At 41.9% G+C, this 72,089-nt stretch overlaps 1 protein-coding gene across 1 annotated transcript; it reads left to right on the forward strand.

Moving 5' to 3' along the window:
- The first annotated feature begins 11,008 nt into the window (after positions 1-11,008).
- Positions 11,009-59,597, forward strand: LOC129709574 (CUB and sushi domain-containing protein 2-like). The gene is made up of 3 exons (XM_055656023.1): positions 11,009-11,030; positions 43,915-44,109; positions 59,025-59,597. The coding sequence occupies exons 1-3, from the start codon at positions 11,009-11,011 to the stop codon at positions 59,294-59,296; spliced, it is 489 nt and encodes a 162-aa protein (XP_055511998.1). The 3' UTR covers positions 59,297-59,597.
- The last annotated feature ends 12,492 nt before the right edge of the window (positions 59,598-72,089 follow it).

Consider the following 72,089-nt stretch of genomic DNA (forward strand, 5'->3'; position numbering starts at 1 on the left):
AATGCAGCAATTTTGTCAATCCAATGTCACTAACAGAAGTCCTTCATTGAATGTAAATTCAATGTATAACGCACTTTTATTTCCATTATTATTTTCTTACTTTGAGGCAACTTGCTTTTACAGTAGATGGATAGCTCATTATCATCCATTTTATGTTCATTTCAAACTAAAAAAACTATTTGACATTTTTCAAATAGGAAGTCAGATCGATTTTATTTCTTGGGAGGACTGTTATATTATCATCCTGTGCTGAATTGAAGCAAATATCCCCCGGAGAGCCTGACTATAGTCTATTGCATCAATGTCACTCAATCTATTCTCAATCATGTCACAACAATATTGTGCTTAATATGATAGCTGTCTTTCCGTCCCCAAATACGTTTGACCGAGACCACTGTTTTAATCTGGTTCTTGGTACATGAATGGACACAAACCACGATCATTTTTTAAATTAATTGATTCATATTTGAACATTTTCAGACCTTAAGAGCTGCTTTATTGTAGGAAATGTGAATGTTTTTAATTATGTATTTAGAAACATAGAAACATAGAAATTAGGTGCAGGAGTAGGCCATTCGGCCCTTCGAGCCTGCACCGCCATTCAATATGATCATGGCTGATCATCCAACTCAGTATCCCGTACCTGCCTTCTCTCCATACCCCCTGATCCCCTTAGCCACAAGGGCCACATCTAACTCCCTCTTAAATATAGCCAATGAAGTGGCCTCAACTACCCTCTGTGGCAGAGAGTTCCAGAGATTCACCACTCTCTGCGTGAAAAAAGTTCTTCTCATCTCGGTTTTAAAGGATTTCCCCTTTATCCTTAAGCTGTGACCCCTTGTCCTGGACTTCCCCAACATCGGGAACAATCTTCCTGCATCTAGCCTGTCCCAACCCCTTAAGAATTTTGTAAGTTTCTATAAGATCCCCTCTCAATCTTCTAAATTCTAGAGAGTAAGTCTTTCTTCATAAGACAGTCCTGACATCCCAGGAATCAGTCTGGTGAACCGTCTCTGCACTCCCTCTATGGCAATAATGTCCTTCCTCAGATTTGGAGACTTTCAGATTTTATTTTAATTTAATAATTTTTTTAAATATACAAGTCATGTGGGTCTTGCTTAAAATAATTGGCCTTACATCCAGGAAGATTTTTATCTGAAGAAGGGTCCCGACCCAAAATATCGATTGTCCATTTCCTTTCACAGATACTGCCTGACCTGCTGAGTTCCCCTTGCAGTTTGTTTTTTTGCTTAAGATTTTTAAACTTTACACTGACCAAACACCAAGTTTGTTTAACATGTCACCTGTTCAGCTAATACACTGGAGTGTCGACCCAAATTAGGAAAGTGGACTTGAATTATGAGCACTAAAAATAGTCTTTAACTCTGCCCTTTTCAAAACAACCACTTTTTCTCCCTTCAATTTAATTGAAGTCAAAATTCAAAATTAACTCAAACCGTTTTCTTCCAAGACAATTGTTTTCTTAATACAGAATTGACAGAGCATTATTAGGCCATTGACATGATATATCCCAATGTTTATGCCACACATTTCCATATGGGCATACTATTATTTTTTTTCCAATACATCCCCTGATTATCCCAAGTGCTTCTAAACTATTCATGTCAATTGGTCCAGCAAGATCCACCACTTCACACCGTAAGGGTGAAGAGGTATTTTTCATTGACTTTATTGATGAACATCTTGTACTTTGGAAATCTTCTTTTGGACTCCTCAAATGATGACATCATCTTCTCTGTGTCCACCTATCTATATAATATCGCTCAGATGTCTCTTCTATTCATTTTGGTTTATTCTTCTTTTAGTTTAATTATTCAACGCCTTTTGTTCCCCGATTTGACGTTTCCCAACAGAACGGATCTGCTATCATTGGAATTGTACATTTTAATTGACAGTCAAATTGGCCCATATTCTCTTGGTTTGGAAATTCCTTGCTTCACTTCGAGACGCTTGATGTGATTAAGAATAGTTTGTCAATGAATGTACACATATCTCTCCACGTCACATTATTATATTGACATATCTAACTTCACCAAGTTGCTCTTTTTTAAACCATTTCATTTAATTCACTTTAATCTTCACTCCTATTCCTTAATCTTAATTTTTCACAACAGAATTTGGTTATATTGAAAGTCAAAGTGACTGCAAATGCTGGAAATCAATGATAGAAACAGTAAGTGTTGGAACCACTCAACAGGTCAGGCAGTGTTTCTGAAAGGAGATGCAGAGCTAATGTTTAAGGTCAAAGACCCTTCTTCCTGCCCGCAGGTGATGCTATTACTCACTGACTGCTTGATGCAGTAATTTAATGAGCTTAATTTTAATTATAAAATCACAACTTGAATACTTTTGCCCTCATTAAATGCTAATCCTCATTTTGAGAACCTGCTGAGTGAGGTCAGCATTTTAATTTAAGTTTTGGGAAGCCAATCCAACTGAAGATTTTACTCTTCATTATGTGAAGACTGTTTAGAATCGATTTCTGGATGAGGTATTGATGTAAACTCAGGAAGCTGTAAATAATGGGATGGATGGATAACAGTGTGTATTCTCAACAAGGTGAAGGGATAGATCAAATGTCCTTTCCTCATCATCTGAACTTAACATTGTGAAGGTTTTAGTGAAATCTACAGATTACAATGTTTGGTTGCATTTGACTTTTGAGCTCAAAACAACAAGGCATGCTGAGGTAAAGAAGCATTCACAATTTGAATTCAACTGGAAGGTCATGTGGTACCACAATATTATTCCAAAGGGTTTCCTTGGCCAGCGTTGGACCACCTAGGCTTTACTAGGGTACATGGTGCAGAGTGCCATCAAAATATTAAATGCAGGGAATGGATTCATATGTGCAAGCAGAAGAGATTAGTATGCCCAGGTAGTCAAAAATGCTGGAAGAACTCAGCGGGTGAGGCAGCATCAATGGAGCGAAGGAATAGGCAATGTTACGGGTCGAGGGGGGGGAAAGAAAGGAAGAGGCGGAAACAGTGGGAGAGCTGGGAAGGGGAGGGGAAGGAGGGAGAAAGCAAGGACTATCTGAAATTGGAGAAGTCAATGTTCATACCGCTGGGGTGTAAATTACCTAAGCAAAATATGAGGTGCTGTTCCTCCAATTTGCTCTGTGCCTCACTCTGGCAATGGAGGAGGCCCAGGACAGAGGTCAGATTCGGAATGGGAAGGGGAGTTGAAGTGGTGAGCCACCAGGAGATCAGGCTGGTTAGTGCGAACAGAGCAGAGGTGTTGGGCGAAGCGATCACCGAGCCTGCGCTTGGTCTCGCCAATGTAGAGACGTTGACACCTGGTACAGCGGATGCAGTAGATGAGGTTGGAGGAGGTGCAAGTGAACCTCAGCCTCACCTGAAAAGGCTGCTTGGGTCCTTAGATGGAATGGAGGGTGGGAGGTGAAGTGACAAGTGTAGCATTTCCTGCAGTTCCAAGGGAAAGTAGCCGGCGAAGGGGTGGTTTGGGTGGGAAGGGACAAATTGACCAGGGAGTTAAGGAGGGAACTGTCTCTGCATCATGGTCAGTCTAAAACATAATTTCTAACAGTGCCAGATCTATATAACACTCAGAAAATTAAAACCACCCCCATTATCTATGCATCAATTCAAATATAATTTATGAAAAATTGCACCTTTTTGTCCCAATAGACCATTATTTTTTCTTTACTTTTGAATATTTTATAACCATTGCTCTTAAGGTCATAATTTTGATGGATCCAGTTAAAAAGTGACAGTTATAGTGAGCACTGTTTAATATAAATAGGGATTAAAGTATTATTAAATGTGCCCATATTTCATTTGATTTGTTAATTGTTGTTTGGCTCTGTATCATTATTTTATTTTTGCCGCAACTCACAGGTCAAAAAACAGTAGCAGTGGAAAATATGTTTTTCAAGCTTGTTATTGTTGTTTACTATCATGAATTGAGTGTTCTACATTCACGGATCCACAGTGTATTTGTATTAGATATACGTTATATTCTTCTCTTTACTGTATATATGATGGAAAAGATGCATGATGAACAATGTCTGACCTTTATCAGGATGTGAAAGTCATTTTCTATTACTCATAACAACTGAGACTAAAGATATACAGAATACCATTTGATGGTGGGAATACATCTTAACTAGGATACAAAATAGGGAAACCAAATCAGTCGACAATAGACAATATTTAAAGACAAAATTGCTAACCTGTTTATGAGGAAGATTGGTTCCGATTGTTTTGTGGCATGCATTTCATTGTTATTTTTAAAGAATGTCCTACATAACTATGGATAGTCAAATGAATTCCATAATAGACACCTTTGGGGTAGAAATTTGTCCTTGGCCATTTGTGCTAACTAAGAAATATGTTAACGGATGAATTGTGTACACTTGTTCTGTGTGTTCTATTAATATAAAAGCAACTGAGTTTGGAAAGCAAACTGCAATGCATTAGTACAACCATGGAATGCATTTAGTGCTATCTTTTTACGACCGCAATATATCTTCATTTCCCCCAATTCATGAAGTAGCATGACGGAAGCATGCAATAAGACCTTGCAAAAGAAAAGTTCCTTTTGCAGCCTAATAACACAAATGTGAATTCCCTGAAATCTCCCTTAGATTACTCAAAGCGAGGATTCTTCACCTAAAAGCCGAGACGATTATGGGGAGATTTGGACAGGTACATGGATTAACAGACACTCAGATAGCTACATGATGGATAGGATAAGTTTAGAGGAATATGGGTCAAGCTCAAACAGGTGGGACTAGTATAGATGGGGCATGTTGGTGGGCATGGGCAAGTTGGGCTGAAGGGCCTGTATCCACACGATATGGCTCGATGACTGTAAACGTGTGAAGGAATATGACAGAATAAATAAGGAGAAAGTGTTGCCAGCGACAGAAGCAGTGGACAAGAGTTTAAAATGATTGAAAAAAGAACCAGAGCTGACAGAAGGCATCCTTTCTTTCCTCAGCAAGCTGTGATGATGTGGATACACAGTTTGAAAGGTTAGTAGAAACTATAGCAATGAAAATATAACTCCATACATGTCTCTGGAGAAAGCACAAGCACGAAAACAAACTGGTGGCTACAGAGAGCTGGCACACAATGGATAGGCAGACCCTTCCTGTGCTAAATCATTCTTTTAATCTTCATCTTAATTTAAGATGCAGTATTTTACAGAATTACCACTTTCCTTTCATTTATTCATTCATGGGAACTGAAAATCACTGGAATTGACGGCATTCATTGACCATCCCCAAGTGTCTTGAAGATAGATACAAAATGCTGGATTAACTCAGCAGGACAAACAGCATCACTGGCGAAAATAAATAGACGTTTTGTGTCGAGACCGTTCTTCAGACTGAAGACAGGGGAGGGAGAAACCTGAGGTATGAAATGCTACAGAATAAATCAGAGTCGGCACCGATGTTCCGAAAGCCCACAACGGTCCATTGTTGGTTGTTTCTTGTAGAGGCAGTTAAGAATCATCAAAGGACACAAAGTCCTGGAGTAACACAGCAGGTCAGGAAGCATCCATGGAGACATGGATAGGTGATGTTTTGAGACAAGACCTTTCGTTAGACTCATCTAAGAATCATCGCCATTGTGGCTAGGTTCAAGTAACACATCGACCAAGGATGAGCAAGGAAAGCAGATTTCCTTCAAAGGATATCAAGAATGTGTTTTGCTAAATAATTCTGCACTTCCATGGTTCTCTGTATGGAGACTAGCCTTTATTTAATTACTTTTATTTAATTTATACAGAATGTGTTCCATACCTCAGTATATTAAACCAGGAAACTTAACTGCTATATTTGCAAGTAAGCAAATAATGTAAATGAATAAATGGTTTACAGAAATGTTTCCTCTTGCAGGGATGAGTTATGTGATTTTTCACACTTAAAGGTGGAATGTCATATAGGTTTCCATTTATTACCATGTTTCCTTATGGCATTGAAAAAGGTCAGTAACCCCATCAAATCATTGAGCAATCTGATTCCCTCACCAGTTTTTCCCCGTAATCCTTTTCTCCCCAGAATTACCTGCATGGTTATTGGGAACACTTGCAAACTTCATGTAGACAGCGCCAGAGGTTAGGATTGAACCCAGGTCCCCAATGCTGTGACTCAGCATTTCTGCAGTGTGTGCCACCATGTGGTCATGGGTGTATGATGTAAAAATAACACGAGCAAAGATTCTGGAGAGAAGGATTGGGTGAAGTTTTGGATCAATGCTCTTCTTTAGATAGAAGAAGGATCTCGTCCTGAAACATCACACATTCCTTCTTTCCAGAGATGCTGCCAGTCCCGTTGAGTTACTCCAGCAATTTGTGTCGATCTTCGGTTTAAACCAGAATCTGCTGTTCCTTCCTTCCCTTGTCTGGTAAAGATCTTGGAAAATTGTTTTGATTCCCAGTTATCTTGCACCAGTTTGCTTACTGGCTCATCGGGTAGTGCTGTTTTCTCACAGTGACGTGGGTTCAATCGTCATCTCATAAAATCATAAGTGATAGGAGTAGAATTGGGCCATTCGACCCATCAAGTGTCATCTGCCATTCAATCATGGCTGATCTATCTCTCCCTCCTAACCCCATTCCCTGCCTCCTCCCCTTAACCTCAGACACCCAATACTAAACAATAATCTATCTATCTCTGCCTTTAATATATCCGCTAAACTTGCCTCCACAGCCTTCTGTGGGAAAGAATTCCACAGGTTCACCACGCTACAGATTCATCTCCAAAGCTGCCTGTGTCGAGTGTGTACATTCTCCCTCTTACTGCATGCATTTCCACCGGGAACTACAGTTTTTGCCAAGATGCATGGGCCAGTAAATTAATTGGGTGCAATACATTGCGCACAATGATTGGGTGGTAGAATTATTAGGGGAAATCGGTGAATACGCAAAAGTGTTGTTCAGGGAACAAGGAATATTTTTGTTGATGGTAGTACTGCGAGATCCAGCACAGGCTCGATGGGCTGACTGATGGGCTTCTATATCATAAAGAAATATGAAACACTTTTACCAAAGAATTCCTCCAAATAGGTTTGAGATTTGGACCAATATAGCTTTTCAGTTCAAGTTTTAAAGGATTACAAAATAAAATGTTATCATCACACAGCAGTGAGGCAAGGTTATTTGGAGTTAAGAAGATGTATTTTTCAGATTATTATTGTCTGTTCAACATCACAGCAAAATACAGTTATCAAAAATATGCCATACTTCAGTATTTCTCAGAGTAAGTGGAAAACTACAGGAAATTAAACAGCAGACAGAGGCAATAAATCACATTTTAAAAATATTTTAGAAAGACCCAAGTCATGAATTATTCCTCACTTTAGCATGCGAGTTTATCTTTTATTTGTGACAACCAAATAACTTGTTATTTCACATAACTTAATACTGTCGATATACCTTACCTTGAGATAATTTAGTTACTTGGGCAACATGAAGCTGTCTATTCTCGTCAATTGTCTTTGAGCATTATGGTAATACTTCTCACTGTGACTTGCTGCTACCACACACGTATAAAATAAACTCCAAACTCTTTAAAATTCTCTATTTACTAAACCTGTTTGTGAGTGACTATTAACTTTCAGTCTACCTGGATATTCAAGAATATAAGAAATAGAGGCTAGATTAGGCCTTGAGGCCCATTCTATCTATTAAGAAGGGACACTAGATTAGTACATAATATTCCAGGTGCAGTCTCTTCAGGAGACCCGATTTCAATATAACAATTTTACTCTTCACTTCACATCCTAACATGTTGTTTTCCTTCCTAGTTGTTTGTTTTACCTTCAATGTTAACCTTCATTGATAAATGTACAGCTTTAAATATCTCACCATTTAAAATAATACTCTGGCATTTCCATTCTTTCTATCAATTGGATAACCTCACATTTTTCCATATTATACTCCAACTATGTCCTTTCCCATTCATGTCGCCCTTCTGAATAGCTTGAAACATTTCTGCATTCTCCTCACAATCCAAACAACAAACCAGCTGAAAAACATTAGCAGATTAAGAGCTCTTAAACTTGGTCCTTCCATTCAAATCATTAATACAGATTGTGAGCAGTTGAGGCTTCCTGCGTTGCACTATCCTGCTAATCACAACCACTCACATGAAAATGGCATACTCGTTCCTGTTTTGTTTCTGTCTATTACCAATTATCATTCCTGTGTGTAACTCTATATAAACCAACATGCATTCTAATTTTGTTTGATTATGACTCGTGTGGCTTTTCATGGGCACTGCCTTCATGGACTTTGGAAAACAATTTCCTAATTTAAGTCCAACAAATAATCCTCCGCCATTTCCGCCACCTCCAACGTGACCCCACCACTCGCCACATCATCCCATCTCCCCCCATGTCTACCTTCCGCAAAGACCGCTCCCTCCGCAACTCCCTTGTCAATTCTTCCCTTCCCTCCCGTACCACCCCCTCCCCGGGCACTTTCCGTTGCAACCGCAAGAAATGCAACACCTGTCCCTTCACCTCCCCCCTCGACTCCATTCAAGGACCCAAGCAGTCGTTCCAGGTGCGACAAAGGTTCACCTGTATCTCCTCCAACCTCATCTACTGCATCCGCTGCTCTAGATGTCAGCTGATTTACATCGGTGAGACTAAGCGGAAGTTGGGCGATCGTTTCGCCGAACACCTCCGCTCAGTCAGCAATAACCTACCTGAACTCCCGGTGGCTCAGCACTTCAACTCCCCCTCCCATTCCCAATCCGACCTCTCGGTCCTGTGAATCCTCCATTGCCACAGTGAACAACACTGGAAATTGGAGGAACAGCACCTCATATTCCGCCTGGGTTGCTTGCGTCCGGTTGGCATGAACATTGAATTCTCCCAATTTTGCTAGCCCTTGCTGTCTCCTCCCCTTCCTTAACCCTCGAGCTGTCTCCCTCGAGCTGTCCTCCCCATCTTCCCCCCCCCCATCAGTCTGAAGAAGGGTTTCGGCCTCGTCACCTCCTTTGCTCCTTTTTCCTGCACCCGCTGAGTTTCTCCAGCACTTTTGTGTACCCCCCACCCCCAGTTCTTCTTAGAAACATAGAAATTAGGTGCAGGAGTAGGCCATTCGGCCCTTCGAGCCTGCGCCGCCGTTATGATCATGGCTGATCAACCAACTCAGTATCCCGTACCTTTCTCTCCATACCCCCTGATCCCCTTAGCCACAAGGGCCACATCTAACTCCCTCTTAAATATAGCCAATGAACTGCCTCAACTACCCGCAGAGAGTTTTCACCACTCCTGTGTGAAAAAAAGTTCATCTCGGTTTTAAAGGATTTCCCCCTTATCCTTAAGCTGTGACCCCTTGTCCTGGACTTCCCTAACATCGGGAACAATCTTCCTGCATCAGCCTGTCCAACCCCTTCTTCTTCTTCTTTGGAGTTTTACGGCAGCCGGCATCCACAATGTTGCATTGCTGCCACCTTCTGGCTTCACTCCACAGTCCTCATGTCTTTACTTTATATCCTTTTTATAAGGCCAGAGGCCCTCAAGAAATTAAACAACAAATTTACTCCTTTTCCTTCCCCTCCATACTCTAGAATGTTCTTTTCTGATATATCTGTCATTCCAATTTTCTTCATTTCATTGATCAAAACTCTTCTTTCTGTTGCATATCTTCTACATGCAACTAGAGCATGCTGAACTGTTTCCAGCTGATGGCATTCCTCACACATCCCAGTAGGGTGTTTTCCCAACATTTTTAATGTGCTGTTCAGGTGGGTGTGTCCTATCCTCAATCTTGCTAATACTACCTGTTCTCTCCTGTTCCCCAGCATCTGCAGTTCCTTCTTGAACCCTACTTTAAGTCAATTGGTCAGCTTGTTCTGTAAAGGAGCTGCAGCTGACCTTTATGTTTGTTAATGGACTTGGCAGTGAGTCTTACAGAGGTTCCCTCAGTAATGAAGTAGTGTGGGTTGCTGCACTTCATCAAAATTGTTGGAGAAACTCAGGCAACAAGTGTGTAGGGAATGCCTGGGCAACCTTGGGGCTATCAGCTCTGCCATATTTCACATGACCCCATTTCATTTGAAAAAGGAACCGATCTTTACTCAAAAAGTAAGTAAAGTTGTGCGGTTTTTTTTTCAGATTTTTTTTGGACCAGCATCTGCAGTTGTCTTATTTTTTTTTATTGCTATGAATGTCTTTACCAAATCTATCTACATTTTCAACTTTTTAAAGCATTTTTAATCATTGGGCAGGCCAAATGTGGGAAGAGAGGTAGGTTCTACTATATGTCAAAGCTGCTGCTCTCTTGTCTCAAAGGCAAGGGAGTTGAGCAGCCATAAATGATTCATGTCAATGCAGGAAACCTCCCCAGAGGTGAATGCCAATGTAGAGTATAATTCAGCCCCTCTTGTGTGGATTTTCTGAACTGGGTAAATTCTGCCCCAGATTAAGAGGAAGTGTCTGGTTTCTTCAAAGTTGCATGAAATATTCTTTTGAATAAATCTCAGATAGAAACTAGGTGTAGGAGTAGACCATTCTGCCCTTTGATCCAGAACCACCATTCAATATGATCGTTGAGGATCATCAAAAATCAGTACCCCGTTCCTGCCTTTTTTCCATATCCCTTGATTCCCTTATCCCTACATGCTAAATCTAACTCTCTCTTGAAAACATCCAGTGAATTAGCCTCCACTGCCTTCTGTTCTAATCTAGCGTATTTATTTTGTTTTTTATTGGTTAAAATTTGAAGAGAAAAAAAAGACCAATGTTTATCATCATTACTCTGATAGTGGTTGCCTCTGGCAGTTTAGATGGATGAATCAAAATATTGACTGCAAAGTTCTTGTGCACACAACTGCAGAAGTGGTGAGAAGAATTTGGGGCTTTTCCGTACCATCAGTGGGAGTTGTGACCAAGGTCGGGCCAATGGTTATGGCTGGAAGGGGCAAAGATTTGGCTCTGGGGTGACCCCAGGATTGGAATGATGGTTCGTCATGCAGAGGGTCTGATGTGGATGTGAACCGAGCATGACGGCTAAGGATCAGCAGGGTAAGAATCTGGATACTTGGAGATGGAAGCCTCGTTTGGAAGGGTCTGACTAATTTGGGAAATTGGAAGGTTGGTATGTGGCCTGTGAGTGAGTTGGTGGAGTTGGCAGCTGATTTGCAAGAGAGGATTGTTGATCCAGAATAATGATGAACCTCTTAAGAATTTTGTACGTTTCAATCATCACATCATGGGGAGAAGGCAGGAGTATGGGGTTAGGAGGGAGAGATAGATCAGCTATGATTGAATGGCGGAGTGGACTTGTTGGGTCGAATGGCCTAGGTCTACTACTATCACTTATGATCTTATGATCCAAAGGACAATACTGTATCAGGGACATGTGCGTGACAAATAACTGGAATTACCTACATGAATGTCGGGAAGCCCACATACACGTAGGGAACAGAATCAGTCAATTTTACTTTTAACAATCTAATCTTTGGCAGTGCAAAATTTTCCGTGAAAAATTAGCAGTAGGCAAAAACGGCAGTTTACTGAAATGTCATCTCATTCATTTCTTGCTCGGTATCCTCTGCAGATGAATCATCTCCCAGCGCAGGAACTCATCTGAAGCTTTCACTGGGAGCTAGGATCTTAATGTATCAAGAACTGAAACCATGTGATTCATAAACTGGAAACATTTACTTGGCAAAATATTAATCTATCACCTTGTACAGTAAATATAAGATTTTATCAATCTTTCAAAATTAATGTTCCCAATTCTTATCTGGATAAAATAAATTTTCAGCAGTCAAATTGTTGATTACATTCAAAGTGAATTTTACCCTTGACTGTATTCTCATTCATGGAAATCATGGGTTTGAGTCTTAAATTGCAATAGATCAATAATTTCAATTTGCTTTTGAAATTTCTTTGTCAGCTACAAGTTATAATTCACATTTCCTCTGAATTTACTGCTAAATTTGAAAACAATATATAGGGATTTATTAAAACATGAATAAGTTCAATGAAACGCTACCTAAATTGATTGTGACTAATGGGGAAATGGTTAATGGGGACATGGTTAAATGATGGTATAAACATAGAAAATAGGTGCAGGAGTGGCCATTCGGCTCTTCGAGCCTGCACCGCCATTCAATATTATCATGGCTGATCATCCAACTCGGTATCCCATCCCTGCCTTCTCTCCATACCCCCTGATCCCTTTAGCCACGAGGGCCACATCTAACTCCCTCTTAAATATAGCCAATGAACTGGCCTCAACTACCTTCTGTGCCAGAGAATTCCACAGATTCACCACTCTCTGTGTAAAAAATAATTTTCTCATCTCGGTCCTAAAAGACTTTCCTCGTATCCTTAAACTGTGACCCCTAGTTCTGGACTTCCCCAACATCAGGAATAATCTTCCTACATCTAGCCTGTCCAACCCCTTAAGAATTTTGTAAGTTTCTATAAGATCCCCCCCTCAATCTTCTAAATTCTAGCATGTACAAGCCAAGTCTATCCAGTCTTTCTTCATATGAAAGTCCTGCCATCCCAGGAATCAGTCTGGTGAACCTTTTCTGTACTCCCTCTATGGCAAGAATGTCTTTCCTCAGATTAGGAGACCAAAACTGTACGCAATACTCCCTGTGTGGTCTCACCAAGACCCTGTACAACTGCAGTAGAACCTCCCTGCTCTTACACTCAAATCCTTTTGCTATGAATGCTAACATACCATTTGCTTTCTTCACTGCATTCCTACTTTCAATGACTGGTGTACCATGACACCCAGGTCTCGTTGTATCTCCCCTTTTCCTAATCGGCCACCATTCAGATAATATACTTTCCTGTTTTTGCCACCAAAGTGGATAACCTCACATTTATCCACATTATACTGCATCTGCCATGCATTTGCCCACTCACCCAACCTATCCAAGTCACCTTTCAGCCTCCTAGCATCCTCCTCACAGCTAACACTGCCCCCCAGCTTCATGTCATCCGCAAACTTGGAGATGTTGCATTCAATTCCCTCATCCAGATCATTAATATATATTGTAAATAGCTGGGGTCCCAGCACTGAGCCTTGCCGTACCCCACTAGTCACTGCCTGCCATTCTGATAAGTAACCCAGGAACACAGACTAACCATTTGGAAATCAGAAATCACACCCATTTTGTGGAATTTTAATAATTGTGCAATATTTTAATAATCTGGAGTTGTTCTGAAAAACAATTATCCTAGACTCAGACTCGAGAAATTGCAATTGATGGCATCTTGAGAAAGATTGAGGGGAGACCTAAAATAAGTATAAAATTATGAAAGGCAGCGATAGGGTAAACAATCTTAAGCTTATTCCTCAAGTCCAAATGTCAAAGATGAGAGGCATAGCTTTAAGGTGAGAAGGCAAAGATTACGGTAGATGCACAGCGTATGATGTTTACGCAAAGTCGTTTGTGTCTGGGACGTGCTGTTGGGGGTGGGGGCAGATATGACAGTGCCGTTTAAGAGGATTTTAGATAGACACATAAAGGATCTTGTGCAAGCAGGTGAGATTAGTTTATCTTGGCATCATATTCGGCACGGACATTGGGGCATGTAGGGCCTGTTCCTGTGCTGTTCTGTTAAAAATACAAATAGCTGGAGAAATGCCACATGTCAGGCAGCAACTGTGGTGGAAAATGACAGACAGTGTCACCGGTTGGTACCTTTCTTCCGACTCAACCACTTCACTATTGTTCTTCAGAGGAGGAAGTCCACCGTCTGTAAACTGTTCTGGTCCTGCGTGTGATTACAGACCCACCAGCATTGCAGCTGAGACAGAAATGGCCCAACAGGCCACACATCTCAGGTGCACTTGGGAATGGGCAGTGAATGTTGGCTTTCTGGTGAAACCTACATCCTAAAAATAACATCAAACTTGGCACCCCATTGTGCAGGACAGTTATCTATCAATAATTTAGCATATTTCATCAAACACTTATGTTGCACCCTTTTCTCCACAGCAAAGTCTTTGTCATTAAATGTTACAAATTGTCTTTCTAAGAATGTGAACGACTTAGCACACCAACGCCTCTACTTCCTCAGAAGGCTTAGGAGGTTTGGTATGTCCCCCTACGATTCTCACCAATCTCTACATATGCACCATAGATAGCATTTTATCAGGATACATCACAGCTTGGTTTGGGAACAGCTCCATCCAAGACCGCAAGAAATTGCAGCAAAATGGGGACGCAGCCCAGATCATCACACAAACCAAACTCCCTTCTATTGACTCAATTTACACCTCTCCCTGTTTCAGCAAGGCCAGCAGCATAATCAAGGATGTCACACCCTGGCCACTCCATCTTCTCCTCTCTCATCAGGCAAAACATGTAGAAGTGTGAAAACACACACCTCCAGATTCAGGGACAGTTTCTTCCCACCTGCTATCGGGCAACTAAATAATCCTTCCACAACCAGAGAGCAGTCCTGAAATTATATCTACCTCATTGGTGAACCTCAGATTATCCTTGATCAGACTTTGATTGCTTTAATTTGCACTAAACGTTATTCCCTTATGTATCTCTACACTGTAAATGGCTCGATTGTAATCCTGTATTGTCTTTCCACTGACTGGATAACATACAACAAAAACTTTTCACTGTACCTCGGTACATGTGACAATAAACTAAACTGATAAACTGAGTTGGAGCAGTGCATTGCTTTTTTGTGTATTGTATCCCCTCAACATGAGTTGGCGGAACAGAAAATGATGGGTTTCAAATCCCATCCCATTAAACAACGTCAGTAAAAATAATTCTCTGTAGCTGCAAAGAGTGATGTATTTTTTATTCACAATCACCAGAAGAGAAAAACTATTTCTCTCTGAACAAATTTTCTTCATGTTTGATAAATGATACATTCAATTCTGGGAAGACCAAGCAATCCATTCAATGTTTGTACATCTATATCACCCTCTGTGTACAGTGATATATCATCAAAGTGTAGGAAGAGTTGGAGATGGATTATATTTGAAGTGTTAAATATTAGAGATACACAAATTAAGCCCATTCCCTGGAGGTGTGGCCCATTTTAATATCCAATCCTTACATCTTTAGTTAAACCTGGACAGGATCTTCACAGTGAATGGTGCAACATGTTATATTCAAGCAGAAGGATCGTAGTACAGGCACATAGTTCCCTGAAAGTGGTGTCACAGGTAGATTGGATGGTACAGAACAGTTTCTGTACATTGGCCATCATCAGGCAGGGTATTGGAGTATAGAAATTGGGATGTTATGTTACAAGACCTTGGTTTGGCCACATTTGGCGTGGTTGGACAGGCTAGGAATTTGTTCCCTGGAGTGCAAGAATCTAAGGTGGTGATCTTATGGAAGTGTATAAAATCATGAAGGGATTAGATAATGTAAATGCACAGTCTTTTACCCAGGGTAGGGGGATCAACAAACGGAGTACATAGGTTTAAGGAAAGAGAGGAAAGATTTAATAGGGACCTATGGAGCAACCTTTTCACTCAGGAGGTGTTGGGTATATGGAAGCTCACAACAGGCCATGCACTGCAGAAGATCCAGACAGGCCCTCCAGGTCGGCTGCAGGCGGTGGCCTCGGGACACAACGGCTGAAGGTGACCAAGCAAGAGGGTCAGCGGTTCGAGGGACGATCTGGAGGGAGGCGATGGTTGCAATGGGCCTCTGTGATCAGCTGCAGCTGAGACTTTGAAAATGGTGCCAAAGTTGGCGACTCTTGCATATGGACTATGTAGGCTTTTTCTATACATTCTGTACTTAATTGAGGATTGCACTTAAGGCACTAAACTTACTGATCTATATGGAAAAAATAATTTCACGGTTCCTTGATATGTGATGTGATAATAAAGAAACATTGAATGAGCTGCCAGGGAGGTAATTGCAGGCAAATGGGACAAGCTTAGATGGGGCATCTTGGTCAGCATGAATGAGTTGGGCCGATGGGCCGTTTTATGACTCGCTTTATGACTGCAATATAAAGTAACTTAGCTTTGTCTGAGTCGGTGATATTGTTGAGAACTGTTGATTATCTGTTGTCGACGGCTCAACTTAACTCGGAGGCCATCGTGAGTAGTCAAATGTGAGATGTGCTAGAGGTCAGTTGCCATTGCACCTGACCTCTTGCTCTGCATTTGGCTCATTAATAAGTGGAACAGTGGAGGTCTGACGGGGGGGGGGGGGGGGGGGGGGGGGGGGGGGGATGTACTTTGCATCTAGCCCCTCAGCTTTATTGCAGGTTTGAATGGTACAAGAACTACCTCATCATTATTTGATTGTTTCTCATCCATTGAAAGTCAATATGAGAGGATGAAAAGCACTTATTATTTCATTTTAATGCTTTTTAATATTTCTACCACTTGAGGTTACTTTTATTTTAATATTTTTGGTGTATTTTCTTATCTTTAAACATCTCAGCCAACTCTGTCGTGCTTCAAAAATTGTACTTTACAAACAGGATACAAATTCCAATGGGATGCACTTATGTGTAGATGGTTGGTCAGAATGCAACATGGCATAAAGAAAACATGCAGAGCAGTGCAGCAAAACCCATGTCTGCATGTCATCTTATTTGTCATGTTGCAACCACTAAACAAAGAGTGACTGATTCGATATTTGAAGGCTGTCTAATTGGCATGTAATTTCAATTAAAACTTCAAGCATCCAAAAATTGGATCCTACCGATTTCTTAAGCTCCTGAGGCACTATGTTCGTCTCCATCAAGAGTCAGCAAAAACATTGCACAAATGTGTCACCCTTGATTAGAAAATCCATTATTGTGATTTTGTCCTTTAAGAAGCAGGTGGAATTCAGTGTATTGGTGCTATTTAAGTGCACATATTATGAATGGGGAGCAGAACCAGTTTCTATCCCAGTGCTCTGTTACAGCAACAACAAAATTGATCAGAAACATGCTTTGCGAATTCAAGAAATATCCATATTGCTTTTACTTGTGCAATGGCTACAATAATGCTAATTATAAGGTCCATAAGGAATAGGAGTAGAATTAGGCCATTTAGCCCATCAAGACTACTTCACCATTCATCATGGCTGATCCCTCCCCCTCCCCCCTATAGTTGGATTGTCACTCGACTATAAGCAAATTAATTTAACTGCTTAGATACAGCAATAAAGTACCATCACAACCCTTGATATTTGAAAATGTCCACATTTTCTTAACCAACTGATAGTGAGATTGATCATAGATTCGTAGAGTGATACAGTGTGGAAACAGGCCCTTCGGCCCAAATGCCAACATGTCCCACCTGCCTACGCTTTGTCTATATCCCTCCAAACTTGTCCTGTCCACGTACCTGTCCAATTGTTTCTTAAATGTTGGGAGAGTCCAAGCCTCAACTACCTCCTCTGTCTGCTTGTTCCATACACTTACCACCCTTTGTGTGAAAAAGTTACCCCTCAGGCCCCTCTTCATTCTTTTCCCCTTCACCTTGAACTTTTGTTCTCCGGTCCTCGATTCCCCTACTCTGTACAAGAGATTCTGTACATCTACCCAATCTATTCCTCTCATGATTTTACAAACCTCTAAGATCACCTTCTGTGCTCCTGTGTCTGTGGAATTCTCTGTCTCAGAAGGCGGTGGAGGCTGGTTCTCTGGATGCTTTCAAGCGAGCTAGATAGGGCTCTTAAAAATAGCGGAGTCAAGGGCTATGGGGAGAAGGCAGGAACGAGGTACTGATTGGGAATGATCAGCCATGATCACATTGAATGGCGTTGCTGGCTCGAAGGGCCAAATGGCCTACTCCTGCACCTATTGTCTATTCTATTGTCTATTGACCCAGCCTACTCAACCTCTCCCAATAACTTTGACCCTTTTGATGAGGGAAATTACATTTCAGTGGCAACTTTATTTCATGTAAACCCAGCTATAAATGTGAGCTCTATGCAGGTGCTGATCTCAACAGAAGTTTCAGGATGTTTGTGAATGCTGAGCATTGCATGTGTTATTTCTTTCAAAGAAACTTCATTTCCTTTTTGTTTCCCCATGTATTTTATGCGATTTCGAATTTCAGACAGATTTTTTCTTGGGTTGTGGTATATATTTCCTGCACTAACTAAATCATGTTATTTTTAATTTCCTGTTTTATTTCAATGAATGTGTACTAGGAATTGCGAGTAATCATTCAAGATGTGTGCGGAGAATCCTAACAAAGCAAACTTATTATTTACCTTACGATCCCGTACACATTTTACCATAAAACTCCAAAAACATGCTATTCAATTGTCTGGAAATCCCAATAGATCATCAGCTGTCTCAGCAGGCCTCGGTTCCCACACACTCGAATACACCCGAGCCCTGTCCTCACATTCGTGTAGTAAGATTCCGTTCTTGCCTTCAAGTCTATTGGTGGATTTTGTTTCTTGGGGACCATTTAAACTCTATTCTTTCAAACATTTATTATACCATTGTATAGCATCTAAAAAAAGTAAATTAAATACCTGTTTAAGAAACTTTGGACAGGTACATGGATAAGATAGGTTTTGAGAGATATGGGCTAAACGCAGGCAGGTGAGACTAGTGCACTAGGATGACTGTATGATTCCATAACTCTACTTTTATGACTATGTTGGTGTATTAATAGGAGTAATTTCCAATGGTCCTAAAAATATGCCCATTGGGTAGCACCATAGTCTGAAGTTAACAGATTACTGGAATTTGACTGTATTATGATCTGTGACAGTCTAAGATTGCATTCTAACATAATTTGGAATCTTTAAAACCATTTGTACAGGTTGCCAAATGTATAATATTTATTTAGACTTGCCACTCTCAAAATAATTGTTCAATATTCTGAGCATGTTTGGAAGGAGGTAAAAATAATCGTTGGTTAAAAACTTGGGGTAAAACAATGCATATTACATTGTTCTTGTGTATTCTGCCATACAGCCAGCAACAACATAAAGCCAATCATTATACCAGCCTCCAACATTGTCTACATCTAGGTATAGAGAGATTTTATGGATAACATACCTTATAGGGACTCGTGACTGGATTAGAATAAAGTAAGCTGTCAACTGGGTATATTGATTGCCTTTTTTTAGAGGGCATGGATGTCAAAATACCAACAATATGTCTGTGACACTGCTGTCTTCTAATCACTCGTGATCCTCAAGGACGAAAAGATGCAGCATCCTTTTGTGTGAGGAGAACATAAATTAGAAAAAGAATTAGTATTATTATGTGGCTCACTGATTTCATTTTTTATGTCACAGATGACATGATGTTATTGGGTTTCATGGGAATCTGGCGAGCCAGTGCATTTTCATGATGAATTACCATCTAGACTCAGTAGCTGCAGTTTGTGATTTTACCAGATGAGCACGTAATGGGCTGGATTTTGTCATGGAATGTTGACAATTCTACTTGCAGCTGCTGGCATGTCAATAGAGTATTGTGAGAAGTCCAAGATTATTTGCAAAATGATCAAAACTCATTTTGAAGCAATTATTAGTCTTCAAGTTTGCAAATGTTTGCAAATATGCATGTGAGTATGAAGTCTTGCATTTGCCAGCAGTTTCACACTGGCCACTCTCTAACTGCACTCTGATGCTTATTTCTTGATTAGTACAGGTACCGGGTGGTATGGGGAGAAGGCAGGAAAATGGGATTAGGAGGGAGAGATAGATCAGCCATGATTGAATGGTTGGAGTACACTTGATGGGCTAAATGGCCTAATTGTGCGCCTATTACGGCTGGTTGTGATTCCAATGGCAGAGCACAAAGCTGCAGCAAGTTCCCCAACATTAACACTTGGTAAAACTGCTTTTAGTGATGAACAGCCTGTAGTGAGGATTTTTCATTCATTGATTGCAATGGAGGTGAATATCTGCATAGAACTAAAGGAAATGTTGATATATTTGGATTACATGACCATTTGAAATCACTTCTATTTGAAGTTTTGTTAATTTTGGTTAGTTGTGAAATGCTTCAGAACAATTTTGAAAGTCAAATCTTTATCAGCTGATTGTGGTGAAGCTCTACCATGAGCTTGAGTAACATCATGGCGCAAGGGCCTACCACTGAGTCTGCAAGTGGGAATTTTCTGTAAGACCGTCTTTGTTGAATCTGGATGAGGTAAACATTCTCCTTGTCTGTAACTTTGCCATTGGTGTCGGTATGCTGCTGGCCAGAATTACCAGACCAATCATAGTTTTATCTGATTCAATGTAACTTTTATCAACAAAATAGTTTGGTTAACAGGAACTTCAATGATGTCACAAGAATATAGCACATTGAACATACTATAGCACAGCACAGAAACAGGCCCTTTGGCCCACAATGTCCACACTAAACATATTGCCAAGATAAAGCAATCACTTCTGCCTGCAGGTAATTAATATCCCTCCACCCCCTACAAATCCATTTTGCAATTTAAAAGCCATTTTGCAATTTAAAAAACACCTGTCATATCTGCCTCAACCACAATGCATGTTCCAGGCAACCACCACTCTGTCTAAAAAAAAAAAAATAAAATAAAAAAAAAAAAAGCTTGCCCTGCACAACTTCCTAAGAATTTCCCTCTCTCACCTAAAAGCTATGCCCTCTAGTGTTGGACATTTCCGGCCTGGGATAAAGAACATGATCGTCCACTCTCTTTATTCTTCACATAATTGTGTATACTTTTATCAGGTCTGCCCTCAACCTCTTGTGCTTCAGAGGAAATAAAGTCTTCCAAACCTCTCCACGTGACTACTATCCCCTAACCTGATTATTAACCATATTCTAATCGCCACACTATCAAAAATCAAACAAACTGCAGATGTTGGAAGCTAAATAAAAATATTAAGTGCTGGACAGGCCGCATGTGTGGGAAGAGAGCCTGAGATAATGTTTTAGAACATAGAACAGTACAGCGCAGGGACAGGCCCTTCAGCCCATAATGTTTCTGCTGAACATGATGCCAATATGACTAAACCAAACGGGTATCTACTTGTATATCCGGTGCAGTTTGTCATCCTTTAATATCTTCATAAACACATTGATCTCAAAGTTAACTGGAGGTATTAGATGAAGCACTCCATGGCATGATATCTGATGTGATTTATATGGATAAATGCCAGAGAATCAAAAAAAATCTCATTTTGATTAGTGCGATGTGTCCAAACATTAGCTGGTTCCTAAATGTCGACTTGAATAAAAATGATTGATTTAAAAAAAAATCTTATTTCTTTCATAAGTCGATAAGCAATTTCCATAATTTTAAACAACCACTAAATTTAATACATTTCACCAATATTTGTCAACTGTTATCCACTTAGATTTTAAAACATAGTCCAATACAGGAATGGGTTCTTCGGCTCTCATTTGTTTATGCCAAACATAATACCAAGTTAAACTGATCTCTTCTGCCTATACATGATCCATATCCCTCTTTTCCTGCACTTTCATGTGCCTATCTAAAAGCCTAAACCTCACTATCATATATCCCTTTACCACTACCCCTGGCAGTGTGTTTCAGGCCCCCATCATTCTCTGTGTAGTGTATAAATAGATAGACAGACCGACATACCCCACATATCTCCATTCAACTTACTGCAAATGCTGGTTTAAATCATATTTTGCTTGGGTAGTTTACAACCCAGTGGTATGAACATTGACTTCTCCAACTTCAAGTAGCCCTTGCTTTCCCTCTCTCTCCACCCCCTCCCCAGTTCTTCTACCAGTCTTACTGTCTCCGATGAAATTTTATCTCTGTACCGCCCACTCCCCTGACATCAGTCTGAAGAAGGGTCTCGACCTGAAACGTCACGCATTCTTGCTCTCCAGTGATGCTGCTTGCCCTGCTGAATTACTCCAGCATGTTGTGTCTATCTTCCATTAAACTTGCCCTCCCTCGCATCAAAGCTCTGCCCTCTAGAGTTAACATTTCCACACTGGTGAAAAAGGTTCTGACTGACTGACTTACTTCTATCAACTCCTCACAACCTCTGACATTCCAGAGAAAACAATCCAAATCTATCCAACCTCTCTCCCTTTGGCTGAAGCCCTCTAATCCAGGCAGCATTCTTCATCCTCTTCAAAGCCTCCACGTGTTTCCTGTAATGGGGTCCCCAGAACTGCATGCAATACCCTAAATATGGCCTAACCAACTTCCTTTAGAGCGGCATCATTGTTTCATGACTTTTTAATTCAAGCATACCATATGCCTTCATTACCACCCTATCCACTTGTGCTGACAACTTTTGTGAGCTATGAACTTGGACTCCAAGATCCCTTTGCACATGAATGTCGTTAAGTATTTTGCCATTAATTGTATATTTGTTCCTTACATTCAACCTCCGAAACTGCCACACCTCACACTTGCTCGGGTTAAACTCCATCTGACATTTATCTGCCCATTTTTGCAGCTGATCTATATCCCACTGTATCTTCTGACAGAATTTGTCACTGTCAGCAACTCCTCCAATTTTGGTGTCGTCAGCAAACTTACTCGCCAATCCATCCACACTTGCATCTAGGTCATTTATGCATACCACAAACAGCAGAGGTCCCAGTACAGATCCTTGCGTGACTCCACTAGTAACAGACGTCCGGCCTGAATATCAACCTTCCACTGCAACCCTCTGTCTTCTATGAATAAGCCAGTTCGGAGTCCAGACGATCAAGTCATAAATCTTCTGGATCAGCTGACCATGAGGGACCTTATCAAAAGCCTTATTACAATCCATGTACACAAGATCCACCTTCATTAATCCCCTTCGTCACCTCAAAAAACTCAATCAAGTTAAGCCCCTGTCCTACTTTCCTGAGTTACTCACAAATTCTCCCGAGTTTTCCCCTTGATTCAAACTCGGAGATGCCAGCCGTAGGTACGCTTTATTTTATTTTACTAGTGGACATTTTTCAACATGCTGAAAAAACGTCCCGACTTACCTGATGCCCCGAGTACCTACGGCTGGCATTACGAACTGCCACAAAATATCTAAGGACTCCTACGGACTTGCTACGGACATTCTCCCAGTTTGAATCGAGGGGAAAACTCGGGAGGATTCGTGAGTAACTCGCGAAAGTGGGACACGGGCTTGAGAGACACAACCTGCTGTTTCCAACGCCATGCTGGCTATCCCTCGTTTGTCCATTCTCTTGTCACCCTTGCTTCTGAGAGTAGCTACTCTGTAGCATACCAGGCCCTGCACTTAACTTACCAGATTCCCTTTAACCTGGGAAACTAAACCAGCATAAAACAAAATGCTGCCCTTGCTGGACACTTGAAATTATAAAACAGAAAGGAAATCTTGAACTGCTCAATATCTTGGTAACAAATTGCAGAGGAAAAAATAAAGTCAATATATCAGGTCAGTGATCTTTCGTAGAATTTGACATTTTTTAGAAACATGAAGGGAAGGGATGTTAAGACAAATGTATGTTTTTGATGTGATGGATAGCATTGCTGGAGGCGTATCAAAAAGGATGCTAATTGGTAGAAAAGGTGGGTGATGGAGACATTAGGCTCTTTCTCCACAGTTTTTACAGGGGTGAAGGGCAACGTTCCTGCTGTTACCAAATACATCTTGAGAGCCAGTATGTATTTTCTTATCTGGCCCATTACCACATTGCAATCACCATCTGCCTATTTTTGTATAGACCTTTTACCTTTTCTGTCAGGATCTAATTTCAATATTGATACTTAAAATAAGTCCAATAAACAAACATTCTAAATATTCTCAATATTTCTATAAAATGTCAGCATTGAGATATAGCTGTAGAAATTATTTATTTCATATTCCCCCATGATTGGAAGACTATTTGGCTTATTGAGTCAATGACAGTTCTCAGGCCATCCTGTCTGTTCTATTCCCCCAATTTATCATGCATGCCAAGTAATTCTCCTCTGAACCACCTTCACTGGAACGCGCTTACATTGGCCAATTAACCTACCAGCCCGCATGTCTTTAGGGTGTGTAAATTAACTGGAGAGGGAAAAACTACGCATTCGCCAGAGGAATGTACATCCACACAAAGGCATCACCAGTGGCCATGATCAAACCCAGGCTGCAGGAACTGTCGGGCAAACAGCACAACTTTCAGCGAGGCTTAGATAGACACAAAGTGATGGAGTATCTCAACGGGTCAGGCAGCATCTCAAGAGAAAAGGCATTGGTGACATTTTGCATCGGAACCCTTCTTCAGGCCGAAAGTAGAGGTGGGGAAGTAAACTGGAGGTGATAAAAGACCAGAACAAATTGGGGCTGATTTAGCAAGGCTTCATTGCCCTTACATGTATTTTTCTGGTAACATATGAAGTTAAAGTGGCTTATTATAAAGTGAAACACCTTATTTTCTATTGAAATAGATACTCTGAGTTGCAGCAGAGCACACAGGTTTCTTTGTTTTGCTTATGATTAACAGTAGCAGAACAAGTTTGTATGTTGCAGTACATTGCAGGCATTCTCATCCATACACATTACCCTCTCGCTATCTTAACTGTTCCTATGAGCTTCTGTAATGATTAAATGTGCTCGATCTGGTACCTCCCAGCAGGGCCTTGTAAACACATTTAATGGTATGAATAAAAATAAGCACTGGGAGAAGATATATTCAAATAACCTTGGAGATCTAAGGGTTTCCTTTAAGCTTTCTGAAAATTACCAATATTTTCCGAACATCACCAGAGGCCAATGAGAACATTTAACAAGGTGTAAATCAAACCTCCCATTTTTTGGCTGACAAATCATAAAAAAAATATGAACATAAAAAACAAAAAATTCACTGTGATAACTGGTGATATTTAACAGCGGAGATTTAATGGACTTTCAGCCAAATATATGTAGTTTTCTTTTCCATACACCTAAGCAGTTTTGTGACCTTTCAGAGCCATAAAGATAAAGTTATTGGGCTTATATCCTAATGGGTTGTCCATTGATCTGTTGAGCGGATTTCAAATTCTAGTGCCGAGCCAAAAATTAAATAAATGCAAGCACATTTTTAATTGAAAAGCTGATAATGGTAATTTTTGACCTTCAGGTATTTGTGGATGTCCTTCAGGGACAGAAACCTGTAGGCTTGATATATATTACCCCAGGGCAGGTGAAAGCCACACAGTTCAGATGCGTTTGAGGATGTTTAAAAATGCTGGCCTGCCTGTGGCAGCCATACACCTAAAGTGGAGCAGTGACAGAGCTGCTACCTCACAGTACCAGAGACCCAAGTTTCATCCTGACTGTGGGTGTTGTGTGGAGTTTGTACCTTCTCCATGTGACCGCATGTGTTTTAATAATAATAATAATAATAATAAATTTTATTTTCGGGCGCCTTTCAAAGTCTCAAGGACACCTTACAGAAATTAACAGAAGAGAAAAAACATATAGTCGGAGTAAAATAAATAATAAGGACATCACCAATACACAAATTAAAGACAGAAATCGCTCCAAAGACAAAAAATCAAAAATCACAATGTGAAGAGAGAGCAGCGGCAGCTAAAGCGTGCCAGCGTTCACACTCCCTTGGAGAGTGGACGCCACAGCCATCTTGGACACAGACTAACATATTAACTTACACACAAAAAAAAATCATCCCCCCACAATGGATACCACTGTGGGGCAAAGGCACAATGTCCAGTCCCCATCCCCAGTTCACCCAAAGTCAGGCCTATTGAGGCCTCCGCTATTGCCTCTGCAGAGGCCCGATGTTCCTGGCCATTCTGGCCGGGTGGTGTTGCCCCGGCGTCGGGAGAGTCCTTTCAGCGGCTGGGCCACCTGGAATGGCCGCTTCCTAGCTGGGGACCATGGGTTCCGAAGCCGACAAGGTTGGAGCTCCCAGGCTCCCGATGTTAGAGTCGGCGCCGCCCGCTCCGCTCCGCAGACCCGCAGCCCGGAGGTGTTGATCTCGGCAGTCACAGCTCACCGGAGCTCCAGCGCGGTGACCCACGCAAGGCACCGCCCGCTCCGCTCTGCGATAGCGCTCCAGCGCTGTGCCGCCAACGAATTCGAGGTGCTGGGCGGTCCCCGCCAGGAAATGGCGCTCCATGCCCGCTGGTAGGCCACGAGGATGGGTCGACGGGGCAGCCCGGGAAAAAAAGCTGCCTCACCGACCAGGTAGGGACCTAGAAATATTATTACCCCTTACCCCCCACGTTAAAAAGTCCATTTCTCCTGGTGCCTCCCATATCCCAAACACCTAGCGGTTCATAGGTTACTTGGCATCTGTAAATTGTCCATTGTGTAGAATTCAAATATGAGACGACATGAAACTAGTGTGCAGGTGATCAATGGTCAGCGTGGACTTGGTTTCCATGCTGTATATCTAAACTAAACTGCACTAAAACCAAATTATTATTTTTTTAAATAGAAAGATATCAATATCTTCCTTTCTACAAGAAGACTGTGTGATATGTTCAGCTAAAATGAGGGGGAGGGCACGGAGAGGGGTGATTGAAGACTTATTTTTTGAAGTAATGAACAATTGCCTTATGCAAGCATATTTATATTATCTATTAGTTAATGTTGGTTTCCCAAGACAAAATGAAGGAATTCTATTTCTGACAAAAATTGTTCTGGAAAGATATTTAAAATATATCATGCCTGCTTGTGCAGTAACTGCACTTTGCATAATTTCCTTGGAGTTCTTCTTTTATGAAATTGATACTTAACAAGGTGAGGCATGTTACTGCTAGCAACTGGAATGGGATCCAGTTGAGTCGTCTACCACTGATGTCAAGCTTTTGTTGGTTGTTTTTGGCTTTGAGTTGTGTACTTTGCTATTTTTCCCCAAAAATCGTCCCTCTGTCTCTCTCGTTTTCTTTCTATAGCTCGAGGATTTCTGAGGATGTTGCCAGGACTCAAGTGTCAAGCTTAAGCAGGCTGGGACTCTATTCCTTGGAGTACAGGAGGATGAGGGGTGGTCTTATAGAGGTGTAAAAAAAATCATGAGAGGGATAGATCGGGTAGATGCACAGAGTCTCTTCCCCAGAGTAGGTGAATCGAGGACCAGACAGGTTTGAAGTGAAGGGGAAAAGATTTAATGGGAATGTGAGGGGTAACATTTTCACACAAAGGGTGGTGGTTGTATGGAACAAGCTGTCAGAGGAGGTAGTTAAGACAGGGACAATCCCACCATTTAACAAATAGTTAGATAGGTACATGGGTAGGATGGGTTTGGAGGGATATGGGCCAAACGCAGAGAGGTAGGACGAGTGTAGCTGGGACATGTTGGCCGGCGTGGGCGAGTTTCCTGTTTCCACACTGCATCCCTCTCTGTGACTTCATTTCTGTGTTTCTTCATTTCAGCCTTCAGCATCACGCATAGAGAATGCCAATAATTTTGAAATTTGTGATTTGAATTTAATAGACTAAATGGTACAACGACTTTGCGTTTGAGTGGGATCCTTAATAGTTGTCAGACTTGTGCTTTGTACAAAAACCACACGTAGATATATATTTAACACCATACAAGAGTAGCTATCTAGACATTTCATTTCTACTTGTCAATTTTGATCAAACCCTAGAATTGATATGTATTTCTAATTAAATGTACCATAGTTTCCTGCCCTTCACTTCGATTGTCCTTTGGCCACCTCCTATGGGTTGCACAAGCATAGTTTGAAGAACTCTTTCCGGGATCAATACTAAAATGTCATGGCAAAGCTGCGCTGGCCAAATGTACACCACAAGAGTATTGCTAAAATATTGCTAAAACCAACAATGTCCCTTCAGATTCCTTGTAATGAGCTCCTCTTCAAAGGTAACTAACCGACAAAACACATTACAGGAAACAAAGTGGATATTACACAGATCAACACAACACATTCTTTGACAGTTCTAATTTCTTACTTCAGTGCCGCTGTCACTTCGTAATAATGTCTAATCTTTTGTTGAAAATTTGTGAGTCTGATCGCTGAATGCACATAGGCGGAAGCTAATTGGCTAATATGTTCTACTGTACATGAAAGGAATATGTATATGGGTTTATCAGTGGCATATAAATTGATTGACTTTGAATATTAACATCCATCACTGTTGGAATTATTTTCCCTGCTGCAAGTCATTCTCAATTATTGCATCAATATGGATGTGGATATCACAAAGTATTTGTTGGAAATTGGATTACGGATCATGGCCTCAGGGTGCTGCAAACCCTGGTGGTCACAGCCAGAATGTGCAAACTCCACACGGACAGCTCCCAGGGCCCACATCAAGCCCAGTTTCACCGGCGCTGCGAGGCAGTAGCTCCACCAGTTGCGAAGTTCGGAGTCTTTTTCTCAGTGTTACTGAATGGCCAGTAACAGCAGAGCTACCTCTGAAGTGACCTGTCAGAATATGTTCAGGCTGGGCACACCCAGTAACTCCTTTCCTTCTCTGACAGTGTCATCAGGCAGTTCTGAGTGAGTTTTCATTCATTCGTCCTGATGCTTTGGCCAAAGCTGACAAAGCCACATTTACGGCCTATCCTTGGATGTCCATTCTGGTGAATTTACATTCTGGCTTCAAGCTAAAATCTTAACACTGATTCCCTTTCAACAGATGCCGTCTGACCTTTCAATATATCAATTTTTAATTTCCAAAATCATACGTTCTTGGAGCTGCATTAGGCTATTCGGTCCATCAAGTCCACTCTGCCATTCACTCATTTCTGATCCCTCTCAATCCCATTTCTTCTGCCTTCTCCCCATCAACTCTGACACCAGTTTATTTGATTTGTTTAGATGTTCTCAGTGGCATAATTATGGTTTTGTGTATAATGTTTGCATATTAAATATCGCTGGGATTTAGAAGGATGTGAGTGGATCTTATAGAAACATATAAAATTCTTAAGGGATTGGACAGGCTAGATGCAGGAAAAAAATGTGCCCAATGTTGGGGGAGTCCAGAACCAGGGGGTCACAGTTTAAGAATAAGGGGTAAGCAATTTAGGCTTGAGACGAGGAAACTTATTCACCCAGACAGTTGTGAATATGTGGAATTCTCTGCCACTGAAGGCTGTGGAGGCCAATTCACTGGATGTTTTGAAGAGAGAGTTGGATATAGCTCTTGGGGCTAATGGAATCAAGGGATATGGGGAGAAAGCAGGAACAGGGTACTGATTTTGGATGATCACCCATGATCATATTGAATGGTGGTGCTGGCTCGAAGGGCCAACTGGCCTATTCCTGCACCTACCGACTATGTTTCTAAGTTACTATTCCAAATGACAAGTGTACCCTGGCCATGTTTTAACCTTTATGAAAATAGCTACTGAACCTGCATTTTAAGGCAGAAATTTCCTGGAGGCTCTTCCACTTACTGACCTACCTTGATACAAGCAGAGAACTTCCAAGCTTTAAGGACTTACAAGGACTTCTAAATAGGAGATAAGGCAGAGTGAGTGGATCCCTATTGGATTCATTGCATATGACTGGGAGCTGCAATGTTTGACTAGTTTGATTCCAGCACAGGCCTAAAGTGCATGAGCAATTTGTTACTTTCATTCACTATTAGTCATAGTTATATGAGCCCTGAGGCCCACTGAGTGTGTGCTCACCATCAACTATTCATTTACACCACTATTATATTCTCCCCCATTTACCTGTCATTTTTCCCTCCGTCCCCGTTCACTTCACACACCAAAGGCAACCAAGTGGTCAATTACCTACCTGCATGTGCTTGGAATATGTGAGATAATTGGCGCACCAAGTTGAAATCCATTTGTTCTTGTTTTAATATATTTTATGCATAGTCTTCTTGCTGTCTTGCAGAGTCTTGAGTAATTTATGTATCCATTATGTTTTTTGTGTGTGTGTGCCAAGAACATGGAACAGGGCAGCACAAGAATGGGTCCTTTGGCCCACAATGTTTGTGCCAAAGATGATGCCTAGCTGAACTGCTCTCATCTGCCTGCAAGTTGTCCATATCCATCATTCACTTTCATACCTGCCTCCACCACCACGCAAATATGTCTCGGCCAATGTGCCTGTGATACGGTTTTAGGTACGTTTACCATTGTAGCTGAACCTCACCATACTTGTGCATATGGTAGTAAACTTGACTTGACTGATCACATGGAAAATGAAAACTTTAAACGGATAGCTACCACAGGAGGCTATCCAGAATACTAAAGCAAGTTTAGTTTTGAGATATAGCGCGGAAACAGGCCCTTCGGCCGTCCGAGTCCGCGCCGACCAGTGATCCCACACATTAACACTACCCTACACACACTAGGGGCAATTTGCACACATGCCAAGCCAATTAACCTACAAACCTGTACGTCTTTGAAGTGTGGGAGGAAACTGAAGATCTCGGAGAAAACCAACGCAGGTCACGGGGAGAATGTACAAACTCCGTACAGACAGCACCCGTAGTCAGGATTGAACCCGGGCCTCGCAGTGCTGCAAGCGCTGTAAAGCGGCAACACTACCACTGTGCCATCATGCCGCCCGAAAGTGTCAGTAGCTAAATCCAGCTATGTGGCAACCGCAGCACTCGCTGTACCACAGTGCTGCCTGTAAATTATTTGAAGTTAGTTGACAAAATTACTTAATCATTTCATCTTTTTAATGCAGAGTTGTTGATTTGAATCAGCATATCAAGAAGTAGTGAACATTCATACAGCTGTTGTAAAAAGTCAGAACATCTAATGACTGATAATTTCCTCAAAATTAGTTGGATCATTTTGATTATCAAGAGTTTATACATAAGTATTATACAGGCTGACACGCAAAACAATTTGTACAAACAGCCTGATTTGATGTTGCAACTGTAATCAGTAAATTCTAATTGAAATAGTGGAAGAAAAATGAGACTGTGGAAAAAAAAAGCACATTAACCAGAAGGAAACTTAAGTTAACTAATTTGCATATTTCCAAACACTTCACTTGAGTCAGGCTAAAATATAATGAGACGTAGGGCTGCCAACTCTCACGCTTTGAGTGTGAGAATCACGCCCTCAAGCAAACTCTCACGCCCTCACGCTGATCAGACATTTCTCACGCTCTGTGGTGAGAAATTCTGTGATCAACAAAAATGTAAAAACTCGGATTAAACTGCATGGTCCGTGGGTGTTGGAGAGCCGGGGCTGAGGGAGGGATGGAAGCAGCGGGCGGATACAGATGCGGGGAGCCGGGACTGGTGAGTTTGCGGGGCTGATGAGTATTTGCGTGGCTAGCGAGTCGCTCGCTGCAGCTTCGGCCATGGAGCGCTCCGGACAGTGCAAGTGGCCCGGGCCGTCGGAAGCGCCGCTGCCGCGAGAGTCTCTATGCCGAAGGGACAGACTCTCAAAGGAAGGTGGAGAGAGGGGGGAGAGAGACAGGGACACGGGGGGGGGGGGGGGGGGGGGGGGGGGGGGGGGGGGTGGGAGAGAGAGGGGGGGAGAGGGGAGAGAGACAGGGGGGTGAAGAATGGAGAGAGAGAGAGGAGAGAGGAGAGAGAGAGAATGGAGGGAAGAGGGGAGAGGGGTTGGAGAGAATAGGAGAGAGAGGAGGGGAAGAGAGGAGTGTGAGAAGAGGGAGGGAGAGAGAGAGGGATACGTGAAAGAGAGAGAGAGATGGAGGGACAGATGAAGGGGAGATAAAGGGGAGAGGGCGAGAGAGACAGGGAGAGAGAGAGAGAGAGAGAAGAGGAGGAGCGTGAGAGAGAGGTGGGAAGAGAGGGGAATAGAGAGAGAGAGAGTGAGAGAGAGGGGAGAGAGAGCGGGGGGAGAGAGAGGGGGGAGGGAGGAAGAGGGGAGAAGGGGGGAGAGAGAGAGAGAGAGGGGAGAGAGGGTGAGAGGAGAGATGGAGAGGGGAGAGATAGTGGGGGAGAGATAGAGGGGGAGAGAGATAGAGGGGGAGAGAGAGAGAGGGGGGAGAGGGAGAGAGAGGAGGGGAAGAGAGAGAGAGAGAGAGAGAGAGAGAGAGAGAGGAGAGAGGGGTGATGAAGGGGAGAGAGAGGGGGTTGTGAGGAGAGAGAGTGCATCCTGGAGGACAACCAGTGGGTGCTGGAAGTAAGTACCAAACACTGGGTAGAAACAGTGGAAGATAGTGGACTTCAAATGGGGGTGGTTGGAGAAAGCATCTACTTGCCTGCTAGATTTTCACTTACTGTAACTGCAGGAAAAATGTTCCCGATGTTGGGGGCGTTCAGAACCATGGGTCACAGTTTAAGAATAAAGGGGGGGCCAGTTAGGACTGAGATGGAGGACAAACTTTCTTCACGCAGAGAGTTGTGAATCTGTGGAATTCTCTGCCACAGAAGGCAGTGCAGGCCAATTCACTGGATGTTTTCAAGAGAGAGTGAGATTTAGTTCTTGTGGCTAACGACATCAAGGGATATGGGGAAAAAACAGGAAAGAGGTAATGATTTTAGATGAATAGCCATGATCATATTGAATGGCAGTGCTGGCTCGAAGGGTCGATGGCCTATTCCTGCACCTATTTTCTATGTTTCTATGCTTGAGTATATGGCAATAAAACTCGATCACTTGATTTTGAAGCATTCATGCATGGTGGAGGTATAATGTTGTCATAGAGTGATACAGTGTGAAAACAGGCCCTTCGGCGCAACTTGCCCACACCCGCCAACATGTCCCAGCTACGCTACCTGCTTTTGGTCCATACCTCCAAACCTGTCCTATCCATGTTCCAGTCTAACTTTTTCTTAAATGTTGGGATGGTCCCTGCCTCAACTACCTCCTCTGGCAGCTTGTTCCATACACCCATCACCCTTTGTGTGGATACAGTTACCCCTTAAAAATACTTAAAAATACTTCATACAAAATCCAATAGGAGGGGGACACCCTCCTCCCACCCACACCCACCCACCCTCCTCCCACCCCACTCACCCCCCTCCTCCCAACCACCCCCCCCCCCCCCCCCCCACCCCCCGTCGCTATGCTCCCTCGGGCTTGGTCTCTCGCAATTTCTCACTCCCAACTCTCACCCAATGTTGGCTGCCCTGGAGACGTGTTGTACTAAACTATGACTGGAACATTGAAATGGTGATGACAGAGGCCAGGAGCCAGTGGAGAAAGGGGTGGCCAGGAGCCAGTGTATCTGACCTCTCCCCTCTCCCCTACACTCACCCCAGCAGTGGAATATAATATTGACAAACCGAGCTGAGGGGCCAAAATCACTTCACATTCAGTCTCTCAGCTTCAGGTCAGCTAGAGCTGAATGAATATTCAAATATGCACTTGAATAGTGCTTCTGAGCTCCAATAAAGATTGAACAGCACCTCATATTTTGCTTGGGTAGCTTGCAACCCAGCGGTATGAACAATGAATTCTCTACATTTTTAAGTAGCTTCAACTCCTGATTCTTTCCCCTTCCCCCTTCCTCTGGCCTAGTGTTTGACCAGCTCCACTGTCCTCCCCATTATTTCTCTTGAGATCACACCTTCCCTAGTTATCAATGGACTGACCAGGCAATGCTCAGTCTGTACATAGACAGAAAAATGCTGGATTAACTCAGCGGAACAGGCAGCAAGTTCTTCAGACTGAAGAAGGGTCTCGACTTGAAATGTCACCCATTCCATCTATCCAGAGATGCTGTCTGTCCGGCTGAGTTACTCCAGCATCTTGTGTCTATCTTCGGTGTAAAACAGCATCTGCAGGGGCTTCCTACCCAATGCCCTGCATGAGGAAATTTGTGGCCGTCTCTGATTGATCCTGATCTCTTCTCGATTCCAGCTCTTCATCCCTTTATCTCGCCCCCAACCCCCCCCCCCCCCCCCCCCACTCCACACCCCCACTTTCAGTACCCAACCCGAAACATTAACTATCCTTTTTATCCAGAGATGCTACCTGACCGTTATAACTTTTGTATAAACCCGCATCTGCAGTTCTTTGATTCTACAGACTGTTTATATTTCTTTGTACTCATTTATGTTATTATTTTAATTAATTTCTAATATCTCAAAGTATCCTATATTAATTTACTATTTCCTTATTAGGCAAGATTAATTTTTTAAATTATTTACAATTATTATTATTTTTTGAAATGTCTCTAATCACAAGACACATTCAAGAACAGTTTAAAATCCTCTGAGAGAAGTAGGCTGTTGAAAGGTCATCGGAGGAGACCAGGACTTGGGCATCGGTGTCTGCTGCCCATGGCTTCATCACTGCACACTTCTTAAAGTATTTGGGGTTTTGGCGAGTTGAATTAATAGAATGGCATAATTTGACCCAGAAATGTTGACTAGAATAATGCCAGTCTATGAGGCTCGCACCAGGGTCTCATCCATACCCCACAACACTGCTCTCTCTCCCCATCCCCGCACTCACAACAAGGGCAGAGTCCCCCTGGTCCTCACCTTTCACCCCACCAGCCGGCAAATACAACTAATAATCCTCCGCCATTTCTGCCACCTCCAACGTGACCCCACCACTCGCCACATCTTCCCATCTCCCCCCATATCTGCCTTCTGCAAAGACCGCTCCCTCCGCAACTCCCTTGTCAATTCTTCCCTTCCCTCCCGTACCACCCCCTCCCCGGGCACTTTCCGTTGCAACTGCAAGAAATGCAACACCTGTCCCTTCACCTCCCCCCTCGACTCCATTCAAGGACCCAAGTAGTCGTTCCAGGTGCGACAAAGATTCACCTGTATCTCCTCCAACCTCATCTACTGCATCCGCTGCTCTAGATGTCAGCTGATTTACATCGGGGAGACTAAGCGGAGGTTGGGCGATCGTTTCGCCGAACACCTCCGCTCAGTCCACAATAACCTACCTGAACTCCCGGTGGCTCAGCACTTTAACTCCCCCTCCCATTCCCAATCCTACCTCTCTGTCCTGGATCTCCTCCATTGCCAGAGTGAGCAACACCGGAAATTGGAGGAACAGCACCTCATATTCCGCCTGGGTTGCTTGCGTCCGGATGGCATGAACGTTGAATTCTCCCAGTTTTGCTAGCCCTTGCTGTCTCCTCCCCTTCCTTAACCCTCGAGCTGTTTCCTCCCATCCCCCCGCCCTCTCGGGCTCCTCCTCCTCCCTTTTTCCTTCCTTCTCCCCCCCACCCCCCATCAGTCTGAAGAAGTGTTTCGGCCCGAAACGTCGCCTATTTCCTTCGCTCCATAGATGCTGCTGCACCCGCTGAGTTTCTCCAGCATTTATGTGTACCTTATAGCTTCGTACAATATGGCTCATTATATTTTTGCCTAAGTGACTCTAGAAACATGCTGCTGAGAAACACAGCATCACACATCCAGATTGCTGGGTCAAGGTGCTGTTCCAGGAGCTTGGGTTGTGATTGATTGCAATGTTGTTGGTGACCGTGCCCAGTGTGATAGTGGAATGGGAAACGAGCGTGCCTCCTAATCGTTTATTCTTCTTTCTGCTCATTTTAACATCTTAAGCGTTGCAAATGATAAAGAAAGATTGGAGTAAAATCAGGTCTCCTTATGGAATCCACAATGTAGTCGGGATCGAACCCGGTTCTCCGGCGCTGCATTCGCTGTGAGGCAGCAACTCTACCGCCGTGCCACCACAACCGCCCTGAAGGTGGTGGCCCAGCTAGGTGAGGTGGTAAAGAAGGTATTGGGCACACTTGCCTTATCAGTAGGGGCCATAAATACAGAGTTGGGATGACACATTACAACTGCATAAGTAGTTGGTGAGACCACGCTTGGGGTGGTATGTAAAATTCTGGTCATCCAGCTATAGGAAGCATGTCAGTCACATTCGCAAGAATGATACTGGGAGTAGAGGGCTTGCATTTTAAGGAGAGGCTGGATAGTCTGAGCGCATAGAAAGCTGAAGGATGATCTTACTGTGATATAAAACTGGACCGCATAGATAGGATGAATCGTTAGTTTTTGATCCACGGTAAGAAAGTTAAAATTAGAAAATATAGACTTCAGATGAGTGGGGAATGATTTATAGAGGGCAAATTTTTCCATGGAGGTTGTTGTCCATATGGAATGAGGTGCCAGAGACAGCTGTAGAGATGGGTACAATTACAATGCGTAAATGACATTTGGATAAGTGCACGGATAGAGAAGGTTTGAAGTGATATTGGCCTGGATTGAGACTAGCTTGGATGGAAATTTTGGTTGACATGGGTTAGTTGGACCAAAGGACCTTTTTCTATTGTATTAGTATATAACTACAACTCAATTAATGGATCAATTTAAAGAAATAATTCCCGGTACATGTTCTGATTTGAGATGCAGCAGGTTACATCTACTGCATTTTGTTAACGATCGGACAATCATTATTATAAGCAAAGCGTGGTTTGGAATTATGCCAATGTTAAAGTGAACACAATTAATTTACTGTCGTAATTATCAGAGTTTAGTGTAACATAGCAAACCAGTGATAATAAACCTGAGCTCCATTGAATGTCGAACAATTGCATTATCAAATAGTTGGCACTGCTTCTTTGCATGAGTGATTTTGTTAGAAACTTTTGCCCTGTAGCTAGAGCAGTGAAAACTAGCAAATTAGGTAAGATGGAGAGATTTTTCCCAACCATTTGTACTTGTGAAATTATGTGGGCACTTGGCAAGCAGGTGTTTTATCCAACCCATCTGATGCCTGCTGTATGTGGAAAATCCAGTCTAAAAATACTCACGAGGGGAAGGGGGTGAGCAATATTATGCTGTAATAAATTTAACAGAAAATATACATTTATTCTCTCATGTTGCAGGTTGCCAGTTATATTGAAACCATTTCTCTTGTGCTTTAGTGCTTCTAACCCCTGGGCTAAGTTTTTAGCAAACTGGAGGTAATTGTTTTATTTCCTGGATCATTGGGATTATTTGTCTAACCTAAAGCTGATGTCTTTATCATACTGTTACAATAACGCAATTGATTTAAAATGTCACCAGATTTTTCTGTACTGTTTTTTTCTCTCTCTCTGCTGTGGAACCAAGCTACATGCAAATTTGCTGATGTGCAGCCATCAGTGTGATTGGGTGTTAGATGATCAGCCAAAGGGCCTGTTTCCATGCTGTATCTCTAAACTAAACCAAACTATATGTGTAGGAAGGAACTGCAAATACTATTTTAAGTCGAAGATAGACGCAGCTGGAGTAACTCAAGTTTCAGACAGCATCTCTGGAGAAAAGGAACAAGTGATGTTCCGGGTCAGAATCTTTCTTGGGACTTGAAGGTATGTGGAGAGGGGGGAGACTGACGGAAGGAAAATGTTTTGTTCTGGCCTTTTTCTATCCCCAATTCCATCCCTATTTTCAGTCTGAAGAAGGGTTGCAACCCAAAATGTCACATATTCCTTTTCCCCAGAGATGCTGCCTATCCCACTGAGTTACTCCAGCACTTTGTGTAAACCAAACCATAATCGTGCCTTCATTGCACAAAGTATTCCTGTAGCTTTAATGTGTTGGGGATGTATTGAAGTTAGGGAAAAGCCCTATTTAAATGCATGGGTTTTTTTCAGCAAAACTGCACAAATGTAAATGCAAAAATAAGTTGTTTGAATGGAACAAACATTTACTGTGTCTCAAGAATCTGACTTTTAAACATCTGATGATAAATATTCAAACAAACAAGTACGGATTCTTCAGGGTAGCACAGTAGCGCAGTGAAGAGTTGCTGCCTGGGTTTGATCCTGATTATGAGCGCTGACTGTACGTTCACCCTTTGACCGCGTGGGTTTTCTTCTGGTGCTCCGGTTTCCGCCCACACTCAAAAGTCGCGCAGGTTTGTTGGTTAATTGGTTTCTGCAAATTGTCCCAAGTTTGTAGGATAGTCCTAGTGTACGGGTGATCATTGGTTGGCACTGACTCGGTGGGCCGAAGGGCATAATTCCATGCTGTATCTCTCAACTAAAGATACTGAAAGTGTCGTTGATTTACTTCAGTGCTGAAATTTAGTCCGATCACATCAGTCTTTGCCTGGTTAATATTTGTTTTGTTTTTCTCATCTTAATGGTAGATTTGGTTAACATCTCAGCAAAAGTATGTGTGTGATCTATTGCTGCAAAGAATGCAAAACTCTGTGCATTCCATACAAATAAGTAAGTCTCAGTGTCAAGATTCTGCTTTTTCTCCAGTATTTTAAGGGTAAATCACATGACTTCTGCACCAACTCCATAACATTTGGACTATTTTAAAGTTTATCCACACCTGTCAGCCTGTGGCAACATGGACCATCAAACGGTGACACAAGCTTTATTCAGCATTGAATCTGATAGCAGGACAAGGTGCCTGAAGCACAAGGTACAAATCCCAGAGCAAGGAGAGGTACCGGTAAATGGTTTCTGCAGTAAATGGAACCTCAGAGCTTGAGTGACCTGCGATCCCTGGTGATTACCCAGTCTTCTTTAATTTTATGCAAATAATGATAGTTGTATGATTAAAAACAAACATGGGTAATTGGTTAAAAAGAAAATACTTCCTTTAGGTTAACATAGATTCTTATAACCTCCCACCCATATTGGATGCTAAAATGTCAGGATATTTACAGTGCTGTAATCTATTTAAAGGATTGTTTTTAGTAGCCTCCTACTTTGAGTATAAGAGCCATAAATTCATGCTGTAGCTTTACTGGATAGGCCGCAGTTAAAGTATTGCATGCAGTTCTGGTCACCCCATTACAGGATAGATGTGAAGGCTTTAGAAAGGGTGCAGAGGAGGTTTCCCAGATTGATGCCTGGATTAGGGAATATTAGTGACAGGGGGAGGTTGAACAGACTTGGATTGTTTTCTCTGGAATTTCCAAAGGTTGTGCAGAGACCTGAAACAAGAAAATAAAATTATGAGAAACAGATATTGTAGCTAGTCAGAACCCTTATCCCAGGATGGAAAAAAAATCAAATACTGGAGGACATAGCTTGCAGGTAAGAGGGGTCAAAGTTGATGTGTTGGGCACATTTTTTACACAGAGGGTGGTGAGTGCTTGGAACACGCTGCCAGGGGTGGTGGTTTAGGTAGATACATCAGCAGCATTTAAGGGACTTTTGGAGAGGCACATTCATATGCAGGGAATGGAGCGCTATTGATTCTGAGCAGATAGGTAAGAGTTGGTCTTAGCATCATTTTCAGCACATACTTTGTGGGCTGAAGGGCCTGTTTTTGTGCTGTACTCTTCTATGTTCTGAACCATGCTCACCAAAATACTATCTTTGTACTGGAATAACTGGATCCAACCACACTCGGATTCAAAGCCTGCAGTGCCTGCCCACTCTGGCTTGTGTTTTCTGAAATTCCATGTCTGGAGGAGCTAACCATTTGCATTGGAAAGGCATCCAGTCAGATGAAGTAAGCTCAGAACGGAGGGCATCTTAATGTGTAGGAAGGAGCTGCAGATGCTGGTTTGCAGAGGTGGAAATCGCTATGGGAACACAATTTATTGACGTCGCATGCGCACGCACAATCGAGGCTTCGGCCATGGGCCCTGTGGATGGTAACATCGGGAGCTGACCTGGTTGGTGACCGACTCCGAACTCCAGCAACAGCAGCTTCATCCGCCCTGAATTGTGGGGCTTCAATCGGCCCGTTCGCGGGGCTTTTCATCGCCCGGCGCGGCTTAAAACCGGCCGCGGGATCTTTCATCCCCCGGTTGGGGCTTCAACATCGAGAGCCTTGAGGCAGCAATTTGACCGCCGGGCGATGGAATATCCCGCAGCCGATTTTAAGCCTCCCGGGACCAGGCGATGAAAGGCCCCGCAAACGGGACAATTCAAGCGCCGCTCTATGATCTTTGCTCCAGCTGGACGTCTCCATCCAATCATTGTGCTCTATCCTCAGTCCTACCCCCTACTGTCACCTCGGACCGACACCTCCCTCTTCCAATCATCACGCTGAATTATCATGTCCACCCCTTTCCACCATTACCTGCTGACCGACGTCTCTCTTGTCCAATCGGTGCCCTCGATCATCAGTCCCACCCCCACTGTCTCGCGGAAAGCGGAGATTTTTCATAGATCTTTTCATCGAAGTTCAAACTATAGGCGGGGTTGTCCCCCACCTCTCAAAACATGATGGGAACGTGTGTGGTCCCCCCCTCGGGTCCCCGTCCCCTCGAGATTTCCGCCCATGCTGCACTTAAGTTAGACAAAAGGCTGCTCATCCTGCTGAGTTACTCCAGCATTTTGTGTCTATCTTTAATGGGCATCTTAACATCTCTTCCCTGATGATCTTCGAAAACTCACATCTGTTACAGAGACCTGAACTATTTTTAAACACCACTGATGGTCAGAGCATATTAAAAAAAAAAACTATTCAATTTGGTTTTAACAATTAAAAGCCAAAAATAATTATTTAAAATGATTTAAATAACATAGTTTGATATAAAATATTAAAAAATTTAAAATATATAAACATAATTTAAATAATTGAATACACTTACCTTTGCTCACAGGGTGTGATAGTCATTTAAATGATTACAATTGCCATTTGTACATCAGCCATCCATGACATAAAGCTAAATCAAGGAGCATTGAAAATGTTGGGTACGAGGAACAAGAGTTGGTAATCTACATCCTCTAGTCGATTCCAGAAAAAGCATTGGGAAATCTGTGATTTGGCTACATTTTTCTCTCAGCGAGGCGTCTGAGCATTATCACCTTTGATACTTACACATTAAAATTTCACACTCTACTTATCAGCATCCATTTCTGCAACAGTAACTGTTAACGTTAATACCATCCTTCCTATAGCGGGGGGGATCAAATTTGAACACAATACTCCAAAATGCTGCCTTGCCAACGTTTAGTTCAGTGGCACAGCAGTAGAGTTGCTGCCTTACAGTACCAGAGACCTGGGTTCCATTCTGCCTAAGGATGCTGTCTGTAAGGAGTTTATACGTTATCCCTGTGACCACGTAGTTTTTCTCAGGTGCTCCGGTTTCCTCCCACACTCCAAAGATGTGGGTTTGTCGGTTAATTGTCATTTGTATATTGTCTGTTGCATTTAGGATAGTGTTTGTGCTTCTTCTTGCGTATGGCGTGCACAGCCTAAAGTTGTAGGACAACTTGTTCTATTTGATCTTATTTGATTGTGCATACCAGTTAATTGCATTCGTTGAAACAGGGCGGAGAACTGATGTAAGGAACACCTTTTTGGTTGGTGTATGGCACGAGCTGCCAGAGGGGGAAGTTGAGGCTGGTATTATAACACCTTTTTAAAGACATGTGGGCAGGTACATGGGTTGGAATGTGGGTTATGGGCCAAACTCTGGCAAATGGGACTAACTTAGTTGGAACACATTGGTCAGCATGGACGAGTTGGACTGAAAGATCTGTTTCCATGCTGTATGACTCTACACAGAACTGACCAAATGTGATCAGATTCTATTTGACCATTGTAATTGCAATCGTACTTTAATCCTGCAGCCGTAAAGACCAGCATTCAGAGCTTTTGAACTGGGATGCTGACCTGTAGATACAAATTAAATGCTCAAGATATTTTGTCTTTGCTTTACTTTTTTTGTATTTATAATATATAAATTTGTTATTTTTTAAACTATTTCATTAGTTTAAAATGCTAATCAGAGGCAATTAAGCCCAAAGGACTGTGAGGGTCATCCAGGGCCAGAGTATCAGGTGGCCTAATCCTGGGATGTTGCTTGGAGGGGCAGTCAGTTGACTTTGTCATACCTGGTGAAGGTAAATGTGGGCAGGTTGGGCTCTTCAGGGAGAGAAGCAGTGTCCAACACTCAGCCCGTTAGTTTCCATCTGATGTCAGTCTGAAAAAGGGTTTCGGCCTGAAACGTTGCCTATTTCCTTCACTCCATAGATGCTGCTGCACCCGCTGAGTTTTTCCAGCACTTTTGTCTACCTACGATTTTCCAGCATCTGCAGTTCCTTCTAAAGCATATTCTCTTATCGGCATCGACGCGTTAATTATTCAAAACCTCTGTCATGTGACTGCTGCCTTACAGTGCCAGATACCCAGGTTTGATCCTGACTGCGGGCACTGTCTCTATGGAGTGACCGTGTGGGTTTTACCTGGGTTCTCTGGTTTCCTCCCACACTCCAATGACGTACAGGTTTTTAGGTTAATTGGCTTAGGTAAAGATTGCAATTGTGTAGGATAGTGCTAGTGTACGGGGATCGCTGGTCGTTGCGGACTTGGTGGACCGATGAGCCTGTTTCCACACTCTATCTATACACTAACAAACTAAAATGTTCTGATATGCTTATACAAAATGATCATTGAGTGTTTTGAGTGAGCATATTACTGCTCCAGTTTTGAGTTTTATTGGTATCCCAGACAATTTTCTTTTCAAACAACCCTTTTATAACTCTTTAATTTTATCAACTTCATCTGTGTATGTCTACATCTCTCCATGTTCTGCATTTTAGCATGCATTTACTATTTTTTATATACTGTTCCTCATAACATTAATTTTTGGTATGTACAATTGTGGTCCCTGGAGATGAAACCTGTTTTTGTGTCACTTTAATTTTCAGCACCTCCCATTGATCTTATCTCATTTGGTCCATAAGCAAGAATGCTGAATTTACCATCTGTCTAATTGTCTTGAAGGTGGCCTTATCCAAATTTGAAATAAATCATTTTGTGATGGTTATTAGATAAATGTTCACACACCATTAGTCTGTTATCTAAAACAGCCTTGGCATCATTGTTAATTGTGTCACTTTGTTGATTTCAAGACGTGATATTGCAGAAATTGTTCCAAATACATCAAATAAATTCACGAGACAAGAAATTGTTTCGGTTCATGCAATATTTAGTTGTATCAAGTGATAACATTTCAACAAAAGAATGATCTTTGGAGATGATCTGGGTCTTGGTATTTCACAAAGTCCTGTGATTTTCATTTTGAATTTAATTGTATATTGTACAAGTTTTATTTTTTATTATAAGAGGAAATGAACACACATGTAAGGAGATTGTATGCTTCTGCTGTAAAAAAACAAAAGTATAAATGATAAATACAAAAAAGTAAAGCAAAATCGAGTATCATCAGACCACATTTCTCCACATTTGGATTGCTGGATACTCTTCATCCCCTGAGTGACATGATCCCTCCCTCCCCCCCTCCCTCCCTCAACAACCACACCAACTGACTGCAAAGTACATGCTGCAGATGCTGGAAATCTGGAATTAAAATAATGTTGGAAACTCAGCAGTTCAGGCAGCATTTATGGAGAAAGAAACGGGTCACAATATCCACACCTGCAGCACCATCATTGCTGCAGATGTTTCCCACCATGGCATAGGTCACCCAGCTACTACCTTGCAACTCCAATTGCTCAGGTTCAAACCTGACCACTGCTGCAGTGTGACATTTGCATATTCTCACATTCACTTCTTCCAAATGCTTCAGCCTAGTTTTAAGTAACTGACAATGACTTTCAGAGCAGGTCAGAATCTGTTGCTCGTTTTATTGGTACAACAAAGTCAGCATTTCGATGATTAAGTAAAGATGCATTTTACAGATGTTTCTTTCTGTCCGTGCCCCTGAAAATATAAAAAGTTATATTTTGGAGACACTGTGACAGTCTGCAAATGAGCACGATTAGCAGTAATTTACAGAGGTGATCAATTCAGTCTGGGGCTGGGCCAGCTTCCATAATGATGGCTTCTAAACTATTGCAAAAGGTAACAGAAATGTACGTTGTATTGCAGCTAATTGACACTTAAAATGTTAATGTATTTACATTGGTTTGGCTTATTGTGCTCCAACTAAACAACAAACTTTTGTAAAAATTAAAGACTATTAATCTTTAAAATGTTTGGTTGGGAAGATAACACTAATGAAAACAATCACATTGAATTGCATGAATAAAGTTAGTTGTGCTACATTCTGAAACCTTTTCGGAGATTATGTAAATCCTGTAAATTTTGGAAACCTAGTGCAGTGGATATACAGTTCATTTCTAGCATACTACAGTCATATAGCTACAGTTCTAGCATGCCGTTCTTTAAAATATGGTGTTGTGCTGCTTGTTCCCAAATTGAGATTTAAAATGCCTAAATGGTTTAAACTCAAAATCCATTTCTTCAAATTTTGGGAAATTACAGTCACGATTGATAATTAAAAGCAACAAGTCCAGTTATAAAATATTTATTTTTATTTCTTTCAGTATTGCCAAGTCATACTTGTGGAAATCCTGGCAAGTTACAGAATGGATTGCAGCAGGGAACCACATTCAATATTGGTGACAAAATCCGGTTCAGCTGTAATGTCGGCCACTTCCTGGAGGGACATGCAGTGTTGACTTGCCTGGTCAGCACACACAACAGTGCTTCATGGGATTTTCCAGTTCCCTTTTGCAGAGGTAAACTTAAAGTGAAAGGGCCATACAACAGATGAGCTGAGAAATGTTGAAATTAGTGCCTTTGTTGTTCCTATAATTCATTTCATTTGGGGGCCTGTAAGTGAATACTATGGCAACTTTCATCAGAAACAACTCTGCCCTTGCCTGATATAGACACAGAATGCTGGAGTAACTCGGCAGGTCAGGCAGCATCTCTGGAGAAATTGGATTTTTGTTTCTTTTCCATTATCCCATTTTCTCCAGACAACCTGCCTGACCCACTGAGTTACTTCAGCACTTTGTGTTCAGCTTTGGTCTAAACCAGCACCTGCAGTTCTTTTTTTTATTATATCATCCCTTGCCTGTTTATCTTTCTCATTTGAACCTTCACAGATGATTTATTTTCTTGAACTGTATGGATTGTGAAAGTAATATTGTTGAATTGCAATTTGTGAAGCGCTTGCTTTCTTGGATCTTTGTTACTTCCATTGCAGATGACATGCAGTTAGTTAAGACTGCATTGGAAACATTTTATACATCTCACTTAACTTTCAAATAACGTAGGGGATACAAATATAGGCTATCAGTTTCCTCTTTCTTTATAACCAAATTAATTTAACATTCAAACCTGACCTTAACCTCTAAGTGAGGAAACCAAAAGTCGTGGAACCGTGATCATAATCAAATAATGCAAGGGTGTAAACTGAGGTAAAACTTTTGGCTCTGCTAAGTCGAATGTAGGATTACAGGTGAAAATCAACATCGACAAGCACAGGTAAAAATTGAATGACGAAAACAATCCTCCTTCCACATATCATTTCTCCAGCAATCCTGTCCAGAGGCGATGTCACATTGTTTCTTCGCTCTGCCACAGTTGAGTGGAAATCAATGATGTATTGAGAAGCTAGACACAAAATGCTGGAGTAACTCAGCGGAACAGGCAGCATCTCTGGAGAGATGGAATGGGTGACGTTTCGGGTCAAGACCCTTCTTCCGACAGGGGAGAGGGAGATACATACTGTAGATAAGAACATTTAATGTGTGAAAACAGTCTGAAGAAGGGTCTCAATTTGAAACGTCACCCATTCCTTCTTTCCAGAGATGTTGCCTGTCCCGTTGTGTTACTCCAACATTTTGTATCTATCTTCGGTTTAATCCAGCATCTGCAGTTCCTTCCTACATGTATTGAGAAGCTACAGATGGCACAACAAGTTATTCTGCATAAAGCAGCAGCTTTGTCTGTGTAAGTGTGATCCTGGTCTGAACGTATCCACTTGATGATAGTAGAAACAAACACAGACATAGATGCTGGTTAATACCCATAATGATACGAAATGCTGGAGTAACTCAGCGGGCCAGGCAGCATCCTTGGAGGACATGGATAGGTGACATCTTGGTTTGAGACCCTTCTTCAGTGAGTGTAGGGGGGAGAAGAAAGCTGGGAAATGGGGGAGGCAGGACAAAGTGTGGCAGTAAATAGGTCAACATAGACAAGAGGTGGGGGGGGGGGGGAGTTGATAGGCAGATAGTTGGAACAAAGGCCAGAGGTCAGGAAGGATGGTGCGAGACAGGTTTGCACAGTTGATTATTGTCAAGCCAGAGGGAGGAAAGTGGCAAAGGGGTGAGTGGAGGCGAGAAATAGGTAGGAGTGTAGGTGAGGCACAAGGGAGGGAAGAGGGTGACGGGGAAGAGAGGGGAGGGTTTTGGGGGGGAAAGGGGAGGTACCAGTGAGAGATTACCTAAAATCGGAGAATTCAATGTTCAAACTGTTGGGTCGTAATCTACACAACCAGAGTACGAGGTGCTGTTCCTCCAGATTGCATGCGGTCTCACTCTGCCAATGCAGGATGCCCAAGGCAGAGACATCATTGGGGGAATGGGGGTTCAAATGGTTATCAACTGGGAGCTAAAGGCCGACTGGATCTCCCTGTTGCTGACCATTTTAACTCCCCTTCTCATTCCCACACTGACCTTTCTGTCCTGGGCCTCCATTGCCAAAGTGAGACCAAATACCTATCAGGTCCTCCCCCTCGCCATTGTCAACCTCTTACCTGCCATACTTTGTTCTGGTTCTCTCCTTTCCCAGCCTTCTTCGTTCTCCACCAACAAGCAGTCTGAAGAAGGGTCTCAACTCAATGTTACCTATCCATGTTCTCAAGCGATGCTGCCTGGCACATTGATATACTCCAGCACTTGGTGCCCATTTATTCATTGTTTGAAGTTCTGTGAAAGTGGCTGTTATTTTTCTGCATCAATCTGCAAACATTGGGGTTTGACTCATTGAACCTCTCACTGCAATATTGTGTGAGCCACCTCTGTCAGTACCCGATTCTGTCATTGATGTATCTCTAGCATTCTTCTCAACTACATAGCTGTTGGTTTCAGCATTGATGTTCATCTCATCTGACCTTGAAAATAACTCTGCCTTTTATTCAAGTTCACAAGCTTGACGATCACAGACTAAGTCTGCCAATAGTTCAGTTTTTAATGGAACAAGGGCAGCAGAAGTACCAGAGGAGTTTGCAACCCTGACATCAACTATCTTTCTGTAAATTCCTATCTCTTAGCTTTGGTCCGGGGGGTCAAAGATGTGTCACTTATCTTGTGGATGCTGTTTCTGTACACTGGAGTCAGCCGTTTATAATTGGCCATGTCAGGTCCTGTCCACCCACTCACCTTCATTGAGAATATAGGAGCAGGAGAAAGCTAATGAACCATTCAATCCTGCCATGCCATTCATTATAATCATAGCACATGTGCCTCGGGGTTGATAGCAAAAGGATCAAAGCTGTGTACATTACTGCAGGCGCAGCCTCACCAGTACTCTGTATGCAAGTAACAATACCTCCATATTTCATAACTCTAATATGCACTAAAAACATGCCACAATGATGGTCCCTTTAACACATGGGCTGCTTTTCATTCATTTAAGCCCTGCTTCAGTGCCAGTTGTGAAACACACTTTTTCATTAGTCATCATGATAGTAACATCGGCATTGTGTTGTCTGTCAATTCTAGGTCTTTATTCTCTGGAGCGCAGAAGGTTAAGGGGGGGACTTGATAGAGGTCTTTAAAATGATGAGAGGGATAGACAGTTGATGTGGACAAGCTTTTCCCTTTGAGAATAGGGAAGATTCAAACAAGAGGACATGACTTCAGAATTAAGGGACAGATGCTTAGGGGGAACTTCTTTACTCGGAGAGTGGTAGCGGTGTGGAATGAGCATCTAGTGGAAGTGGTGTCGGCAGGTTTGTTGGTATCATTTAAAATTAAATTGGATAGGCATATGGATGAGAAAGGAATGGATGGTTATGGTATGAGTGCAGGCAGGTGGGACTAAGGGAAAATAATTGTTCGGCACGGACTTGTAGGGCCGAGATGGCCTGTTTCCGTGCTGTAAATTGTTATATGGTTAATTCACTTTACACTCCTGAGAGCTCATTTGTAATTTTCTGTGACCTCTGTAACAACAATTTTCTGTAACTGAGCTGCTGATCTACTTAAAGGTTGTGTCCCGTGGACCCTTGAGTAAGTAAGATGTTATATAAGTCGGCCACGGAAGTACTACCATCCACGCATTCGTTTATTATTGGACATGTGGGAGACCACATGGGAGCTCCAATGTGGAGCACGCACAGTAGCATCCACCAGAGCAGCGAGCATCCACCAGAGCACTGCATGTGGCTGCAGTAATGCACCGCTGCAGAGACACGCAACTCCGAAATAGAGCAGTGGACTTAGAAAATAGTTGCAGTAGGAAGAATTAAATGTAAGGGTGAGTTTGATTAAGTCACGTATTACGTAGGTCAGGGAGTGCCTGTTCAGAATTTTTTTTAACATAAAGTACATGAACCGTTTGCACGGCACAATGTGATTTTGGGGCCTTGCATCCATCCGTAATAGACACCAGAAAACAACTGGATTGTAAAAATTCATTTTGCTCCTTGATACCTTAAAGAAATGCATCTGGAAATGCCAACTTAACTTCCAGACCCTGGTTTAACCAGTTTGTTATTCCAGGCCCAAATTAAACGGTAATTTTGGTGGAATTTCAAACAAGTTGGAACTCGCAGTGCTAAAGGCATTATCAGAGTCACAAACTGCTGGAGTAACCATCTGCCTCAAAAAATTCCCCTCGCATGTATCCACCTATCAGTCACCAGGCTTTGTCCTGCCCCTCCTCTCCCCAGCTTTCTCTTCACTCCTCTCCTACCGCAATCAGGCTGTAGAAGAGTATCGCCCCAAAACGTCATCTTTCATTGTTCTCCAGCGATGCTGCTTAACCTGCTTATTTACTCCAGCACTTTGTGTCTTTTTTGTCAAGTCAAGTTTATTCGTCACATACACATACGAGACGTGCAGTGAAATGAAAGTGGCAATGCTCGTGGACTTTGTGCAAAAAGACAAACAAACAAACAACCAAACAAACTATAAACACACACATATTCTTTTACATATTAAATATTGGAAGGAAAAAAACGTTCAGTAAAGTTAGCCCCTGGTGAGATAGGAGTTTATAGTCCGAATGGCCTCTGGGAAGAATCTCCTTCTCAACCCCTCCATTCTCACTGCATGGCAACGGAGGCGTTTGCCTGACCGTAGCAGCTGGAACAGTCCATTGCAGGGGTGGAAGGGGTCTCCCATGATTTTATTTGCTCTGGAGTTGCACCTCCTGATGTATAGTTCCTGCAGGGGGGCGAGTGAAGTTCCCATAGTGCGTTTGGCTGAACGCACTACTCTCTGCAGAGCCTTCTTGTCCTGGGCAGAGCAATTCCCAACCCAGATGGTAATGTTCCCGGACAAGATGCTTTCCACAGCCGCTGAGTAGAAGCACTGGTGGATCTTCGGAGACACTCTGTATTTCCTCAATTGCCTGAGGTGGTAAAGGCGCTGCCTTGCCTTACTCACGAGTGCTGCGGCGTGTGATGTCCATGTCATATCCTCAGAGATGTGGACTCCCAGATATTTAAAGCAGCTCGCCTTATCCACAGGATCCCCATTTATCCTCAATGGTGTGTACTTCCTCGGATGATGTGCCCTCCTAAAGTCCATGATCAGCTCCTTCGTCTTTTTGATGTTCAAGAGGAGGCTGTTATCCTGGCACCAAAGTGCTAGATCAGCCACCTCCTCCCGGTAGGCCTTCTCATCGTTGTCTGAGATCAGGCCCACCACCACAGTGTTGTCAGCAAACTTAATTATTGAGTTGGAGCTGAACCTAGCCACACAGTCATGTGTGTACAGGGAGTACAATAGGGGGCTGAGGACGCAACCCTGGGGCGATCCTGTGCTCGGGGTGAGGGACTTTGATGTATTCCCTCCCATCTTGACTACCTGGGGCCTGGCGGTGAGAAAGTCCAGAGCCCAGGCACACAGGGGGGTGTTGAGCCCTAATTCCAGTAGCTTCCCGGCCAGTCTGGTGGGGACTATCATGTTGAAGGCTGAACTGTAGTCTATGAACCGCATCCTCGCGTAGCCCCCCTTCTGGTTGTCAAGATGAGACAAAGAGGTGTGCAAAACCTGGGAGACCGCATCGTCCGTGGATCTGTTCGGAATGTATGCGAACTGCAACGGGTCCATGTTGCGAGGGAGGAAGGCGCAGATGTGTTTCTTCACCAGCCTCTCAAAGCATTTCATGACTACCGAGGTAAGGACGGTAGTCATTCAGACAGGCTGGGGAGGCATTTTTTGGTACCGGTACAATGATGGATTTTTTGAAGCAGGCAGGGACCACGGACTTGTCCAGGGAGAGGTTGAATATTGTAGTGAGCACCGGAGCTAGCTGCGTAGCACAGGACTTGAGTACTCGCCCCGAGATGCCATCGGGGCTTGCAGCTTTCCTCGTGTTCACCCGTGTCAGAGCCCTCCTCACGTCGTGCTCGGACAGCGTTGCTGTAAACCAGCATCTGTAGTTCCTTGTGTCAGCATTCAGTGAGGTTTGATTGCTGTGGCCTCAGGCCACTCATGTATCCCGTGAAAGTGTGTTCAATGATTTTTTTTCTCATGTTGTAGCTATAAAAGACTGGTCTTTCGAGATTCAGGATTAGAACTGTCAAGTAGACTGCTGATCGGTGCTTTGCGATGGGGCCCTGGAGCAAAATTAATGAATGTAATTATTTTCAGCTAGTCACCCATCAATGTCACACTGGTATCAACAATACTTTTCAAACATAGTGATTTGTTTAAGCAACCAATGAGTAAAATAAAACATCCGGTTTTTGGATCTTTGACGTAACAACATTCATCCTGAAGGCATTCACACAAAATTAAAGGGAGATTTAGTTGGTCACTGGTGAAGGCAGAGATTACTGAGTTTAATTTTAGATCAGCAGATTTTAATTTAGTTTTAAACTTGATTTTAATAGCAGAATGTAAGACGGTCTGGATGGAGACCAGAAAACGAGCTGAAGTGTTGAACTGCCAGAGTACTTGCCTTTGATGTTAACAGAGTGCGTTCTCTCAGGAGATAAGATAATGACAGTTTACATATTGGAGAAGTCCTTAAACTTAAAGGGCCTGTCCCACTTGGCCGTCATTTGCGTCCCATTTACGCTTCACATGTAAAATAGGTCGACGCGTTGTGACGCACAGGTAGCGGGTGGGTAGCGCGGGATGGGCGAATGGAGAGGCGTGGAGGAGTGTGAAGTTGCGCGTGGTATCGCGAGGCGCTCCAGGATTCCGTGCTGTATGAAATCCTCGCGCGCCACTTGCGTGACGTATCACGTATGCACGCTGACACATTGGGTACGCACACTGACGCATTGGCATCGCAGGCTGCGTCCCGACGTCTCACATGTATCGCGTGGTGATGCATGGTTACGTCACCGTGCGTAGCCATGCGTTGCTGCGTGCCGCAGGAAATTCTAATGATGTCAAGCACACCAGACGGCATGATGACGGGTGATTTACGCGCGATGTCGCGTGATTTACACGCGATGTCGCCCGTAACGACTCGTCGACCTGTTTTACATATGACACGTAAATGAGGCTCAAATGATGGCCAAGTGGGACAGGCCCTTAAGACCCTGGAAGAAGTGGGGCTGTTGAGGCAATAACATTTTCTCGCTCTGTGCGAGCTTATATACCAGGCATTGACAGCTTCAAGAAACTGTGGTGTGGAGATATTTCCAAAACGTATAAACCTAAATGGTTTTGATATTTTGGAAAACATCACTTCTATAAACAAGATTGTTGCTGGAAAAGGCTAGTAAATAGATATTTGTAGAAATAAAGAACTGCAGATGCTGGAATCTTGACGAAATATAAGTCCTGGATTAACTCTGTAGATCAGGCAGCATCTCTCGAGGGCGTGGATAGGCAAAATAAGGTCCCGCCAAAAACGCCACCGATCCATGATCTCCAGTGACACGGAGCGACTTCAACACTTTGTGTTTCCAGTAAATATTTGTTTTGTTTATTGACTCATTTTTAAAGCTGGCTTCCATTTCAAGCAGGACCACATGCGAACTGGAAGTGATTGGGGCAAAAATTCGATCTGATCAACACTTCTGTTGGACCAACCAACACTCTTTCACAGTAACCCAGAATCTAGTATTGCCAGTTATGCTGCTCCGGTGAACTGCATGTAGAGTGCATCAGGATATTGTAAATTTGGAAAGGCTTACCAAACCTTGTGTTGAGGAACACAAAATTGCTGGAGAAAATCAGCGGGTGCAGCAGCATCTATGGAGCGAAGAAAATAGGCGACGTTTCGGGCCGAAAACCCTTCTTCAGACTGATGGGGGGTGGGAGGAGAGAAGGAAGGAAAAAGGGGAGGCGGAGGAGCCCGAGGGCGGGGGGGGGGGATGGGAGGAGACAGGGTCTGCCTGCTGATTTAATCTAACAAATGTAGCCGTGCTCAAAGAAACAGGTAGGAATGAAAGGGGAGAAGACCCTGTTGAATCTTTAAGAAATTCACAAACATTAAGAACCATTTACCATTCTTGGTTTCTTGGTCCTCCAAAATATTCCAAATGGAATTTAAACTGGAGGTGATTGATATGTATGAGTTCTTGGTTTGCGATCTTGCTGGCTGTCAAAGCCACCTTGTGAGTGCAGTTGGTTACTCCTAATGGAAGAGGCTCTCTGCTGCTTGAGTTTCCATCCTGCACTGGCTTGAACCAACACCTTGTTAAAGGAAGGTGGCACCCGAGTCCACAAACCAGCATGGTCTAAGGGCAGGCAGCGAATCCGTGACCTCAAGGTCAGCAGAAGATTTAGTCATGTGACATGGAAGAAGGAGGGCGACATTTTAATTTAATCGGAGATCCAACAGTGCCAGCTCTAATTTGTTGTGTATTATTTTCATACCTCTAGTTTCCCTCCCCCCGACTCTCAGTATAAAGAAGGGTCTGAACACCAAATGTCACCTGTTCTCTCCAGCGATGCTGCCTGACCTGCTGAGTTACTCCAGCATTTTGTGTCTGTCTTTGATGCATTTTTTATCTTTGGATGATGGGCTGTATCTGGGTGAACGACCGTAGAGAGTGCAGCAAAAATAGCTGGCCAGGAGCATTCAGGAACTGGGGAGAATAAGAGAGCCACTATTAAAGGGGTGGAATCGGATAGCAAAAGTGATTAGAAAGCCGGCAGTTCAGAAAGTGTTCAAGGTGTGGGGCCCCAGTATTTTAGGTATCTCTCACTCAATTGCAGGTGTAACAGATTGGTCCTGCAGTATTAAGACCCAATTATACGAGGATTGTTTTGTTCAGTTTATTGCCATGTGTACTGAGTACAGTGACAAGCCTTTGTTGCTTGCTACACAATTAAGTCAGTGGAACGGCACTACACAACTACATGTAGAGCTTATTCTATCCTCGAATATTCTATCAATGTCCATATTGCACTATCTGAGGAAAAGGGCCATTTCTGCTCTTGATCCACCTTGGACAGCATGTCAGGAGGTCGGAAGTGATGTGGCTGGGAAAGAAGCTGTAGATATGGGACTTTGAGGCTTGTGCCCAGTGAGAGGGTGGAAAGAGTGGCGGTAAAGGATCTCTATATTCAGAGATCAAGACACTTCTTTTTGATTGGTGTTCTGTTCAGACCAAACATGATTAAGATCCAGGTGAAGACCATTCCATTCCTCATAACTGCTCTTGTCATTCAATGAGTTCACATTCAATGAGATTGTTCAGCATGTGCACTAATCCAAATTATTTGATTCCCTCAATATCGGAAAAACATATATCAGTTTCTGTTTTGAATAAACAGGAAATGAAGCTCCAAAACTCTTGGGCAATGAATTCTAAGAATTCACCACTTCCTGGCTGAAGAAGCTCTTCTCCACTCTTTAGATCTTAGGGATACAGTGTGGAAACGGGCCCTTTGTCACACTGAATCGGTGCTGATCCTCGTACATCAACACTTACCCGCACTTGGGACCGTCTTCAATTTTACCAAAGCTAATTAGCCTACGAAACTGGAGTGTGGAAGGAAACCGGAGCACCCGGAGGAATCATGCAAAAATATACTATTGGAATATACGAGTTCATGGTAGTACAAGATTTAGTGAGTTTCCAAGTTTTTCCAGCATCTTGTTTTTTGAATTAGAGAAATTGAATCTAATCACTCACAAATGGAAACAAATTATATTTGAAAACACTTGATGAGCTTTATGAACTAAGGAAGTCGCACTAATGCCTGTTGTCGAGGTAGGATGATTGGTACCTACTTCCGTTGTCGAGGTAGGATGATTGGAGCTGTTCCTGAAAACTGATAGTGTGAGACTTCCTGCCTTTGTACCTCCAGTCTGATGCTAACAGCGCAGAGGCCACGGCTTAGATGGTGGGAATCGTTTATGATAGGTGCTAACTTCTTGAGCTGGCGCCTCGTTTAGATGCTTTTGATATGGCAAGCGAGGTGCCTGTTATGAACTGGGCCGAGTCCACCATTCTACAAATCCTCTTGCACACCAATGCATTGGAATTGCCATGCCAGCCCAAGATGCAATTCATCAGGATACATTTTATTATGCATCTGTAGATGTGTGGGAGAGTATGCAGCGACATGCCGAATCATTCCAAACCACTAAGAACGTAGAGCATCAACAGGTACAATGCATGTTGTCTTTAAGGAAAAGGTTAAATAAATATTTTTTTAAAAGGAAAGGTTCAATAACCATGTCATCCTCGAGTAGAAAACCGTCCAGAGTGGGAACTAGCATTGGGGGATGGGTAGGATTTTTTTTGGAATGGCACAGTGTTGCACATTACATCCCATTTGGTACAGTTCATCCCTAGGTATTTTCTAGCTGTCTGAATTTTTTTTTAAAAGATTAAATATATGTGTGCAGTCATCTTCAATTCTCAGCTGATCTTGGTCTTGGTGGTGGCCAAGACCATGAACACATGCACTTGGTTCTCAATGCCCCACCTCCCAATTTCCAGTCTTTGGCAGCAACTGGCACTTGTTTGGAGTGAGATGGAAGAATAGGTATATGAGGCTGGTTTTTTTGAGTATATGATTATTAGGTTGGCCTGGTGATTGATGGGCATTGTGAAAGTTAGAAGTATTGCATGAACAAGTGTCAGGTTTGTTGTGTAAACTATGGCTGTTCATATCATTTGCAAGTTAATTTTGTGAGAAGCTGTCACACCAACGTTGGACCAGTCCTGTTGCATTGTTTCAGGATGCGTTGTCATCTGAATTAATTCAAATACTTTTCCATAGATTGAGCCAATTGACAACATCTGAAGTCTGAGTGCAGCTTCTGTCCTTTGCAATGATACTAGCACCAATAAAATTGTTCTTTCTGCTAACTGTCATTCTCGTGTATACACCCACAATGTTTCTGTGCAGAGAATCTTCACTCTGCAATTACATTTCTTATGGTGCCAATCTGTAACTGAGTGCATGATGGGTGGCACAGATTGGACACTAGTTTAGTTTCGTGATACTGTGTGGAAACGGGCCATTCGCCCAACGTGTCTGCGTTGACCAGCAATCACCCCACACACTAGCACTAACCTACACGTTAAATAAAACATACAATTTTATCAAAGCCAATTAATCTACAGACCTGTACGTCTGTGGAGTGTGGGAAGAAAAACTCATGAAGTCATGGGGAGAGTGTACAAACTCTGTACAGACAGCACTTGCCGTTAGGAGCGAACCTGGGTCTGGCGCTGTAAGGCAGCAATGCGACTGCTGCGCCACCATGCCACACACTTGTGCTCGGATACTCGTCAAAATATGTATGCCAACAGGAATAATCTTCCACCATGGAAGAGGTGAAATTATGAAATCGTTATCTGCATTCAAATAAGATCAAATAGTCCCACAACCTTAGGCTGTGCACGCCATAGGCAAGAAGAATATCTGCATTGTATCGATAAAGCAAGGGTGAAAATGGAAACAAGGGTGAAAATAAACAAAACTGTAGATTTAGAAATCTAACACAAACAGAAAGTCCTGGATAAACCCAGCAGTTAAAGCAGTGTATGCAGACAAATAAATGGTTAACAATTTGGGTCTGAGAACTGATTTTCTTTCCACACCCGAGTTGTTCCAGTTTTTGCTGCTTTGGGAAATGGAGAAATCAGTTCTAACCTCTGACAGATGGAAATAGATGATATTTGAATACACCTTTTGAGCCTTATGAACTGATGAAATCACACTAAGGTCTAAAATCCATTATTAATGTCCTCCTGCTCCAGCAGAAGCAGTTTATCCAGAACGGTGCCATCTTTTCTGCATTGTGAGAACTTAATTTAAAATGTGGTGCCAAAAGTCATGTTGGTTAAATTTAATGAAACAGATGCCAACATGAAAGAATGTAACGGAGTCACAGGTGAATTGACCATGTGGGAGTCCTATAGACCATTTGTTTGTTAACCTTACAAATCACAGTGGCAAATCCATATTGCAAAATATGATGAGAGCGAACTGTTTCAGTGTGTATTGATTTTAATCAGAAAATCAAGATGAGTAAGTAATTTCAGAACAGACTGGGAGGTAGAGACACATTTTTGTAATTTTACTATGTCATCTTGTGACAGGCAAGATTTAAAGGCCAGTGTTTTGCTTTACTTGGTGAAACAGATTCACCTAAAAATCCAATACCTGATTCTCAGATTGCATTATTTTCTAGGATACGATTTTTTTAAACTCTGATTTATTTTACTACCTCGTTCTATTTTGTCTTATCATTCTGTGCTAGGTGCAATGACCTTCGGTCCTCTTTGTGACAATGCTGAATGAGCTGAACTGAAGCTAGTAAAATCAGATCAGCATTAAAAAATGGCTCTGAATTAAGACTAATGACAGATTAAAACCAGGAGTTAGTCTGAACTTCAGCAGGGTGTATAAATTTATTAGATGTTTAGCAATGCATATGGACAAGATCCATCATTTTTATTGCAGCTGAAGTCTGAGGTTTGGATACAAAGTGAACCTGGCTATTATTGAAGAGCACAGGAGAAGAGAAAACTGGGGATTTATTTTCTCACTAGCTTTAGCAATGCATACATACCGTGTTGAAACGTATTCATTTCTTGACTTGGCACATTTTCGGACGGTTTCATATTTTTGTCAGTTTTAAATTTTCTCTAATTTCACCTTCTGACCAAAGAATGAAAAATATGGAAAGAAAAGGGTCTCCAGGGCTTAATTATTGCTTTGCAAAGCTCATTTCTGTTAATTCAAGACCTTCGTATTTTATTTGTGAGCTGAAGCCTTTTCAAATGCATTTGCAACAATCAACAGATGTGACAAAATCTAATTTGCAAGAAAAAAAAAACCTACTGTGAGTTGCTTTCTGTAAAATCCTTGGTTACATAAGCCTTTCAATTTATTTGAAGAAATAAATTATTTATTTAGATGCAGTAGCACTAGGAACTGCAGTGGAGATAGCAAACCATTGACTACAAATAAAAATGCTCCTCGTTTCATTGGTTTTGACAGTTGCCATTCACATCCTATAACTGAGCTTTATCAAGTGGTTCCAGTCTTTCTGTCTCACCGATTTGAATCTTTCCAGTGGCTTGTAGCTTCCATTTTCCTCAATATGATTGGTTTTGATAGGTTCCAGTGCCGTCATATAAATATTGATAGTTGCGGCAATTCTGGTAAAGAGCATTGATTTTTTTTCTTATGAAATATGATATATTAGCTTACATTTGAAGCTGCAATGAAGATTATTGCTCCTGAATTTTTTTTCCTGCCTACATTGTGCTTGTTTCTTCATACTCACTGTCAACTTGCTTGACTTGTGGCCTCATCTTTAAGGCATTTTTTTCTTGCTTGACATATATCAAGGCAATTTAAAAATGTAGCTGACGAGATCAGTTGCAAAATCAATTTCAGTTAATGGGGACAAATGTTTGGTGTTGTGTAAATCTGTTGGCAAGATTAGGCTGATGTATGTTTGCGTTCCTGATTGGAAATGCTAGCATCCAACTGCCAGCCTCTTGCTTGTGCTTAAACATGCTTTGATCTAGGGTTTTAAAATAGTCCAGCATGGTTTACTTAGGCCAGTTTTGTTGTGGATGCCTCTGTAGAACAAGACATAGCTTTTCTATTGCAGGTAATTGAGTCCCTTGTAACAACATGACAACTCGCCGCTAACAATTATCTGTGCACTTGTTGCTGTCAATTAGCTATGCACTTCAACTTCATAAGTCAGCCTTGAAATTGTCCCTTGTACACTGTGGATGGCTCAATTGTAAATCTGTATAGTCTTTCCGCTGACTGGTTAGCACGCAACAAAAAGCTTGTCGCTGTACCTTGGTACACGTGACAATAAACTATACTCAACTTAAACATAGGGATGATGCTGCATAGTGATGTGTGAAGAAGGGCAGTTCCAGAGGACAATGGAATTGGTGGGGGGGGGGGGGGGGCATTTTACTGTTGCACTCACATTTGGGGAGAGAGTGCCTATCTACCCACAGTTTATCCATGTTTACAGTTGCACTATTGGCAGGAGATTGTCGGGAGCTCTGTGTGGATGGAATTCCCACATCTGTGTGGCCACTGTGCCAATCCATGATGTAAACCTGGATAATTCAAGCCTTATCATCTCATCCCTTTGGCTGAAGGAGAGGTAGCAGAAATCTACTGTGGATGAGTTGGGATGATCCTTATGTCCCTAATGGACCTCTACCAATACTGCCTCCAGTGTTTAGATTCCATTTCCATGCTATTCAACAGGACAAATGTTAAAGGGGGACTCTTTCGAAGTAGGCTTTGAGTGTAGAAGAATAATTGAAGGTTCAAGCAAGGCTCACTTTTATGTGTGAGCAGATTATAAAGTGAGCTATTAGACTCTAGATTGTTGAGGGGGAGTCTGTCAAAGAATGTTATTTGTACATGACTGGTCCTTTAAAGGTTGTCATTTAATGGTAAAGAGTGTGAGCAAATTGTGTTATTTTAATTTGGCAAGGATGTTATATTATGTCGCAATGAAGTTAAATATTCTCGAGCTCAAAAATAGACCTTGCTCTGTTGCTGACATCATTAGAGCAAATTTTACAGTGGCATTTCAATGTTTTAAGCACTTAGTCATTGTTTGACTTCCCTAACTGTTAATTTGTGTTCTGAAGTCTCAATCATTAATATTTTGGTACTAAACTGTTAATCAGTGAGGAATAATTAGCTCAAATGTTTCCAAGGAGATTTATTGGAATTAAAATCGTTGAATTAATATAAATTATCAAATTTACATATACAAATAAAATAGATTTATCTGGGCATATTGTTAGCTATTACACTTGTAACCAGACATTTTTGACTGATGTATCTATGCCAAATTAGTTAATGTGGGTCATTAAAAATTATTTATTCTTTGTTGTGTATTTGCACTTTCTTACCACAAGTTGTAATAACTTAAATCTAGTTCATACTTTCAAGAAGGGGGTATTACATTATTAATATTACATTTATTATATTATTTAATATTACATTATTTTCCTGAAGTGTATTTGTTTGTTAATCTGCAGCAGACGATGGTTGCGGAGGGACCCTACGAGGACAGAGTGGGGTTATCTCGAACCCTGGTTTTCCATCAGATTATGACAATAATGCAGACTGCACTTGGACTATTCTGGCAGAACCTGGCGACACCATTGCACTGGTCTTCACAGACTTTCAACTGGAAGATGGATATGACTTCTTGGAGGTCAGCGGGACAGAAGATTCGTCAACATGGCAAGTGTACAAATTCATTATTATTAAATTAAACCTAATGGTGTTTATGCAGAGTGGGATCTGAGCTTTGATCTATTGTGAAAAGGATACAGGGAAACCTCAGTGCAACTCTACTGACACATTGAGTTGTTTTGATTTCCAGATGATGCTGTTATTCATGATGTTTTGTTGTGAGTATTCGTACCCCTTTCTCCAGGGTTGATCTCTAGGATATAAATCCTGGTAGGTTGTGTGTTGCAGAATTAACAACTTTTGTAATTTCTTCCGACTCCTCTGCTTGTGTTTTCACTGCATTTATCACAGGATGCAGTGCATGACTGAAAACTATTCATGTTTTTATCAAATTAAAATAAAGAGAAAATATGCAACATTGCACAAATCTGTTATAAAGATGATGGATTGCAGTTCCCTAATTAATCTGGAGATGGAACCTGAAAGTGATATCAGGATGTTTTAAAGGGACAGAGATATGATGATTGGTTCCTCTGCATAAGTGGAGATGGTCATTAACATAGCCATGGTTATTGTTTTATTGTGATGGTTTGCTTCTCTGTGTTCACACAACTATTGCCTGACTGAGTACTTTGTTAACTGGATGTATTTTGTCACGGTATGGAAGAAAGTTTTGAAAGCGATACTATGATTTACATGAATGTTGGTTGCTTAAATTGTCATCTGGAAAGTCTCTTGCATAAGGTTTGAGAAAATGGTTGATGACCTGACTAGAATTTGCCTCGACGAAAATGATATTTGTTTGAATTAATGTCTGATTATAAGCTCAGTAAAAAAAATGCTTACAGTTCTGATTTCTGGAAATGTCACTTGCATTTAGGAAAGATAAAAACGTAGAAGGAATGATAAATAATTTCTATTACACCAACATGTATTGCAGGTGAATAGTGCTCCAATGGAGTTTATGATAAAGGTGAACTCGCAGTGAAGAATACAAAATATTACTACTTTGTGGAACAAATATTTGATATGTTAAGAAATGTTGGCACATAATATTGGCACATTTGGTAAAAGAAGGGACTGTGGGTATAAATTAAGTATCATGCCCATTGGCAAGTCCAAGACTCATGTAGAAACTTGTAAGAAATAACAGGCTTTGTAGGAACAATATTTTATTAACTTTTTTGGCAGATGATTAAAATACCTAATGGGTATTCCAGTTCTCTTCACTGCCCCGATCTTGTCTCTTTTTGCAGCCAAAGGGCCGCCATCATGTCATAAAGAATATGTCCGTCCTATTTTAGATGATGCCTCATTTGGATTGCAAAGGGCTTGCATTTTACTTTATTATACCAGACAAAAACATCAACGTATCATTTTAAATCTCATAGACATGGTGACCTTTTGTAAATTTGCCGTCCTCTGACCAATGATGAGAACTATATTGCCTTCCAGATGTTTTTGTCTCAACTTTTAAATATATTTAGAATATCTGAATGAAATTGATTAATGCTGAAGTAATCCATCCTGATTCAAGTTTTGTCATTCAACAAAAAAAACCTTTTTGAATTGTGTGGAATGTGATTGTCGTTTGAAACCATAAACAAAACAACACGTCATGTATTTGAGGTAACTATAAACATTTCGCAGGTTTCAGTTATTAAGTTTGCATTCTGTGACATTACAATTTTGGAATTTGGATATTGGGTTATGAAGGCTGTGTTATACCAGCAGTATGTTCTTTGATTAAGATTTGTAATATTTTTGATGTGCATATATACTCAGGCTGTTGACTGATTTTAATGATGATTTTTAAATAATATGACCATAAATAATATGAGGAATTCTGCCTCAATTCAAATATCTCATGTATGTTGTTTAAATGATTGTTAAATCTCGGGTACAATGAAACAACGTTAAGGCAGTCAGACAGAATGAGTCATAGAGTGATACCATATAAAAACTGGCCATTGGGCCCAACTCGGCCATGCAGACCAATATGCCCCATCGACACTAGTCCCACCTACCTGCATTTAGCCCATATCCCATTGAACATATTTTACCAATGTACCTGTCTAAATGTTTCTGAAATGCTGCAATAGTACCAACCTCAACTACTTCCTCCCGCAGCTCGTTCCATATACCTACGACCCTTTGTGTAAAAAAAAACTTATCTCTTGATGAATAGATGTACTTAAAACCTATTGAATTTCTACCATACCCCTTACAACACATCGATGATAAATAAGTTGGAGGACCTTGATGTATGGAGGCTGTGTTGCATTTGACATTCTGCAGATGATAATCTGCTTATTAATGCTGTTCCTCGTCTCTCAATCTCTCTCTTTGGAAAAAAATTGTCCCTCAATCTCTTGCAAAAAGCACTTTGCTTACATTTTTATGTATGTAATAGATATTGCATCAAAGATACGCATCAAAGATGTTCCACTGAAGTGGCTCAAACCTGATCTGAATGGCGCTTCCTGTAGAAGGAAATTAGTAAAGTTTGATTAACTACTTTAATGTTGTAATTCCAAATTGCTTATATTGTCTGAATTGTACCCTGTGTGCCAATACCAATGCACACGATTAGTTCAGGAGTGTGTGCTTGAATGCAAACTTTATCTTTGGTTCAAGATTTACTTTAAGACTGTCATTCAGTTGAGGCAGTGAGTATTTGATATTTTTTTGCATTCTGGTAGTTTTGCTTTGGATTATAATTTCTATTGTTGCAATGATTTCCTGTTAAGAAGAATTCTTATAAAGCATTATTGATCAATATTTCTTTCTGCCAGTCTATTTGGTTAATATGAACCAATTGGCAAGAATTCAATTAAATAGCTGTGGCCTTGTTGGGTTGGGCGGTGCTGAAAGACAGAGTTCCACAGAGAGTCACCCTGGCTGGATGCACTATGCTCAACAGTTCATTCTGGATTTCAGCACATCTCCACGGCATCGTAGAAGTGCAGAGCACACATTCACCCTTCAGCTTCACCCCTGGACTCATCACAGAATGGGGGTGTTTCATAACGCGATGAGTCAAGTTGCTGGAGTCAGTTCACATCCACCTCCAGTTGTATGCCAGCCAAAGCTGGCACATCAACCCACTTCCATTCATTTTGAACGGGATTGACAATCATTGCTAAAATAACAAGCAAATGCAAAAGGCCATCGCTGTTATAATTAATTTTAAGGTTTCTAATTAATGGACATTCTAATTTCATATCCAAGAATATTTGTGTTTTTTCAGTCGTTTCAAAATTCCTCTGATTATTTGAAACCTTTGGGAACATTGTGCAAAGACGTTCTGCATATGGTCTGTGGAAGAGGTCTTAAAGTTACAAATTTTAAAGCATTTGATGAGGTTGTTTAATAGGAAAGATGCAGAGAGACACAAGTCTAATATAGACAAATAGGATGCGTGTCAATAGGCCGCGTTCAGCAAGGGCTGAATGGACCTCGTTTCTGTGCTAGACGAATCTACGATTCTAGTTTCTACCATCCGTGGTGTAGTTGCTGCTTCCTTCGTAGGACAACATTAGCACCAACACAGGCTGGTCATTAGCAGGCACATAGATGTAAGCGTGACTATTGTGCCAGCCCAAAGAGTGTGCGTGAGTGAGTGAGTGGTGGTGGTAGGGGCAAGGGCTGGTCCACCTTGATCCTGCACATAACTTGCAGTCTGAGTAACCTTGAAATGCAAAAGTCCAAAAGTACATAGGAACAAATTATAACATTGTTGTTTTAAATCTAAAGTGCTTGTAATGACATTGCCTTGCACCTCTCTCTTGCAACATCCCTCTCTGCCATGTACCTCTGATGGCTGGCTGCCAGAAGAATGTGTCTTTTAAGGGATAATATTGTCATAGAGTTAATGAGTTGTGCAGGAAGCAGCTCCAATTCCGACGTCGATGTAACGGAGAAACAGTTGGGAAAAGGTGCCGGGGTACGGATGGAACAAGGTGTATTCAACATAAGCTTTCCCTACTTTCAGGCATGACCATCCACATCCCTCTTTGTCCTGTGCCCCACTGTCTCCCACTATCTCCACCCCTCCAGTCATCCCATTCTCTCTCCCCCCCCCCCCTTTATATACTCATCGCATCTCCAAGTCCCCCATTTCCCTTTTATACACCCACTTTCCCCTCGTCTTTGTCCCTTTCCATTCACATTCCTCCCTCCAACTTTATATTTCATTCTTCTACTCATTCCTCCTTATCTGACAGGTTTCCTTAATCAGCATGTGGGTCGTCTGACTCGAGGAGGGTCCATACAGAACATTGTATTGGGAGACGAGCCTGGCCAGTTGACTGGTGTTATGGCAGAAGAAGAATTTGGGATAGTGATCACAACTCCATGTTTTAAGGTTGTTTTGAATGGGGACAGGTCTGAATGTTTGGGGAAGGTATTTAATTGGGACGAGGCAGTTTAAAATGTCAGGAGAGAGACCAAGATTGTACACAGCTCTATTGGATCACCCCTCAGCCTCCTGTGCTCCAAGAAATAAAGTCATAGTCTACCCAACTAGGCCACCCTATAGTACAGGCCCTCGAGTCCTGGCAACATCCTCATAAATCCCCAGTGCACATTTTCAAATTTATTGACAACTTTTCTACAGCAAACTTGACACTATGCTCAAACTGCCACCTACCTTGCATCTTGTACAAGTTTAACATAATATCACAACTTACGCACTCAATTCCCTGACAGATGAAGGCCAATGTGCCAAAAGCCTGCTTGCCATCCCATCTGCCTGTGATCCTACTTTCAATGAACTATGTACTTGTAGTCCTCGATCCCTCTGCTCTGCAGCACTCCCCAGAATACTACCAGTCACTGTGTATGTCCTGTCCTGATTTGACTTCACAAAATGCACTACCTCGTAGTTATCTGCATTGAACTCCATTCGCCATTCTTCTGCCCACTTGTACCATTATTTTAGATGGGCAGCAAGGAGAACTCTGGAGCTACAGAGGGTGAGCCTAATGTGATTGATGTGTAAGTTACTGGTTGGGGTCCTGATGGACAGGATCTATCGGCATTTGGACAATCAGGGACTATGGGGTATATAGATTTATTATTGTGATGTGTACCGAGGTACAGTGAAAAGATTTGTTTTGCACATTATCTAAACAGATCAGATAAACCATACATATACAATCGTCAAACTCAAGTATAAAACATACTAGCAAAGGGGATGATAAAGTGAAGAATATCGTTTTCAGCTTTGTAACCTATTGGTTCCAAAAGCAATGTCCAATGTCCTAAATAGGGTATAGGTGACTAGGACTGAGCTTATGGAAGGACTGTTCAGAAGTCTGATAAGGGAAGAAGCAGCTCCTGTGTCTGGTTGTGTGCACTTTCAAGCTTCTGTACCTTCTGCCGAACAGGAGCAGGGAGAAGAAGGAATGACCAAGACGTTGTACGTCTTTCATTATGTTGGCTGCTTATTCTGAGGCAGCATGAAGGGCAGGTGGAGTAATTGGTGGGAAGTCTTGTCTGTGTAATAGACTGGGCAGCATCCGCAACTGTAATTTCTTACAGTCTTGGGCAAAACTGTTACCAAACCATGTTGTGATGCAACCCAACAGTATGCTTTCTATGTGGTGCATCTATAGAGGTTTGTAAGAGTGAGTTTGGGAGTTCATTAGTCAAGATTATATTGAACAGAACAAGGGCTGAATCCTTATTCCTGCTCCTTTTCAGTTTTATTTTAAAAAAAGGCAAACAAAGTGGCTTCTGAAAAATTGTCACAACCTCCTTGCTTTTGTACCGTATACAACCAATTGAAAAATGTGTTGAAATGAAAAATAAATCAGTTCCTTTGTGTTATCATTATAAATATAGAATGGAGAAGTAGCATTGGCCCAATTAGTTGAATTGTCCTGCAATGTCACAAACAAACGAGGATGGGACAAGTCTTTGATTACCAGAGAACATTCTTGTTATTCAGGTGTAGCGAATAGTTAGTCTAATATTACCACAGAATCGTCAATCCGAATTCACCGTGAACCTGTGAATAAAGATCACACTGCATCTTTCCTGATACGCTCCTGCCTGAGAAGTTGTTGGCAGCTGCCAGCCTGATCTGCAACAGCACCTGTGCAATCCTTACGTTTGTACATTGCATAAAAACTGGGAGGGATGCCAGAACGTTCCCTGCTGGTGAAACTAGTGAAGAAAACTTTTCCAGACACTTTTAGAGTTCCGAGAGACAGAGCGTAAACAGGCCCTTCGGCCCACTGGGTCCGTGCCAACCAGCGATCCCCGCACATTAACACTATCCTGCACACACTGGGGACAATTTACAATTATACCAAGCAAATTAACCTACAAACATGTACGTCTGAGGAATGTGGGAGGAATCCATGGAGCACCCGGGGAAAGGGGGAGAATGTACAAACTCCATGCAGGCAGTGCCCGTAGTCAGGATAAAACCCAGGTCTCTGGCGCTGTAAGGCAGCTCCTCCACTGCTGCGCCACTTCTGTCATGTCTTTTATGTAAAATTGATGGGATTTCTCCAACAACAAAAACTATTAAAAATTAATCTAATAAAAAGGAACTGCAAATGTTTGATTTATACTACAGATGGACACAATGCTGGAGGCAGATCAGGCAGCATCTCTAGAGAAAATGGATAGATGACGTTTTGGGTTGGGACTCTCATTGTTAAAAAAATAGAAAACTTTCATAATATTTTACCACATTTAAACAAGTGAAACATAACTAATCTTAAAAATAATGAATCCTCTACAACTGTTATCTCTTTTGAAATCTATGAGTGCACCATGCGCATTGGATACCCATCCAAGTTGCACATCTCAGTACCTGTTCCTTCTTCGTCACTGGGTCTAATTCCTGGAATTCCAAGGCCAACATCATTATGGAGCACCTTCACGTGATCAATGCAGCAATACAAAAAGATAGCTTGCCACCACTTCACCAATTGCAATTGGAGAAAGTTAATATAATCCTGGTATTGTCAACAGCCTGACCTGCTGAGGTGCTTCAGCACGTTGTGTCTCTTTGTGTATAGCCGGCATCTACAGTTATTTGTTTCCACAGATTGTTGAATAATTCCAAGATGTCTGTTCCATTAAGGGTGCATTGATGGACCGTCATAAGGGCCATTCATGCACCATAACAGCATTCGTACACGTGAAAAAATCATGAGTGTGCTGACATATTCATGGGGACATATCCGTGTTCTACAATGAACTATCTGCACTTCCCTGCAGTATTTGGCCTTCATGTAGCTTTGCTTGCTGGAAATAGCTGCCAATAATTAGATTTGATTGCAATTATTGTCACTCTTGCTTTTAATCTTAGGGATAACTAGGCTTCATGGTCCTATTATCTGCATTCCTTTTTATCACTCACAAATATTTGCAGGAATTGGAAAAAAAAACAATGGATGATTCTTTCGGAAGCGGCGTAAAGGAAGAGCACTGATAAATAACCCATTTGGAATGATGTATGCAGTATATCAGTCTCTTTCACGCACTTCCTTTACAAACCTTTTGAACACTGAAGATTAACTGATTAGAAGACTTTGAATTAAACAGCCATAAAGAAGCAACTTGTCCAACAAATCTATTTCCTTGAAAGGTTGATCAATGTGCTCCTTCTCTGTGAGGAAACCTGATTAGCTACATGTTTCCATTCTCCGAACACATTGTGAAAGAGATCTTTGCACTTCAACTCTGGTTAGAACATAAAACGCAGGAACAGGAGTAGGCCAATCTGCCACTTGAGGCTGCCCCACCAGCCAATGCGATCATGGCCTCAGTGTGTACGAAGGAACTACAGATGCTGGTTTATACCGAAGATAGACACAAAATGCTGGAATGATTCGGCAGATTCATTCCAGCATTGCCCTTCTACGTAGTTCTACATTGGATTGGAAGATTAGATTAATAAAAATGAAAATTAAAAATTAACTATCCCCGTTGTAAAATGCACAGTCATCAGATATAAGCATTAAATACATCTTCAATCTTGATAATCATGATTGGACATCAAGATTTTAGTATACGTTTGCTGGGCAATCTGTTTCATGATTATTTTCTACTACTTCATATCTATGAGTTGGTTGAATTTATGTTGATTAAGATTGGGGAACTATTTCATGGAAAATTCCACAGTGGTCCTGGGTTAATGTTGAATGACAAACATTTAATCACAAGCAGAAGTTGTTTTACAGTTCCCATTTTAGTTGGTGTTCCTGGAGGCAGCAGTCCCTTGGTTTGTGGATGATTTCTTTCAGAAATTTCTGGATGATCTAGGATGATTCAACGCTGAGACTGCAATGTTATCAGAGCATTGATGGCTGCAGGGTTTTTTTTTTGTTTCTTACTTCTTACTCTCATTACAGTTTTGAGGGCAGATCATTGTGATGCAGTCCGCAGCCTGACATTGAATGTAGTACCATTAAGGCCAACTGATTGCTTGATCCCCAGCTTGTACTGTTTATGGATGGGTTTTTTCTCTGACATGCGCTATCTGTGTGTACCCATGATTTTCCGATTGCCAAAGGTTCCCTGACACTAACTTAACTGAGGGGGAGAGGATTGACTTTAATACATGGGATTCTTACATCGGCACACAGGATCTGATCAGTAAATGTGTCTCATTGCCTTTGCTTTCAGTGAGGATGCTGTCTTAGTGTAGCAAATTTCCAATTCAATCCTGAGGCATTGAAAGTGATAATGGCTTTGCTGAGATATAATGCAAATCCCAAGTTTGTTGTCCAGGATGCCAGAGAAAGGTGGAAACAAAGGTAGAAACTTGTACTTTTAACACATTATCTTATTAATTTATATTTTCAAGATATTCCAACCAATCCAGGTCTGATTCTGTAGTTACAATGATAAATGTTGTCAGTTCTTTTCATTGTGAAAACAAGCAATGGATGCTGAGTCGCATTAGAGTCATAGATAGCAACTAATAGGTTGAAAAGTGAAGCAATGTAGTTTCACCATTTCTGCTGGACTGATGGAGATGGGCAGAGCAGCTTCACAACAAATCTCTGATTGTTTATTTATTTTCCTGTTTGTAGTGATCAGTATTCCGTTAAACCCTGTCACACATTTACCCCAGCCATGGCCCTGACAGAAAATGTTCCAGGAATCAAATTGGTATCCTTCACTCCACCAATTTCCTGGCACTTATATCTGCACGACTTGTACTAAAACATCAACAAGCTTCTTACTCATGTTGACATGGTTTTTCTTGTATTTCGTGATTCATTTCTCTGTGTTGGCACCCAACTGTTTTTGAGCTTTGAGTGATTAAACAACGAAATGCAATCTGATTGTGGGTTAAGATTTGCAACCTTCAGCTGTGCTTTTGGAACCGACCCATCAGCAAGACCTGCCTGTAATCCCCCTGGATGCATTAAATCGCTCTTGTAGTAGCTGTTATATTTGAATAACAAATCATCTGACTTTCTTCTTGCCTCTCCAGATTTTATAGTTGAAGCACTAGGCATCTCGCCAGCACTAAATTAAATTTGGTGCTTGTTGGATATTAAATATTTGCTGTGCTTAAATACCTTTTGTTACTGTCATAGTTCTCTCTGTATTACTCTTATTTTAGTTTAGTTTAGAGATACAGCGTGGAAACGGGGCCTTCAACCAAACGAACCATAACAACCAGTGATCCCTGCACACTAAAGGGCCTGTCCCACTTTCAAGAGCTGCTCACGAATTCTCTCGAGTTTTCCCCTTGATTCAAACTTGGAGAATGTTCATAACGGGTCCGTAGGAGGCCGTAGGTGTCCGTAGATATATCGTAGCGGGTCTCATTGTGTCAGTCGTAGGTACTCTGGGCATTAAATGTTGCAATTTTTTTCCTCACGACTATATTTTTACTCGTGGACATTTTTGTCTTGCTGGAAAAAAGTCCCTACTTACCTGATGCCCCGAGTACCAACGGCTGCCATAATGAGGCGCTGCGATATATCTACCGATCCTATGGACCCATTATGAACATTCTCCAAGTTTGAATCCAGGGGAAAACTCGGGAGAATTCGTGAGCAGCTCGGGAAAGTGTGACAGGCCCTTAACACCATCCTACACATACTATGGACAATTTACAATTATGCCAAGCCAATTAGCCTACAAACATGTACATCTTTGGAGTGTTGAGGAAACCGGAGATCCTGGAGAAAACTCACGCAGGTCACAGGGAGAATACACAAACTCCTTACAGATAGTACCTGTAGTCAGGATTGAACCCGGGTCTCTGGCACCGTAAAGCAGCAATTCCTCCGTAGCGCCATCATATTGCCACTTAGTTTAGAGATATAGCCTTGAAACGGGCCCTTCAGCCCATTGAGTCTGCGCTGACCAGTGATCCCCATTGCACCATGACAATTCCACATACCAGGGGAAATTTACAATTTTTACCGAAGTCAATTAGCTGACAAACCGTACGATTTTGGAGAGTGGCAGAAAACTGGAGCACCCAGACAAAACCCACACAGTCACAGGGTGAACATACAGACATCACAAATTAAAGGAGATGTGCAGGGCAAGTTTATGTTTTATATGTAGTGTGTGGTAACTACCTGGGGCACATTGACCGGGGGTGTTGGAAAAAAGCACGATATCAATGTTCAAGAGACATTTAGACAAGCACCTAAACATGTCGGGAATGGATGGATATGGATCATGTCCAGGCTAATGGAATTTGTTTAAATTGGCATTGTGTCTGGCACAGATGCCTGTTCCTGTACACAGCTGGTCTATATTCTACTGGGCTACTTGGACCTTGTTGTTTGCTGCACTGTTCTATGAAGTCATGCCTGACCTGATTGTAATCTTAATTCAATGTTTATCTTTATTACTTGCTGGAAGTTCAAAAATGGCTTCGCGATCACCTTCGCGAGAACAGTAGAGAAAATGACACAACTTCTATTTGGCTTGCCTACTTAATTGTACCTAATCATTATTGTCCCTAAATGGTTATTGTGATTATCGCTGGTGATTATTGACCCCTAGGGAATGGGCCTGCTGCCACATGTGGTGCAGTACATAGGACTGTTTGGTGCTAAAATGTGGTGGCACATAAGTACTGCCTTGGTGAGGTCGGCTTGTATGATTTTACCAGGTTCTATGCAAAACAAACCATTTCACTATACCTAGGTACATGTGATAACGTATCGTTGAATCATTAATGGTATTAAAGAAAGTTGAGGGAGCTTGTTAATGCATTGTGTTAACCCACATTTTTTTTACAATTGATTTAGATCTTCTGTCTTAACATCAAATGAAATAAAATTGTGAAGGAATTATTTGTTTAAACCACTATATGTATTAAAATGTGCAACATTGAAATGTGCAATATTAAAATGTGTAATATTAAAATGAGTAATAATGTTAAAATTGTGTTTTGCAATTGGTACCTCTTGAAAGGGAAAAATTGCATTGAACTAGTTTGAAATATACTTTTGTAAATGTATAAAGGCAGTCCAATCTAGGTCTCTCCCATTATCAATTTCTTTGTTCCACCATTTCTGAATTTCTTTAACATATTTCCATCAAAATAGCAAAACCAGTCAGGACAAAGGGGAACTAGCTGCATGAAAGATTGAAACAGCTGATTTTTTTTTCCCCATGTGTTATTTCCCAACAGTATAAATGACTCGAATTAAAATTTGAAACACCAGTTCTATGCCACAGGCAGTCATCTCATAGCGAGATATTTTATTGTTCTTAATTTAGTGTTCTTCTATTATTAAGTTGTCAATATGATTTAGCAGTGCAAATATGTGAGATAGTTTATGGGATGAGAGAGTGGATATTTTTTCTTTTACTTTCAAAGGTGAATGGTTGGTATTGCGGGCATACAGAATTAGAAAGAATGAAGACTTCCAAATGTATGTGAATGATAGACTCCTGAGGTGATCTGGGTTCCTCATGGGAGTCCAGAAGTCTGCGTGTATCTCAATGCTTGCCACTCCCTGCATATTGAGCAGATCTATCACAATGAGTAGAAATTATCAAGTGGCTTGATGTATGGTCGGGAAGTTTGTTTGATTCCTTCCTCCCAGGTGTATCTGTCATGTTAATCTCTTACATTGGATAAAGGATTGGAGATGACAATCATCAAGGCAATCTGTGATTCTGGTCATGTTCATGATTGTCATTATATCAGCAGCCTTTGGTATTCTATTCCAATTATTTTATCGGAAGAGTGAAATTGTATCTGCAATAAAATTGCACATTCTCACGTCAGTGGGATTGTAAAGAAAATATAGAACAACAGAGACTGTTAATCTGCTTAATGGGGCTGTCCCACTGTACGAGCTAATCCAAGAGTTCTCCTGAGTTTCCCCTGATTCAAACTCAGAGAATTATGGTAACGGCCGCTCGTAGGTACTCGAGGCTCTCGTGGACATTTTTCAACATGTTGAAAAATCTTCACGAGTCTTCCCGAGCTTACCACGTGTCCCGAGTACCTGCCGTCAGCATTACGAGCAGCTAAGAGATGTCCCGAGCTCCAACTTTCCCGCTACGTACATTCTCCATGTTACCACGAGTTTGATTTTTTTTTTAAACTCGGGAGAGCTCTTGGGTGAACTCGTACAGTGGATCAGGCCCATAAGTCTCCACCGACAAATGATTTTATGTGAGTTGACATTTTACAGCGGGCTTGTGGTGAGCCACATCACACTCTTTAATTTGAGATTCTGGTGCTTTGGTAGATCAGGGGTTGTCATGCAGTATCCATGAAGAGAATATCACACTATTTGCTGTGTTCCGCTAACCAACTATCACAAGGTCACAGAAATCAACTCACTCTGGTCCAATTGTGTTCGGTCCACCAAGGTTTGCTTGCTGGATCTCCTGGTTGTTAACTATTTTGGCTCCCGTTGACATTCCCTCACTGACCTTTCTGT

Source organism: Leucoraja erinacea, chromosome 26, assembly GCF_028641065.1.
Source record: "Leucoraja erinacea ecotype New England chromosome 26, Leri_hhj_1, whole genome shotgun sequence".
NCBI lineage: Eukaryota > Metazoa > Chordata > Chondrichthyes > Rajiformes > Rajidae > Leucoraja > Leucoraja erinaceus.

What these genes read in the sequence shown, in the direction of transcription:
- LOC129709574 (XM_055656023.1), top strand. Translation starts at nt 11,009, where the DNA reads ATGACGGCTAAGGATCAGCAGG. An exon ending in GACGGCTAAGGATCAGCAGG is followed by an intron (nt 11,031 to 43,914) that starts GTAAGAATCTGG and finishes TATTTCTTTCAG; the next exon opens with TATTGCCAAGTCATACTTGT. An exon ending in TCCAGTTCCCTTTTGCAGAG is followed by an intron (nt 44,110 to 59,024) that starts GTAAACTTAAAG and finishes GTTAATCTGCAG; the next exon opens with CAGACGATGGTTGCGGAGGG.